The sequence below is a fragment of the Wolffia australiana genome, chromosome 1 (assembly GCF_029677425.1).
Source record: "Wolffia australiana isolate 7733 chromosome 1, ASM2967742v1".
Lineage (NCBI taxonomy): Eukaryota > Viridiplantae > Streptophyta > Magnoliopsida > Alismatales > Araceae > Wolffia > Wolffia australiana.
The window spans coordinates 12011424-12083512 of NC_135835.1; the positions used below are offsets into that span (position 1 = coordinate 12011424).

At 43.6% G+C, this 72089-nt stretch overlaps 1 protein-coding gene and 3 pseudogenes across 5 annotated transcripts; 3 read left to right on the forward strand and 1 right to left on the reverse strand.

Annotated features, from left to right (window-relative positions):
- The first annotated feature begins 6871 nt into the window (after positions 1–6871).
- LOC144706722 (pathogenesis-related protein PR-1 type pseudogene) lies at positions 6872–7649 on the forward strand (annotated as a pseudogene).
- Positions 7650–16658: 9009 nt separating this feature from the next.
- LOC144706731 (pathogenesis-related protein PR-1 type pseudogene) lies at positions 16659–17436 on the forward strand (annotated as a pseudogene). The gene has a single exon (XR_013582313.1). The product of XR_013582313.1 is annotated as a pathogenesis-related protein PR-1 type pseudogene (transcript).
- Positions 17437–26467: 9031 nt separating this feature from the next.
- LOC144706740 (pathogenesis-related protein PR-1 type pseudogene) lies at positions 26468–27209 on the forward strand (annotated as a pseudogene).
- Positions 27210–44007: 16798 nt separating this feature from the next.
- Positions 44008–57258, reverse strand: LOC144706749 (protein BREAST CANCER SUSCEPTIBILITY 2 homolog B-like). Of its 4 annotated transcripts, none has more exons than XM_078579786.1 (26): positions 56985–57258; positions 56766–56909; positions 56438–56548; positions 49918–50046; positions 49678–49827; positions 49435–49563; positions 49199–49327; positions 48962–49090; positions 48166–48760; positions 48027–48070; positions 47818–47945; positions 47597–47745; positions 47398–47520; positions 47109–47336; positions 46951–47032; positions 46831–46881; positions 46671–46746; positions 46473–46536; positions 46325–46396; positions 46063–46249; positions 45799–45984; positions 45578–45720; positions 44901–44963; positions 44631–44826; positions 44365–44529; positions 44008–44282 (listed from the first exon to the last, which is right to left on the reverse strand). In XM_078579786.1, the coding sequence occupies exons 1-26, from the start codon at positions 57166–57168 to the stop codon at positions 44223–44225; spliced, it is 3717 nt and encodes a 1238-aa protein (XP_078435912.1). In that variant the 5' UTR covers positions 57169–57258; the 3' UTR covers positions 44008–44222. The 4 variants fall into 4 exon arrangements, with proteins under 4 accessions (XP_078435912.1, XP_078435896.1, XP_078435904.1 ...); XM_078579770.1 differs by having other exon boundaries at positions 46473–46584; XM_078579778.1 differs by having other exon boundaries at positions 46671–46749.
- Between the last annotated feature and the right edge of the window lie 14831 nt (positions 57259–72089).

Below are 72089 nucleotides of genomic sequence, written 5' to 3' on the forward strand. Positions count from 1 at the left end.
ACCATTAAAATTATACAACAACCCCAAGCACTCGTCATATTAATGGATAGCTTCACTAGTGTTTTCTCACTAGTGTACCCATTGATCAAATCAATGGTAGGATGCCTTATGTGAATCATTACGGTTGCCAAATGATGATAAATTACATGTCTTATTAAAACAGTATGGAGGCATTTTATTGTGTTTCTCGTAATAAACAGATAAAGAGTTTTATTAAAACGATTTTGGTTACAGCAAGCCAAAAAGGGGTCACTTACTCTGCCCGCTTGAGAAAAATACGCAAACGCGTGCAAAGGATGGTTCCTTCCGTAGGAAGATATTGAAACTAGTAAATTATTTTAATGCAGGTGATCCAGGGTATTTCATCCGTCCAGAAGTCCAATCGTTTAGGATCCACAAATCCGAGGGCAAATAGAAGAATTTTCAGGCAATCAGCCCACAAATATAATCAAATTTATAATTTAAGATCAATAACATAAAAAATGATGACATGTGATTCATATGGTCAAAATTAACATCTATTCCAATCAAAAGTGCTGGGCCAATTCTGGATATCAACCTCATACCGATTTCTCCTCCTTCCACTTATTTATCATTTCGTAGAAAGTTATGTCTCACAAATTTGCGTTCGTAAGTGAGACATGCACTTCCCAGTTCAACAATCATAGAACTATGGACACTCAGGATATAATCTAAGTCATAATAGAGCAGAGGCTATCGCCACTCAGTAAATAAAGACTTTGCGGGACGGATAAAATGTGAAATGCTATTCACATTGCATCAGGATTCTTTGATGTTGCTATTTCCTGCTCTCAGGATTTCATCGGGGGTGTGGTTCTCTTGATGCGCACAACGTCCATGGCATCGTTCGGGACTGGGTTAACAAAGCACAGTCGGAGTTAAAAGATATCAACATGCTCCAATAAAATTGTGTGGAGACAACCCAATCACAGCCCTTTGGCTTCTTTCGTACATCGAGATAGACAATATTCTTTAACACCCATGTGAGATGTATAAGCAAGTCTTCGAAGGCAGGCAATGAGAGAAGCGACTTATGATAGGATCCCAGTACAATGATCGGTAGTATTAAACAATGCTTTCTATCCATCGTTATTTACATGATATTCTTAAACGATGCCAAAATAATTGGATAGGCTAAATATATATTATCAAACTCCTCGGCGAGTATCAGTGATCGCACTGCACTTAGCATGGGCGCGCTGAAAGTATTTGGTAACAGACTTTTCTAAGTGCTTGATACTTTGATTCGAAATCTTAATCAGGTTAGTTAATACATCGGTATTTTAGGGGTGCCCGATGACATGCATTTGAATATCACAATGTTACGATCCAATAGCGATATGGAATCATACTTACGCGATGAGTACCAGTGATTTTACTGCAGGTAGCGCTGGGACCCTTAAAATAATTCATTAAACATATTTTGAATAGATCCACGGTTCTGGCAGTGCTCTCTTCATTGGTAAAGTTTGGTGATTGAGCTATCAATGCTTGGCCATTGTTGGCTGCAGGTGGATACGGGCTTTGTCTTTCTCACGGGAACATAAGAAATGCATCGTGTGCTTTGAGGTTGGCAACAATTTTGTCAAATTTCAAGTTCCCAATTTTTGGCGCTGAGTGTATGTTGGTTCGTGTTCACTCAGCAAGGTGAACGCGATATAAGCCTCATTTGGTAGTTGCGCGCTTGTGGGGCCGTGAACACAATCGAATCCTGTCTCGTTGATTATGCCTCGTTGTTGTGCTGTGCGACACACTCTATAATTGTCCGTTGAGATAGTCCATGGAGCTGTCTGTATGTTATCAACCATTCCCTCAATGTAGGATTCTCGATTGTGTTTGCTTGATAATGTGCGGTTGAGATTGGCCGAAGAAACTCTTTAAATAACCCCATTCTATCATCACTGTTGAGAAGAGGTGACATTGCGATGTTCCTGTTGTGATAGTCGTCATTGTTGAGCTTCATTTGAGCAATAGGTCCAATAGATGCTACCATAGGGACGTTTCCCACGGCTGCCATACAGATCTTGCTACAGAAATCGAAAGACCGACAAGAAGCAGCAGCATAAGATTTTCCTCCATTCCTCTTGACGCTTGCCGCGGCACTGATACCGTGAAAGAGTAGGCATTACTGGCTAAAGAACACTAAGAAATAAGCGGAGAAGCAGAGAGAAACTGAGTGAGGGCCACGGAGTGAATAGATTCCATTAACCCACAAAATTTATCTAAAACAGTTCGGGATGTATACATAAACTAATATATATAGAAGACACAAAATCGTAGTTTCTATGACTTAATCATAGCCGTTTCATTCTTTCCTGTCTACATTTGATCCTCGTCATATAGATATAATCCTACCTCTGAACACGTGTTGTCTCCTGGCCACTAATTCTCATAGCAAGTACGTACTCAATTTTACCTGGCAACCATAGCGCTGCTAATGCTGGTATTGCGCCTGGCTACGTAATCCTCTTGGTCCTTTGATGCTGATATGGCGATTGATTGGGTGCCTAGTTGCCGCCCCCCTTGTCACCCAAGCAGTCCGGATATGCTAGTCATGAGGTACCATTAATGGCCCTCCCTCCACAGCCAAGTATCACAGCGTCCTCTCACACGGCTGCCTAGGGGAACACTGGACTAGGTTAAACCAACAAAACCTTACAATAGCACACCAAAAGCCATACGGTCATTGACACTGACCATTACTCGACATGCTCTGATGCGTTTGAGGTGTTTACTTTAAAGCGGCCGGTTGAGACCCGATGGAGTGCTGCAAATCCTTAATATGGTTCTGATCTCTGACCTGATTTTATTTTTCCAATGCATTCCTCGTCCAACCTTGAGAGTTTGTATTACCACTTCACTGCTATCAACTTTAGACAGTTACTCTCTCCCTCTCTCGCTCTCTCTCTGTTTTTCTCTTCGTATCTCTCTCTATATCTCGGTCGTCGTCTCTCTCCGTTTTACACTGCGTCTCTCTCTCTCCCTCTCTTTCGTAGATTCAGTGTTTATTTCATTATTTGAAGGGTCGTACCAATTCAAATTCGCGAGTGTAAATTCAGCGAGTAATCCAAGCAGTTAGCTCTTTTTTATCCCTTTTATGGTATTTTAGTAACACGTTAATCATTATTCCAAGTCAATAAAGATGTCAATCTAACTTTTAGGTTATCTTGTGAATTTTATAGAATTTATTACTGGTTGGAATAGCTATCTTTAAATCAAATTGGCAGTTTCGAAAACAACAATTAATTTTTCATAATGTGTGGATAAATTACCGAGTCTTTTCGATTTTTCTTGAATTTTATTCAATGTTTTCCGAATTTATTGCAAGAAAAATGAATTTTAAGAAATGTTTAAAGGGTCTTATCCAATTAATTTCGTTTTTCCTATGGTTTTACTTGGGAAAATATAGAGGAGAGAGAAGCGGAGGGGCATATCTATAAATAACATTCTGGGCGTCTCTCTCTCTCTCTTTCTCGGAGTTTCAACCGCGTTTCTTTTCGTCTCTCCTTGTCTCTCTTTCTCCAAGCGTCTCTCTCTCTCTCGTACTCTCTCCTTCTCTCCGTCTTTCCCTCTCTTTCTCCTAGTCTCTCCTACCCTCTTTCGCTAAGTCTCTTTTTCTCTCCGTCTTTCTCTTCGTCTCTCCTTCTCTCTCGCTGTCTCTTTTCCTCCCCGTCTTTCCCTTCGTCTGTCATTCTCTCTCCTTCTCGTCTCTCTTACTCTCTCTCGCTGAGTCTCTTTTTCTGTCCGTCTTTATGTTCGTCTCTCCTTCTCCCTCTTTCTCCTCTCTTAAAAAAACACTTGTTAGGATTATTATTATATATAATTCATAATTTTTAAAGAACAGAAATCAAGTGTGTTCACAAGTCAGGTGTCCCCACGTATCATAAGTGGGAAAGGACAGCCTGTTAAGAACAAAACTCTCTCTTACTATCGTTCGCTGAGTCTCTTCTTCTCTCCATCTTTCCCTCCGTCTGTCCTTCTCCCTCTTTCTTCTGGTCTCTCTTACTCTCTCTTGCTGAGTCTCTTTTTCTCTCCGTCTTTCTCTTCGTCCCTCCTTCTCTCTCTTTCTTCTAGTCTCTCTTACTCTCTCTTGCTGAGTCTCTTTTTCTCTCCGTCTTTCTCTTCGTCCCTCCTTCTCTCTCTTTCTTCTAGTCTCTCTTACTCTCTCTCGCGGAGTCTCTTTTTCTCTCCGTCTTTCTCTTCGTCCCTCCTCTCTCTTTCTCCTAGTCTCTCTTACTTTCTCTCGCCGAGTCTCTCTTTCGCTCCGCCTTTCTCTTCGTCTCTACTTCTCTCTCTTTCTCCTAGTCTCTCTTACCCTCTCTGCTGAGTCTCTTTCTCTCTCTTTCTCCTAGTCTCTCTTTCTCTCCCTCGCTGAGTCCCTTTTCCTTTCCGTCTCCCCTTCTCTCTCTTTCCCCCAGTCTCTCTTACTCTCCCTCGCTGAGTCTCTTTTCCTTTCCGTCTCCCCTTCTCTCTCTTTGTCCTAGTCTCTCTTACTCTCTCTCCCTGAGTCTCTTTTTCTCTCTGTCTCTCTCTTTCTCTCTCTTTATCCTAGTCTCTCTCTCCGTCGCTCGCCGAGTCTCCGTCTTTCTCTTGGTTTCTACTTCTCTCTCTTTCTCTTAGTCGCCCTCTCTTTCTCTCTCTCTCGCTCTCTCTCTCTCTCTCTCTCGCTCTCTCTTTCTCTTTCTCTCGCTCTCTCTCTCTCGCTCTCTCTTTCTCTCTCTCTCGCTCTCTTTCTCTCTTTCTCTCTCTCTCTGTCGCTCGCTTGAGTGTCAGTCTCTCTCTCTCTCTCTCTCGCTCTCGCTTGCTCTATATCTGTCTCTCGGTCTCTCTCCCGCGCGCTCAATGGCGCGACGGCAAGTTAAGACGGTAACTAGTTACGGCGGCTCAACCTGTTTAACCCAAAGGCAGGAGGAACTCAACCACATTCTTGCGTGTCGTTTTGCCGGCGAAGGTAAAGGTTGGGTCCAAGAATCAAGAATTCAAGGGGCCATCCATGCTTATTCATCATCGCCTTTGAAAAATTACCGTCCGGCCAAAGTGTGCTTTGAACGTTTGGTTAAAGACTTCGCCGCGGAGTCGTAGGGTTCATAGATTTTCTGTCGCCCGCTACACCGCGTTTTCAATCCCACAATGATCTTTGCGCCGCTTCTTCATGGATTGAGGCAATTTCGTCGGCTGAATAACGCCGCCGCATAATTCAGCTAAGAGGGCAGAAAGGATAACAACCGTTAGGCACGGGGGTTTTGTTGGTCGCACGAAATTAACAAGGATAAGTCGGCGTTAATAAATTCACAAGTAAAATCTGTGCATCGTGTCTCGATTTTTCCTAATACTTGGACGTCTAGTTTTGTTCGCGTCGCGACATGTAGAATTCTGAAATTCATCAGCATGTTTCCCTTATATATGTATTACAAGCTATGAACCTGGATCAATGAAGCGGACCAATGGAACACTACACTTAATTGTATTTAATAAGAAACTACACTTACCGTCTTGAAACGTCTATAAACTAGACTTCGCGTAATCTTTTCAATATTTGAAACACCAAAGGATCTCTGCGATGCAGGTGGGATGACATACCAAACAAAGTCTAATCGCTCAATAAAAATACGACGTTGGTACGCTAAATCTGCTCTAACTGGATTTAGTCGACATCCCAAACATAATCTCCTTTCGATCTGAGACACTGTTCAACGTGCGTTTCCTCTAAGACCCGTGGAACACTAATTTCTGACGGTCCATTTAAACGGATAGGGAGATATACTCTTCGAACTCCGTCGGGGAGCCAGCTCTCTCGCGTTCTGAGCAAAAAACACAGGATCGTCAAGCGCATTGCATACTTCGCACGAACATCGTATCGCTGCCGAACCACCTTGGTCTATTACACAAAAAGGAACCAAGCGATGTGATTTACTGTCCTCTGGCATCATGCGAAGACGAACAAGTATGGCATCATGCTGATGAAATTTCAGAATTCTGCATGTCGCGACGCGAACAAAACTAGACGTGGAACAATCACACGGAACAATCACAATCAGAATTCTACATGGCCCGCTTTCCTAGCCTACAGTCACGGCGGCTTCGGGCTCAGACCGCAAGAAATGTGGTTGTCACGCCCACGAACGTCCGGTAGCAGGCTGATTTGACGAAATCACAGAAAGCGAAGAGAATGTAACAAGAACTTTCCAGCAGTTACATCGGCGAGGCGGCGGGAACTTTCCTCCAGTCGTCCGTTGCTTCTTTGCTGAGGAGCTCGAGGCTTCGTCCAAGCCGGCGTGGGGCCAGCCACACAGCTTCGTTATTAGTTTATTAGTTTCTTAAACACAACGAGCTGGTAAGAAAATCAGGGCATAATTTTGTTCATCACCTTGACAAACACAGAGGGTGCGTTCAGTGATTTGCGCCTCCTTCACACGGGAAAGATATCTGCGCTGCCCCTACATTCGCAGAAGACGCTCCTTTGATGAACGCGGGTGAGACGATTCTCTTGGTAGACTCAGCCCGCGAAACAATCCATCCAAAAGGGCCGAGAGAATAAGTCAAATACTCCATACGACCTGGTCGCCAGTTCGAGTCGCCAGTTCTCACAAGTCGAAACAATCTTATCCTCACAAGTCGCCCGTTCGAGTTTTGGTTTCGTGGAATATCCGGTCGTTGAAAGCTTGGCCCCAGCCACTTGGCAATTAAAATACAAGTTTTCCGTATTGCAACACCACGCCCATGGCGATGAACAATCAATCTAAATGCTCCGCGGCGGCTAAGAACCAGTCTTGTCTTAGATATTAGCTATACTCCATACGACCTGGTCCGCGAGAACCTTGCCGCTCTGATCCAGTATAAAACATTCCCCTCCGGCGCCCACAAAACCATCAAAGAGCCTTTCTCCCCTTGAGTAGAGCTACATCGCAGCCAAGATCTAGCACACGCTTTAGACGCAAGGCCAGAAAATGGCGGCTCGACGTCTTCCCCTTGCACTGGCCGCCTGCGTCCTTGCGTTTGCCGCTGCATGCTCGGTCCAAGCGCAAAACACCCCTCAGGACTACTTGGCTGCGCACAACGCGGCCCGAGCCGCCGTAGGGGTGGGTCCGATGGTGTGGGATGCACAGGTCGCGGCATACGCCCAGAGCTACGCCAACCAGAGGCGCGCCGACTGCAGGCTCGTCCATTCCACCGGAAGCAACTACGGGGAGAACCTCTTCTGGGGATCGGGCAAGGAGTGGACGGCCAGAGAGGCAGTCCAGTCCTGGGTGAACGAGCGCAAGGACTACAATTACGCCACAAATACCTGCACACCGGGAAGAGTCTGCGGTCACTACACTCAGGTGGTCTGGCGTAACTCTGTGAGGCTCGGCTGCGCCCGCGTCAGGTGCAACAGCGGAGCCATACTTATCACCTGCAACTACAGTCCCCCCGGCAACTACGTCGGCCAACGACCTTACTAGGCGCGCCTACTTTGGGCTTCTTGCTTGTGTTGTACGCCGAATAATTGAGGAACAGGCTCACCCTTCCAGGGTCCCACAATAAACGACGGGACAAGAAATTTAGACTAAATCTCCTGTCCCGAGCTCACCGTGTTGGGAAATTCATACTTTGTGTTGACCCAAATAGTGCATTTCAAACAATCGGTTTATCCGCGCGTTCAGGACTTTATCTTGTTCGGAGTAAAGAGTGGCTTCGACCACCGACGGGGTACCTTGGAACCTCAATCTACGCCCCGACGCCCGATAGAACAATAGTGCGGGGACGCGGAAGGGACGGTTTTTTCGTCCCAGGATGAAAATATCGTCCCGTCCGCGAGGTCGGACGAAGACGGGGCAAAAACTTCGTCATAGAGCGAAAGGAGGAGATGGTTTTTCTGCACTTGGACGAAAAAAACGTCCCGTTCTGAGGCCTCGGATGATGGACGAAAAGATACGGACGAATATTTTGGTGCCTCCGCCGTCGGCACTTAATTTCTTCTCCCTCGTCTTTCTCTTCTCTCTCTGTTTCTTCCCTTTTCTCTCTCTTACAATCTCTCTCTCTGTTCTCCCTTTCTCTCTCTGTATCTCTTTTTTTATCTCTCTCATTTCTCATATCTCTATCTATCAGCTAAACTCTCTATTGTCTCCCTCTATCTCGTTTCTGGTCTCTCCCTCTCTCTTAGCTCATATATCTCCCTTCTCTCTCTTTCTCGTTTCTTGGCTCTCCGTCTCTCTTGTACCTAGTCTCTCTCTTATCCCTCTCTAGCTTGTCTCGCCTCTCCTTCTCTCAGTTCATCTCTTTCTCGTTTATCATCTTTCTTTCCTTGCTAAGCTCTCTCTGACCTCTCTCTATCTCATTTCTTGTGTCTCTCTCTGAGCTCATCTCTCTCTATATCGTTTGTCATATCGCTTTCCTTGCTATACTCTCTCTTACCTCTCTCTATCTCGTTTCTCGTCTCTCTCTCTCCCTCTCTCTCTCTCTCTCGTTTGTCATCTTTCTTTATCTGCTAAGCTCTCTCTTACATGTCGCTATCTCGTTTCTCGTCTCTCTCTCTATGAGCTCATCTCTATCTCTCTCTCTCGTTTGTCATCTTTCTTTATCTGCTAAGCTCTCTCTTACATCTCGCTATCTCGTTTCTCGTCTCTCTCTCTATAAGCTCATCTCTATCTCTCTCTCTCGTTTGTCATCTTTCTTTTCCTGCGAAGCTCTCTCTTACCTCTCTCTATCTCGTTTCTCGTCTCTCTCTCTCTCTCTCTCTCTCTCTCTCTCTCTCTCTCTCTCTCTCTCTCTCTCTCTCTCTCTCTCTCTCTCTCTCTCTCTCTCTCTCTCTCTCTCTCTCTCTCTCTCTCTCTCTCTCTCTCTCTCTCTTTCTCAGCGCGTCTATCTCTCTCATTTGTCATCTCTCTTTCCGTGCTAAGCTCTCTCTTACCTCTTTATATGTCGTTTCTCGTCTATCTCCTCCCATCTTATCTCTCTCTCGTTTGTCATCTCTCTTTCCTTGCTAAGCTCTCTCTTACCTCTCTCTATCTCGTTTCTCGTCTCTCTCTCTCAGCTCACCTCTCTCTCTCTCGTTCCTCATATTTTTTGTTGCTAAGCTGTCTCTTACCTCTTTATATGTCGTTTCTCGTCTATCTCCCTCCCAGCTCATCTCTCTCTCGTTTGTCATCTCTCTTTCCTTGCTAAGCTCTCTCTTACCTCTCTCTATCTCGTTTCTAGTCTCTCTCTTTCAGCTCATCTCTCTCTCTCTCTCGTTCCTCATATTTTTTGTTGCTAAGCTGTCTCTTACCTCTTTATATGTCGTTTCTCGTCTCTCTCTCTCAGCTCACCTCTCTCTCTCTCTCTCCTTGCCAAACACTCTCTTCCATCTCTCTATCTCATTCCTCGTCGGGGGAGCGGGCTTCGACGACGAGAGCGGATGAAAGGGCCGGCGGCGGTTGGCTGGAGGTGCGGAGGAGGGAGAGGGGTAGGAGACAACTCGACAGGGCAGGGCACATGACTCCTAACGCGGAGGGTAAGATAAAGCAGGAGTCGCAGCCTCATGAACTATTTTTTCATCCCCGATGGGGGACGAACCAATTATAACTCGACGGGAAGAATCGATCTGACCCCGGACGTGGACGAAAATTATTCACCTTGGACGAATCCCCGGACGAGACGGTTCGGATGAAGCTGAAGTATACGGACGGGACAACCTTCATCCTGTCCCGGACAGTCCGGAACTATAGAGAGAACAGTCCAGGGCTCGCCAAACGAATGCACATATCCAATAAGCGCCGGAAATCACAAGATAAGCAATTATAATTATTCTGATACAAAAGTATATATGTTTTGAAATAGAAACCAATATTTATCAGATCCAAATTTTGAACCATTAAAATTATACAACAACCCCAAGCACTCGTCATATTAATGGATAGCTTCACTAGTGTTTTCTCACTAGTGTACCCATTGATCAAATCAATGGTAGGATGCCTTATGTGAATCATTACGGTTGCCAAATGATGATAAATTACATGTCTTATTAAAACAGTATGGAGGCATTTTATTGTGTTTCTCGTAATAAACAGATAAAGAGTTTTATTAAACGATTTTGGTTACAGCAAGCCAAAAGGGTCACTTACTCTGCCCGCTTGAGAAAAATACGCAAACGTGCAAAGGATGGTTCCTTCCGTAGGAAGATATTGAAACTAGTAAATTATTTTAATGCAGGTGATCCAGGGTATTTCATCCGTCCAGAAGTCCAATCGTTTAGGATCCACAAATCCGAGGGCAAATAGAAGAATTTTCAGGCAATCAGCCCACAAATATAATCAAATTTATAATTTAAGATCAATAACATAAAAAATGATGACATGTGATTCATATGGTCAAAATTAACATCTATTCCAATCAAAAGTGCTGGGCCAATTCTGGATATCAACCTCATACCGATTTCTCCTCCTTCCACTTATTTATCATTTCGTAGAAAGTTATGTCTCACAAATTTGCGTTCGTAAGTGAGACATGCACTTCCCAGTTCCAACAATCATAGAACTATGGACACTCAGGATATAATCTAAGTCATAATAGAGCAGAGGCTATCGCCACTCAGTAAATAAAGACTTTGCGGACGGATAAAATGTGAAATGCTATTCACATTGCATCAGGATTCTTTGATGTTGCTATTTCCTGCTCTCAGGATTTCATCGGGGGTGTGGTTCTCTTGATGCGCACAACGTCCATGGCATCGTTCGGGACTGGGTTAACAAAGCACAGTCGGAGTTAAAAGATATCAACATGCTCCAATAAAATTGTGTGGGAGACAACCCAATCACAGCCCTTTGGCTTCTTCGGTACATCGAGATAGACAATATTCTTTAACACCCATGTGAGATGTATAAGCAAGTCTTCGAAGGCAGGCAATGAGAGAAGCGACTTATGATAGGATCCCAGTACAATGATCGGTAGTATTAAACAATGCTTTCTATCCATCGTTATTTACATGATATTCTTAAACGATGCCAAAATAATTGGATAGGCTAAATATATATTATCAAACTCCTACGACGAGTATCAGTGATCGCACTGCACTTAGCATGGGCGCGCTGAAAGTATTTCGGTAACAGACTTTTCTAAGTGCTTCGATACTTTGATTCGAAATCTTAATCAGGTTAGTTAATACATCGGTATTTTAGGGGTGCCCGATGACATGCATTTGAATATCACAATGTTACGATCCAATAGCGATATGGAATCATACTTACGCGATGAGTACCAGTGATTTTACTGCAGGTAGCGCTGGGACCCTTAAAATAATTCATTAAACATATTTTGAATAGATCCACGGTTCTGGCAGTGCTCTCTTCATTGGTAAAGTTTGGTGATTGAGCTATCAATGCTTGGCCATTGTTGGCTGCAGGTGGATACGGGGCTTTGTCTTTCTCACGGGGAACATAAGAAATGCATCGTGTGCTTTGAGGTTGGCAACAATTTTGTCAAATTTCAAGTTCCCAATTGTTGGCGCTGAGTGTATGTTGGTTCGTGTTCACTCAGCAAGGTGAACGCGATATAAGCCTCATTTGGTAGTTGCGCTTGTGGGGCCGTGAACACAATCGAATCCTGTCTCGTTGATTATGCCTCGTTGTTGTGCTGTGCGACACACTCTATAATTGTCCGTTGAGATAGTCCATGGAGCTGTCTGTATGTTATCAACCATTCCTCAATGTAGGATTCTCGATTGTGTTTGCTTGATAATGTGCGGTTGAGATTGGCCGAAGAAACTCTTTAAATAACCCCATTCTATCATCACTGTTGAGAAGAGGTGACATTGCGATGTTCCTGTTGTGATAGTCGTCATTGTTGAGCTTCATTTGAGCAATAGGTCCAATAGATGCTACCATAGGGACGTTTCCCACGGCTGCCATACAGATCTTGCTACAGAAATCGAAGAAGACAAGAAGCAGCAGCATAAGATTTTCCTCCATTCCTCTTGGCGCTTGCGCGGCACTGATACCGTGAAAGAGTAGGCATTACTGGCTAAAGAACACTAAGAAATAAGCGGAGAAGCAGAGAGAAACTGAGTGAGGGCCACGGAGTGAATAGATTCCATTAACCCACAAAATTTATCTAAAACAGTTCGGGATGTATACATAAACTAATATATATAGAAGACACAAAATACGTAGTTTCTATGACTTAATCATAGCCGTTTCATTCTTTCCTGTCTACATTTGATCCTCGTCATATAGATATAATCCTACCTCTGAACACGTGTTGTCTCCTGGCCACTAATTCTCATAGCAAGTACGTACTCAATTTTACCTGGCAACCATAGCGCTGCTAATGCTGGTATTGCGCCTGGCTACGTAATCCTCTTGGTCCTTTGATGCTGATATGGCGATTGATTGGGTGCCTAGTTGCCGCCCCCCTTGTCACCCAAGCAGTCCGGATATGCTAGTCATGAGGTACCATTAATGGCCCTCCCTCCACAGCCAAGTATCACAGCGTCCTCTCACACGGCTGCCTAGGGGAACACTGGACTAGGTTAAACCAACAAAACCTTACAATAGCACACGCAAAAGCCATACGGTCATTGACACTGACCATTACTTCGACATGCTCTGATGCGTTTGAGGTGTTTACTTTAAGGCGGCTTCGGGTTGAGACCCGATGGAGTGCTGCAAATCCTTAATATGGTTCTGATCTCTGACCTGATTTTATTTTTCCAATGCATTCCTCGTCCAACCTTGAGAGTTTGTATTACCACTTCACTGCTATCAACTTTAGACAGTTACTCTCTCCCTCTCTCGCTCTCTCTCTGTTTTTCTCTTCGTATCTCTCTCTATATCTCGGTCGTCGTCTCTCTCCGTTTTACACTGCGTCTCTCTCTCTCCCTCTCTTTCTCGTAGATTCAGTGTTTATTTCATTATTTGAAGGGTCGTACCAATTCAAATTCGGCGAGTGTAAATTCAGCGAGTAATCCAAGCAGTTAGCTCTTTTTTATCCCTTTTATGGTATTTTAGTAACACGTTAATCATTATTCCAAGTCAATAAAGATGTCAATCTAACTTTTAGGTTATCTTGTGAATTTTATAGAATTTATTACTGGTTGGAATAGCTATCTTTAAATCAAATTGGCAGTTTCGAAAACAAAAATTAATTTTTCATAATGTGTGGATAAATTACCGAGTCTTTTCGATTTTTCTTGAATTTTATTCAATGTTTTCCGAATTTATTGCAAGAAAAAATGAATTTTAAGAAATGTTTAAAGGGTCTTATCCAATTAATTTCGTTTTTCCTATGGTTTTACTTGGGAAAATATAGAGGAGAGAGAAGCGGAGGGGCATATCTATAAATAACATTCTGGGCGTCTCTCTCTCTCTCTTTCTCGGAGTTTCAACCCGCGTTTCTTTTCGTCTCTCCTTGTCTCTCTTTCTCCAAGCGTCTCTCTCTCTCTCTCGTTCTCTCCCTCTCTCCGTCTTTCCCTCTCTTTCTCCTAGTCTCTCCTACCCTCTTTCGCTAAGTCTCTTTTTCTCTCCGTCTTTCTCTTCGTCTCTCCTTCTCTCTCGCTGTCTCTTTTCCTCCCCGTCTTTCCCTTCGTCTGTCATTCTCTCTCCTTCTCGTCTCTCTTACTCTCTCTCGCTGAGTCTCTTTTTCTGTCCGTCTTTATGTTCGTCTCTCCTTCTCCCTCTTTCTCCTCTCTTAAAAAAACACTTGTTAGGATTATTATTATATATAATTCATAATTTTTAAAGAACAGAAATCAAGTGTGTTCACAAGTCAGGTGTCCCCACGTATCATAAGTGGGAAAGGACAGCCTGTTAAGAACAAAACTCTCTCTTACTATCGTTCGCTGAGTCTCTTCTTCTCTCCATCTTTCCCTCCGTCTGTCCTTCTCCCTCTTTCTTCTGGTCTCTCTTACTCTCTCTTGCTGAGTCTCTTTTTCTCTCCGTCTTTCTCTTCGTCCCTCCTTCTCTCTCTTTCTTCTAGTCTCTCTTACTCTCTCTTGCTGAGTCTCTTTTTCTCTCCGTCTTTCTCTTCGTCCCTCCTTCTCTCTCTTTCTTCTAGTCTCTCTTACTCTCTCTCGCGGCGTCTCTTTTTCTCTCCTTCTTTCTCTTCGTCTCTCCTCTCTCTTTCTCCTGTTCTCTCTTACTTTCTCTCATGAGTCTCTCTTTCGCTCCGCCTTTCTCTTCGTCGCTACTTCTCTCTCTTTCTCCTAGTCTCTCTTACCCTCTCTGCTGAGTCTCTTTCTCTCTCTTTCTCCTAGTCTCTCTTTCTCTCCCTCGCTGAGTCCCTTTTCCTTTCCGTCTCCCCTTCTCTCTCTTTCCCCCAGTCTCTCTTACTCTCCCTCGCTGAGTCTCTTTTCCTTTCCGTCTCTCTCTTTCTCTCTCTTTATCCTAGTCTCTCTCTCCGTCGCTCGCCGAGTCTCCGTCTTTCTCTTGGTTTCTACTTCTCTCTCTTTCTCTTAGTCGCCCTCCTTCTCTCTCTCTCTCGCTCTCTCTTTCTCTCTCTCTCTCTCTCTCTTTCTCTTTCTCTCGCTCTCTCTCTCGCTCTCTCTTTCTCTCTCTCTCGCTCTCTTTCTCTCTTTCTCTCTCTCTCTGTCGCTCGCTTGAGTGTCAGTCTCTCTCTCTCTCTCTCGCTCTCGCTTGCTCTATATCTGTCTCTCGGTCTCTCTCCCGCGCTCAATGGCGCGACGGCAAGTTAAGACGGTAACTAGTTACGGCGGCTCAACCTGTTTAACCCAAAGGCAGGAGGAACTCAACCACATTCTTGCGTGTCGTTTTGCCGGCGAAGGTAAAGGTTTGGTCCAAGAATCAAGAATTCAAGGGCCATCCATGCTTATTCATCATCGCCTTTGAAAAATTACCGTCCGGCCAAAGTGTGCTTTGAACGTTTGGTTAAAGACTTCGCCGCGGAGTCGTAGGGTTCATAGATTTTCTGTCGCCCGCTACACCGCGTTTTTCAATCCCACAATGATCTTTGCGCCGCTTCTTCATGGATTGAGGCAATTTCGTCGGCTGAATAACGCCGCCGCATAATTCAGCTAAGAGGGCAGAAAGGATAACAACCGTTAGGCACGGGGGTTTTGTTGGTCGCACGAAATTAACAAGGATAAGTCGGCGTTAATAAATTCACAAGTAAAATCTGTGCATCGTGTCTCGATTTTTCCTAATACTTGGACGTCTAGTTTTGTTCGCGTCGCGACATGTAGAATTCTGAAATTCATCAGCATGTTTCCCTTATATATGTATTACAAGCTATGAACCTGGATCAATGAAGCGGACCAATGGAACACTACACTTAATTGTATTTAATAAGAAACTACACTTACCGTCTTGAAACGTCTATAAACTAGACTTCGCTTAATCTTTTTCAATATTTGAAACACCAAAGGATCTCTGCGATGCAGGTGGGATGACATACCAAACAAAGTCTAATCGCTCAATAAAAATACGACGTTGGTACGCTAAATCTGCTCTAACTGGATTTAGTCGACATCCCAAACATAATCTCCTTTCGATCTGAGACACTGTTCAACGTGCGTTTCCTCTAAGACCCGTGGAACACTAATTTCTGACGGTCCATTTAAACGGATAGGGAGATATACTCTTCGAACTCCGTCGGGAGCCAGCTCTCTCGCGTTCTGAGCAAAAAACACAGGATCGTCAAGCGCATTGCATACTTCGCACGAACATCGTATCGCTGCCGAACCACCTTGGTCTATTACACAAAAAGGAACCAAGCGATGTGATTTACTGTCCTCTGGCATCATGCGAAGACGAACAAGTATGGCATCATGCTGATGAAATTTCAGAATTCTGCATGTCGCGACGCGAACAAAACTAGACGTGGAACAATCACACGGAACAATCACAATCAGAATTCTACATGGCCCGCTTTCCCTAGCCTACAGTCACGGCGGCTTCGGGCTCAGACCGCAAGAAATGTGGTTGTCACGCCCACGAACGTCCGGTAGCAGGCTGATTTGACGAAATCACAGAAAGCGAAGAGAATGTAACAAGAACTTTCCAGCAGTTACATCGGCGAGGCGGCGGGAACTTTCCTCCAGTCGTCCGTTGCTTCTTTGCTGAGGGAGCTCGAGGCTTCGTCCAAGCCGGCGTGGGGCCAGCCACACAGCTTCGTTATTAGTTTATTAGTTTCTTAAACACAACGAGCTGGTAAGAAAATCGGGGGCATAATTTTGTTCATCACCTTGACAAACACAGAGGGTGCGTTCAGTGATTTGCGCCTCCCTTCACACGGGAAAGATATCTGCGCTGCCCCTACATTCGCAGAAGACGCTCCTTTGATGAACGCGGGTGAGACGATTCTCTTGGTAGACTCAGCCCGCGAAACAATCCATCCAAAAGGGCCGAGAGAATAAGTCAAATACTCCATACGACCTGGTCGCCAGTTCGAGTCGCCAGTTCTCACAAGTCGAAACAATCTTATCCTCACAAGTCGCCCGTTCGAGTTTTGGTTTCGTGGAATATCCGGTCGTTGAAAGCTTGGCCCCAGCCACTTGGCAATTAAAATACAAGTTTTCCGTATTGCAACACCACGCCCATGGCGATGAACAATCAATCTAAATGCTCCGCGGCGGCTAAGAACCAGTCTTGTCTTAGATATTAGCTATACTCCATACGACCTGGTCCGCGAGAACCTTGCCGCTCTGATCCAGTATAAAACATTCCCCTCCGGCGCCCACAAAACCATCAAAGAGCCTTTCTCCCCTTGAGTAGAGCTACATCGCAGCCAAGATCTAGCACACGCTTTAGACGCAAGGCCAGAAAATGGCGGCTCGACGTCTTCCCCTTGCACTGGCCGCCTGCGTCCTTGCGTTTGCCGCTGCATGCTCGGTCCAAGCGCAAAACACCCCTCAGGACTACTTGGCTGCGCACAACGCGGCCCGAGCCGCCGTAGGGGTGGGTCCGATGGTGTGGGATGCACAGGTCGCGGCATACGCCCAGAGCTACGCCAACCAGAGGCGCGCCGACTGCAGGCTCGTCCATTCCACCGGAAGCAACTACGGGGAGAACCTCTTCTGGGGATCGGGCAAGGAGTGGACGGCCAGAGAGGCAGTCCAGTCCTGGGTGAACGAGCGCAAGGACTACAATTACGCCACAAATACCTGCACACCGGGAAGAGTCTGCGGTCACTACACTCAGGTGGTCTGGCGTAACTCTGTGAGGCTCGGCTGCGCCCGCGTCAGGTGCAACAGCGGAGCCATACTTATCACCTGCAACTACAGTCCCCCCGGCAACTACGTCGGCCAACGACCTTACTAGGCGCGCCTACTTTGGGCTTCTTGCTTGTGTTGTACGCCGAATAATTGAGGGAACAGGCTCACCCTTCCAGGGTCCCACAATAAACGACGGGACAAGAAATTTAGACTAAATCTCCTGTCCCGAGCTCACCGTGTTGGGAAATTCATACTTTGTGTTGACCCAAATAGTGCATTTCAAACAATCGGTTTATCCGCGCGTTCAGGACTTTATCTTGTTCGGAGTAAAGAGTGGCTTCGACCACCGACGGGGTACCTTGGAACCTCAATCTACGCCCCGACGCCCGATAGAACAATAGTGCGGGGACGCGGAAGGGACGGTTTTTTCGTCCCAGGATGAAAATATCGTCCCGTCCGCGAGGTCGGACGAAGACGGGGCAAAAACTTCGTCATAGAGCGAAAGGAGGAGATGGTTTTTCTGCACTTGGACGAAAAAAACGTCCCGTTCTGAGGCCTCGGATGATGGACGAAAAGATACGGACGAATATTTTGGTGCCTCCGCCGTCGGCACTTAATTTCTTCTCCCTCGTCTTTCTCTTCTCTCTCTGTTTCTTCCCTTTTCTCTCTCTTACAATCTCTCTCTCTGTTCTCCCTTTCTCTCTCTGTATCTCTTTTTATCTCTCTCATTTCTCATATCTCTATCTATCAGCTAAACTCTCTATTGTCTCCCTCTATCTCGTTTCTGGTCTCTCCCTCCTAGCTCATATATCTCCCTTCTCTCTCTTTCTCGTTTCTTGGCTCTCCGTCTCTCTTGTACCTAGACTCTCTCTTATCCCTCTCTAGCTCGTCTCGCCTCTCCTTCTCTCAGTTCATCTCTTTCTCGTTTATCATCTTTCTTTCCTTGCTAAGCTCTCTCTGACCTCTCTCTATCTCATTTCTTGTGTCTCTCTCTGAGCTCATCTCTCTCTATATCGTTTGTCATATCGCTTTCCTTGCTATACTCTCTCTTACCTCTCTCTATCTCGTTTCTCGTCTCTCTCTCTCCCTCTCTCTCTCTCTCGTTTGTCATCTTTCTTTATCTGCTAAGCTCTCTCTTACATGTCGCTATCTCGTTTCTCGTCTCTCTCTCTATGAGCTCATCTCTATCTCTCTCTCTCGTTTGTCATCTTTCTTTATCTGCTAAGCTCTCTCTTACATCTCGCTATCTCGTTTCTCGTCTCTCTCTCTATAAGCTCATCTCTATCTCTCTCTCTCGTTTGTCATCTTTCTTTTCCTGCGAAGCTCTCTCTTACCTCTCTCTATCTCGTTTCTCGTCTCTCTCTCTCTCTCTCTCTCTCTCTCTCTCTCTCTCTCTCTCTCTCTCTCTCTCTCTCTCTCTCTCTCTCTCTCTCTCTCTCTCTCTCTCTCTCTCTCTCTCTCTCTCTCTCTCTCTCTCTCTTTCTCAGCGCGTCTATCTCTCTCATTTGTCATCTCTCTTTCCGTGCTAAGCTCTCTCTTACCTCTTTATATGTCGTTTCTCGTCTATCTCCCTCCCAGCTCATCTCTCTCTCGTTTGTCATCTCTCTTTCCTTGCTAAGCTCTCTCTTACCTCTCTCTATCTCGTTTCTAGTCTCTCTCTTTCAGCTCATCTCTCTCTCTCTCTCGTTCCTCATATTTTTTTGTTGCTAAGCTGTCTCTTACCTCTTTATATGTCGTTTCTCGTCTATCTCCCTCCCAGCTCATCTCTCTCTCGTTTGTCATCTCTCTTTCCTTGCTAAGCTCTCTCTTACCTCTCTCTATCTCGTTTCTAGTCTCTCTCTTTCAGCTCATCTCTCTCTCTCTCTCGTTCCTCATATTTTTTTGTTGCTAAGCTGTCTCTTACCTCTTTATATGTCGTTTCTCGTCTCTCTCTCTCAGCTCACCTCTCTCTCTCTCTCTCCTTGCCAAACACTCTCTTCCATCTCTCTATCTCATTCCTCGTCGGGGGAGCGGGCTTCGACGACGAGAACGGGATGAAAGGGGCCGGCGGCGGTTGGCTGGAGGGTGCGGAGGAGGGAGAGGGGTAGGGAGACAACTCGGACAGGGCAGGGCACATGACTCCTAACGCGGAGGGTAAGATAAAGCAGGGAGTCGCAGCCTCATGAACTATTTTTTTCATCCCCGATGGGGGACGAACCAATTATAACTCGACGGGAAGAATCGATCTGACCCCGGACGTGGACGAAAATTATTCACCTTGGACGAATCCCCGGACGAGACGGTTCGGATGAAGCTGAAGTATACGGACGGGACAACCTTCATCCTGTCCCGGACAGTCCGGAACTATAGAGAGAACAGTCCAGGGCTCGCCAAACGAATGCACATATCCAATAAGCGCCGGAAATCACAAGATAAGCAATTATAATTATTCTGATACAAAAGTATATATGTTTTGAAATAGAAACCAATATTTATCAGATCCAAATTTTGAACCATTAAAATTATACAACAACCCCAAGCACTCGTCATATTAATGGATAGCTTCACTAGTGTTTTCTCACTAGTGTACCCATTGATCAAATCAATGGTAGGATGCCTTATGTGAATCATTACGGTTGCCAAATGATGATAAATTACATGTCTTATTAAAACAGTATGGAGGCATTTTATTGTGTTTCTCGTAATAAACAGATAAAGAGTTTTATTAAAACGATTTTGGTTACAGCAAGCCAAAAAGGGGTCACTTACTCTGCCCGCTTGAGAAAAATACGCAAACGCGTGCAAAGGATGGTTCCTTCCGTAGGAAGATATTGAAACTAGTAAATTATTTTAATGCAGGTGATCCAGGGTATTTCATCCGTCCAGAAGTCCAATCGTTTAGGATCCACAAATCCGAGGGCAAATAGAAGAATTTTCAGGCAATCAGCCCACAAATATAATCAAATTTATAATTTAAGATCAATAACATAAAAAATGATGACATGTGATTCATATGGTCAAAATTAACATCTATTCCAATCAAAAGTGCTGGGCCAATTCTGGATATCAACCTCATACCGATTTCTCCTCCTTCCACTTATTTATCATTTCGTAGAAAGTTATGTCTCACAAATTTGCGTTCGTAAGTGAGACATGCACTTCCCAGTTCCAACAATCATAGAACTATGGACACTCAGGATATAATCTAAGTCATAATAGAGCAGAGGCTATCGCCACTCAGTAAATAAAGACTTTGCGGGACGGATAAAATGTGAAATGCTATTCACATTGCATCAGGATTCTTTGATGTTGCTATTTCCTGCTCTCAGGATTTCATCGGGGGTGTGGTTCTCTTGATGCGCACAACGTCCATGGCATCGTTCGGGACTGGGTTAACAAAGCACAGTCGGAGTTAAAAGATATCAACATGCTCCAATAAAATTGTGTGGGAGACAACCCAATCACAGCCCTTTGGCTTCTTTCGGTACATCGAGATAGACAATATTCTTTAACACCCATGTGAGATGTATAAGCAAGTCTTCGAAGGCAGGCAATGAGAGAAGCGACTTATGATAGGATCCCAGTACAATGATCGGTAGTATTAAACAATGCTTTCTATCCATCGTTATTTACATGATATTCTTAAACGATGCCAAAATAATTGGATAGGCTAAATATATATTATCAAACTCCTACGACGAGTATCAGTGATCGCACTGCACTTAGCATGGGCGCGCTGAAAGTATTTCGGTAACAGACTTTTCTAAGTGCTTGATACTTTGATTCCAAATCTTAATCAGGTTAGTTAATACATCGGTATTTTAGGGTGCCCGATGACATGCATTTGAATATCACAATGTTACGATCCAATAGCGATATGGAATCATACTTACGCGATGAGTACCAGTGATTTTACTGCAGGTAGCGCTGGGACCCTTAAAATAATTCATTAAACATATTTTGAATAGATCCACGGTTCTGGCAGTGCTCTCTTCATTGGTAAAGTTTGGTGATTGAGCTATCAATGCTTGGCCATTGTTGGCTGCAGGTGGATACGGGGCTTTGTCTTTCTCACGGGGAACATAAGAAATGCATCGTGTGCTTTGAGGTTGGCAACAATTTTGTCAAATTTCAAGTTCCCAATTGTTGGCGCTGAGTGTATGTTGGTTCGTGTTCACTCAGCAAGGTGAACGCGATATAAGCCTCATTTGGTAGTTGCGCGCTTGTGGGGGCCGTGAACACAATCGAATCCTGTCTCGTTGATTATGCCTCGTTGTTGTGCTGTGCGACACACTCTATAATTGTCCGTTGAGATAGTCCATGGAGCTGTCTGTATGTTATCAACCATTCCCTCAATGTAGGATTCTCGATTGTGTTTGCTTGATAATGTGCGGTTGAGATTGGCCGAAGAAACTCTTTAAATAACCCCATTCTATCATCACTGTTGAGAAGAGGTGACATTGCGATGTTCCTGTTGTGATAGTCGTCATTGTTGAGCTTCATTTGAGCAATAGGTCCAATAGAAGCTACCATAGGGACGCGTTTCCACGGCTGCCATACAGATCTTGCTACAGAAATCGAAAGACCGACAAGAAGCAGCAGCATAAGATTTTCCTCCATTCCTCTTGACGCTTGCCGCGGCACTGATACCGTGAAAGAGTAGGCATTACTGGCTAAAGAACACTAAGAAATAAGCGGAGAAGCAGAGAGAAACTGAGTGAGGGCCACGGAGTGAATAGATTCCATTAACCCACAAAATTTATCTAAAACAGTTCGGGATGTATACATAAACTAATATATATAGAAGACACAAAATACGTAGTTTCTATGACTTAATCATAGCCGTTTCATTCTTTCCTGTCTACATTTGATCCTCGTCATATAGATATAATCCTACCTCTGAACACGTGTTGTCTCCTGGCCACTAATTCTCATAGCAAGTACGTACTCAATTTTACCTGGCAACCATAGCGCTGCTAATGCTGGTATTGCGCCTGGCTACGTAATCCTCTTGGTCCTTTGATGCTGATATGGCGATTGATTGGGTGCCTAGTTGCCGCCCCCCTTGTCACCCAAGCAGTCCGGATATGCTAGTCATGAGGTACCATTAATGGCCCTCCCTCCACAGCCAAGTATCACAGCGTCCTCTCACACGGCTGCCTAGGGAACACTGGACTAGGTTAAACCAACAAAACCTTACAATAGCACACGCAAAGCCATACGGTCATTGACACTGACCATTACTTGACATGCTCTGATGCGTTTGAGGTGTTTACTTTAAAGCGGCTTCGGTTGAGACCCGATGGAGTGCTGCAAATCCTTAATATGGTTCTGATCTCTGACCTGATTTTATTTTTCCAATGCATTCCTCGTCCAACCTTGAGAGTTTGTATTACCACTTCACTGCTATCAACTTTAGACAGTTACTCTCTCCCTCTCTCGCTCTCTCTCTGTTTTTCTCTTCGTATCTCTCTCTATATCTCGGTCGTCTCTCTCCGTTTTACACTGCGTCTCTCTCTCTCCCTCTCTTCTCGTAGATTCAGTGTTTATTTCATTATTTGAAGGGTCGTACCAATTCAAATTCGGAGTGTAAATTCAGCGAGTAATCCAAGCAGTTAGCTCTTTTTTATCCCTTTTATGGTATTTTAGTAACACGTTAATCATTATTCCAAGTCAATAAAGATGTCAATCTAACTTTTAGGTTATCTTGTGAATTTTATAGAATTTATTACTGGTTGGAATAGCTATCTTTAAATCAAATTGGCAGTTTCGAAAACAAAAATTAATTTTTCATAATGTGTGGATAAATTACCGAGTCTTTTCGATTTTTCTTGAATTTTATTCAATGTTTTCCGAATTTATTGCAAGAAAAAATGAATTTTAAGAAATGTTTAAAGGGTCTTATCCAATTAATTTCGTTTTTCCTATGGTTTTACTTGGGAAAATATAGAGGAGAGAGAAGCGGAGGGGCATATCTATAAATAACATTCTGGGCGTCTCTCTCTCTCTCTTTCTCGGAGTTTCAACCCGCGTTTCTTTTCGTCTCTCCTTGTCTCTCTTTCTCCAAGCGTCTCTCTCTCTCTCGTACTCTCTCCTTCTCTCCGTCTTTCCCTCTCTTTCTCCTAGTCTCTCCTACCCTCTTTCGCTAAGTCTCTTTTTCTCTCCGTCTTTCTCTTCGTCTCTCCTTCTCTCTCGCTGTCTCTTTTCCTCCCCGTCTTTCCCTTCGTCTGTCATTCTCTCTCCTTCTCGTCTCTCTTACTCTCTCTGCTGAGTCTCTTTTTCTGTCCGTCTTTATGTTCGTCTCTCCTTCTCCCTCTTTCTCCTCTCTTAAAAACACTTGTTAGGATTATTATTATATATAATTCATAATTTTTAAAGAACAGAAATCAAGTGTGTTCACAAGTCAGGTGTCCCCACGTATCATAAGTGGGAAAGGACAGCCTGTTAAGAACAAAACTCTCTCTTACTATCGTTCGCTGAGTCTCTTCTTCTCTCCATCTTTCCCTCCGTCTGTCCTTCTCTCTCTTTCTTCTAGTCTCTCTTACTCTCTCTTGCTGAGTCTCTTTTTCTCTCCGTCTTTCTCTTCGTCCCTCCTTCTCTCTCTTTCTTCTAGTCTCTCTTACTCTCTCTTGCTGAGTCTCTTTTTCTCTCCGTCTTTCTCTTCGTCCCTCCTTCTCTCTCTTTCTTCTAGTCTCTCTTACTCTCTCTCGCGGAGTCTCTTTTTCTCTCCGTCTTTCTCTTCGTCTCTCCTCTCTCTTTCTTCTTGTCTCTCTTTCTTTCTCTCGCCGTGTCTCTCTTTCTCTCTCTCTTTCTCCTAGTCTCTCTTTCTCTCCCTCCTAGTCTCTTTTCCTCTCCTGAGTCTCTTTCTCTCTCTTTCCCCCAGTCTCTCTTACTCTCCCTCGCTGAGTCTCTTTTCCTTTCCGTCTCCCCTTCTCTCTCTTTGTCCTAGTCTCTCTTACTCTCTCTCCCTGAGTCTCTTTTTCTCTCTGTCTCTCTCTTTCTCTCTCTTTATCCTAGTCTCTCTCTCCGTCGCTCGCCGAGTCTCCGTCTTTCTCTTGGTTTCTACTTCTCTCTCTTTCTCTTAGTCGCCCTCTCTTTCTCTCTCTCTCGCTCTCTCTTTCTCTCTCTCTCGCTCTCTCTTTCTCTTTCTCTCGCTCTCTCTCTCTCGCTCTCTCTTTCTCTCTCTCTCGCTCTCTTTCTCTCTTTCTCTCTCTCTCTGTCGCTCGCTTGAGTGTCAGTCTCTCTCTCTCTCTCTCGCTCTCGCTTGCTCTATATCTGTCTCTCGGTCTCTCTCCCGCGCTCAATGGCGCGACGGCAAGTTAAGACGGTAACTAGTTACGGCGGCTCAACCTGTTTAACCCAAAGGCAGGAGGAACTCAACCACATTCTTGCGTGTCGTTTTGCCGGCGAAGGTAAAGGTTGGGTCCAAGAATCAAGAATTCAAGGCCATCCATGCTTATTCATCATCGCCTTTGAAAAATTACCGTCCGGCCAAAGTGTGCTTTGAACGTTTGGTTAAAGACTTCGCCGCGGAGTCGTAGGGTTCATAGATTTTCTGTCGCCCGCTACACCGCGTTTTTCAATCCCACAATGATCTTTGCGCCGCTTCTTCATGGATTGAGGCAATTTCGTCGGCTGAATAACGCCGCCGCATAATTCAGCTAAGAGGGCAGAAAGGATAACAACCGTTAGGCACGGGGGTTTTGTTGGTCGCACGAAATTAACAAGGATAAGTCGGCGTTAATAAATTCACAAGTAAAATCTGTGCATCGTGTCTCGATTTTCCTAATACTTGGACGTCTAGTTTTGTTCGCGTCGCGACATGTAGAATTCTGAAATTCATCAGCATGTTTCCCTTATATATGTATTACAAGCTATGAACCTGGATCAATGAAGCGGACCAATGGAACACTACACTTAATTGTATTTAATAAGAAACTACACTTACCGTCTTGAAACGTCTATAAACTAGACTTCGCTTAATCTTTTCAATATTTGAAACACCAAAGGATCTCTGCGATGCAGGTGGGATGACATACCAAACAAAGTCTAATCGCTCAATAAAAATACGACGTTGGTACGCTAAATCTGCTCTAACTGGATTTAGTCGACATCCCAAACATAATCTCCTTTCGATCTGAGACACTGTTCAACGTGCGTTTCCTCTAAGACCCGTGGAACACTAATTTCTGACGGTCCATTTAAACGGATAGGGAGATATACTCTTCGAACTCCGTCGGGGAGCCAGCTCTCTCGCGTTCTGAGCAAAAAACACAGGATCGTCAAGCGCATTGCATACTTCGCACGAACATCGTATCGCTGCCGAACCACCTTGGTCTATTACACAAAAAGGAACCAAGCGATGTGATTTACTGTCCTCTGGCATCATGCGAAGACGAACAAGTATGGCATCATGCTGATGAAATTTCAGAATTCTGCATGTCGCGACGCGAACAAAACTAGACGTGGAACAATCACACGGAACAATCACAATCAGAATTCTACATGGCCCGCTTTCCCTAGCCTACAGTCACGGCGGCTTCGGGCTCAGACCGCAAGAAATGTGGTTGTCACGCCCACGAACGTCCGGTAGCAGGCTGATTTGACGAAATCACAGAAAGCGAAGAGAATGTAACAAGAACTTTCCAGCAGTTACATCGGCGAGGCGGCGGGAACTTTCCTCCAGTCGTCCGTTGCTTCTTTGCTGAGGAGCTCGAGGCTTCGTCAAGCCGGCGTGGGGCCAGCCACACAGCTTCGTTATTAGTTTATTAGTTTCTTAAACACAACGAGCTGGTAAGAAAATCGGGGGCATAATTTTGTTCATCACCTTGACAAACACAGAGGGTGCGTTCAGTGATTTGCGCCTCCCTTCACACGGGAAAGATATCTGCGCTGCCCCTACATTCGCAGAAGACGCTCCTTTGATGAACGCGGGTGAGACGATTCTCTTGGTAGACTCAGCCCGCGAAACAATCCATCCAAAAGGGCCGAGAGAATAAGTCAAATACTCCATACGACCTGGTCGCCAGTTCGAGTCGCCAGTTCTCACAAGTCGAAACAATCTTATCCTCACAAGTCGCCCGTTCGAGTTTTGGTTTCGTGGAATATCCGGTCGTTGAAAGCTTGGCCCCAGCCACTTGGCAATTAAAATACAAGTTTTCCGTATTGCAACACCACGCCCATGGCGATGAACAATCAATCTAAATGCTCCGCGGCGGCTAAGAACCAGTCTTGTCTTAGATATTAGCTATACTCCATACGACCTGGTCCGCGAGAACCTTGCCGCTCTGATCCAGTATAAAACATTCCCTCCGGCGCCCACAAAACCATCAAAGAGCCTTTCTCCCTTGAGTAGAGCTACATCGCAGCCAAGATCTAGCACACGCTTTAGACGCAAGGCCAGAAAATGGCGGCTCGACGTCTTCCCCTTGCACTGGCCGCCTGCGTCCTTGCGTTTGCCGCTGCATGCTCGGTCCAAGCGCAAAACACCCCTCAGGACTACTTGGCTGCGCACAACGCGGCCCGAGCCGCCGTAGGGGTGGGTCCGATGGTGTGGGATGCACAGGTCGCGGCATACGCCCAGAGCTACGCCAACCAGAGGCGCGCCGACTGCAGGCTCGTCCATTCCACCGGAAGCAACTACGGGAGAACCTCTTCTGGGGATCGGGCAAGGAGTGGACGGCCAGAGAGGCAGTCCAGTCCTGGGTGAACGAGCGCAAGGACTACAATTACGCCACAAATACCTGCACACCGGGAAGAGTCTGCGGTCACTACACTCAGGTGGTCTGGCGTAACTCTGTGAGGCTCGGCTGCGCCCGCGTCAGGTGCAACAGCGGAGCCATACTTATCACCTGCAACTACAGTCCCCCCGGCAACTACGTCGGCCAACGACCTTACTAGGCGCGCCTACTTTGGGCTTCTTGCTTGTGTTGTACGCCGAATAATTGAGGGAACAGGCTCACCCTTCCAGGGTCCCACAATAAACGACGGGACAAGAAATTTAGACTAAATCTCCTGTCCCGAGCTCACCGTGTTGGGAAATTCATACTTTGTGTTGACCCAAATAGTGCATTTCAAACAATCGGTTTATCCGCGCGTTCAGGACTTTATCTTGTTCGGAGTAAAGAGTGGCTTCGACCACCGACGGGGTACCTTGGAACCTCAATCTACGCCCCGACGCCCGATAGAACAATAGTGCGGGGACGCGGAAGGGACGGTTTTTTCGTCCCAGGATGAAAATATCGTCCCGTCCGCGAGGTCGGACGAAGACGGGGCAAAAACTTCGTCATAGAGCGAAAGGAGGAGATGGTTTTTCTGCACTTGGACGAAAAAAACGTCCCGTTCTGAGGCCTCGGATGATGGACGAAAAGATACGGACGAATATTTTGGTGCCTCCGCCGTCGGCACTTAATTTCTTCTCCCTCGTCTCTCTTCTCTCTCTGTTTCTTCCCTTTTCTCTCTCTTACAATCTCTCTCTCTGTTCTCCCTTTCTCTCTCTGTATCTCTTTTTTATTTGCTTCATAGAGTTATGACTTAAACAAAAACGAAACATAGACGTTTACGAAGAATCGAGATAGGATACGCAGATTTCATGTATATTTTATACAGTTTTCGAGTTATCTTTATCAACTTTGTAGGGCCAATAAAGGTATGCCTCTAGACAAGTGGTTGTTATCTTTTCTTGCCACTTGTACGATCATGCCGGGGGCTTATTCATCCGGCAAAATCTTCTCTATCAATGTATGAGCAGCGCGAAAACGAATTTCGGATTTAAAACGATGTGTAAATCACTCGTCGACAAGTTGATAAACAAAATAAGCCAGTTAACTTCGGCCAGACGGTACTTTTTATGAAGCAAATAATATAAAAGTATGTATGCTCGCTCATGCTCCCATGTTGCCTTGAACGAAATCTTCAGTTCCGGTGGAAAAAAGACAAACTGGTGGAAGGTCTCTCTGCCTCCCAGGTCAAACTGGTTGACACCCCCCCTAATTATTTTTCTTCTGAAATTAGGGGGGAGAGAGAGAGAGAGAAAGAGAGAGAGAGAGTGAGAAGAGCGAGAGTGAGAAGAGAGAGAGAGAGAGAGAGAGAAGAGCGAGAGTGAGAAGAGAGAGAGAGAAGAGCGAGAGAGAGAAGAGAGAGAGAGAAGAGCGAGAGAGAGAAGAGAGAGAGAGAAGAGAGAGAGAGAAGAGCGAGAGAGAGAGGAGCGAGAGAGAGAAGAGAGAGAGAGAAAAGAGCGAGAGAGATGAGCGAGAGAGAGAAGAGAGAGAGAGAAAAGAGCGAGAGAGATGAGCGAGAGAGAGAAGAGCGAGAGAGAGATGAGAGAGAAGAGAAACAGACAGAGAGAGAGAGAAGAGAGAGAGATCCTAAGTGAATAGAAGAGAATAGGAGTGGCATACTGAGGAGGAGATCAGAAAGAGAAACCAGAAATCATCGAAAGTTTGTGAACAGAGAAATGGGGGGGTGGGGTGGGGGCGCGAGGGGCGCAATCCAACATCAATAGTTAGAAAGATAAGAGCTAAGAGGACACCACTTTGAAAGTAAACTTAGTTTAACATATTGGTGGGGGTTGTTTACGATGAGTGAAATTGTAACAGAGAGCAATTCAGAGATAGAGAGATAGAGAGGGAATCGTGTTCAAACTATGTCAGAGTGAAATGTCCGTAGAGCAAAACTTATATAACTTCTCGAAGACGATCGAAACTCAGGCCTCGCTCATGGAAGGATGCTGCAATAACTGTCTTAAGTAACGTTACATTCAAAATAAAAATTTGAAAATTAATTGAACTAATTACCTCGCTCGTGTTTTCAGATGGAGAAACGTCGCCTGACATCGCCGGTTTGGGTTGTCAAGCGCATCCAATAGTGTAATGCACACATCAGCTCAATAACCTCTATGTATAGGCTCAATCCTTGGGGCGTGACTGATGGAAATATACGTGGTCGGCAAGCCAATCACACATTCCTCATCTCGTTCCATGTTCATTAATAGAACATATTCATTGTAGTGCAAGTGTGATGCTTATAATGAACTCCTAGAATACATGATCGGACTTAGTGAATTATGATGAGATTATAATACAAAGATCACTAGTCTTTAAGAATGTGTTATAAACATTCCTATTCTAAGAATACGCGAGAAGGACATCAAAGTATCCAGATAGAATAGCAATATCTAGCCTCACTCATATGATGAGTATGGCTGTTCCCATAGACATTAGTGTGGAGACACTAAGGATAGGTAGTTGGTACTTTTTAGTGGAAAGAGTTCAGGGAATTGATCCGTATGAATCCCTGAATGGTATTATACCAAACTGTCAATCAAGTTGATTCACGTCACGGTCGTGGAAGTGGTCCTTAGATCTGAGACACCAAAGACGTCTTGTGGACAGACGATTGTACTTTGGCTATGGTCAACGAGTCTCTGATCATGAGATTCTAAACGGTCTTTGTTCAGCTACATCAAGAAATTCACGAAGACGATTGAGTGATCAAGATGGGATTGTCCACCCTCGATACAAGAGGTGACAGCTCAAGGAAGATGATGCGATGAAGTCCTTGGCCAAGGTAGTCAAATATCGGAGAAGAGTTCTCCGATGATTTCCAAATGCATAAATACTAACTCGGATGATCGATTAGGGTTTGACAGTTGACCATACCCTAAGTCGCCCAAGGAGCGTCAAGTGGATGAGGGATTATACATACACGGTAACTAATGACAAACAGGTTCCATGAGTGAGTCGATATACACTCCTTTGTATCTTCTAGAACACGAGGTGTAGCTTGGCACCCCACGTGTTGGAGACTCGACCTATCGATTGGGTTAAATCGATCTGACGTTAATTAATCTATATGATGATACAGTAAATTAATTTCGGAAGGCCTATAAAGGTTATTGGGCCACTAGAGTCGTTAACTAGACTGAAACATGGGCCTAGAGGGTCACACGCAAATGGTCTTTTGGACGTCGGAAGATATACTTAGGTTTCGGGTGTTTTATGAAAAATACCCACCTAGTATAAATAGGGGAAGGTCCTGAACGAAATTCACCCAAGCCAGAATTGCTCAAGGGCCTTTCCCCTTCTTCTCCCTTCTTCCCACACCCCCTCTCCAATCCCGATGCGATCGAGATGACGTAACGACGATGGTGGAGGTACAAAGGGGCTCGTTAACGAGAAGGAGGATATCCGACGTGTCCTGGATCACGTGGATACATCTAGAGGCTGCACATTTGAGTACCTCCACTCAGCTTGCTCTAGGATTCAAGAAATCACGGATGCGATTTGTGGAAAGGTACTTCATTTTAATGTTTTTGTTGATGTCGTTCGATTTGTTCAAGTCTTTCGCTGCAAATCATTTTGATTTATTCATCCATGTCAAGGCTTGTAGAACCCAACAGTGACAACCTGACTGCCCATTGAAAGAGTCGCTCTGATGGTGTACTTGTCGCTTGCACGGAGAGGTACTCCATGGCCAACTTTGCGAGATGTGGATAAGCGCGCACACTGGTGACCATCCACCATTTAAGAGGGCTTTCAACTTTTGGAATAAGGAGCTCGCTGAGGTTGGCATCCAACTCATGCTCGGGTCTTGCTTTTGGCTTGAATTTAATGCTAGCTTTGGCCTCTTTTATCGTCTTCGCAATTGCATGAGTAAGCTGTTGACCACCTCCGGCCTCATGCACATCAATTTGATCGAGATGCTCATTAGTACTTAGTGAAGTATGGAGACAAGATTGCAGGTATGCAACGGAGTCTTCAAGGGTTCGAGGATCGATGAGAGCCATTTTTGTTGCCGGGTCAAGAAGCACTGCAGCTGCGATGCATTCATTGTGGCGTATGATACTCTCGTATTTGCCAAACTTAAACTTCATGGGCACGCATGCATCCCGGATGGATTCCCTTTGTAAGCTTGGTAACATGTCCATCACGGCAAAAATACCATCCCCATCAAATTATTCCATGACATCATTGAGGTGGTTCGATACAGTCTTGATCATGACAAGCACCATCGTTGCAGTGACAACCTCGGAACTACTTATGATGTTTGTTGTTTCAAGAAAGACTTCAAAGATTTTGCAAAAATCTTTCAACATCAGCGACTCGTCTACCTCTAAGCTATAATTCTTCGTGCTCGTCAAAATGAGCACACACGCCATGTGATCAAGAATGTCTCAATTATCTATGGCACCTCGCAACATAATGTACGTCGAGTTCCACCTTGTCGAGCAGTCCATGAACACTTTATTGTCAATTGGCATCGCAAAATTCTTGCATATCTGCTTGTAGTCTGCCCTCCTTTGGGAGGAGCAAGAAATAGCCTTCACTAGTTCACAAACTCGGGCCATTCCCTCCGTAGGGAGGACCAGGTGTGTCCATATGATGTGTTGATGGGATCTCTGACTTCGTCAAACACAGATATCTCTGACTCTGTACGACACATGGCACATGTCAATCATTAATGAAATTTGGATTTGTAGTACGCAAGCTTAATGCCAGCGTACACAAGTGCATCATAGTCGTGTTGTTTGCAGCGTTGTCGGTGGTGACAATAGAGACCTGCATGTCATTCAACATTGTGATACATATGCTAAAATAATTATCAGTAATACAAAGTTTCTATTGGACTGCTTATCACACCATCGAATGAAGGTTGAAATCTTCTACGACCTCAGCTACGAGTTTGCTCATCGTCTCCCCATCGTGCTTGTCTTTGATATGCCGGAGGCAAAGCACCTGTTCTTGAAGCTTCCATTCTACATTGACCCAATGGCCGGTTATGCCTAACATCAAATAGCCATTTGAAGTAGTCCAGGCGTCTACCGTGAGTGCCACATGGTGGACGTCATTAAACATATTCGCTATGGCTGCTTTTAGTTAAGTGTACACTGTCCTATCAGTATCCTTAATAGCCCATCATCCATGCATCTTTATGTTGGACTGAGCTCTGAATCTCCATGCCTGTTGGAACTGCTCGATATCAACAAAGGGCCAAGGCAATGCACTACGGGCAATAAACCATAGAATTTCTTACCTCTCTGCCTCCGGAGTTACCCCGGTGAAGTACTGCTTCGTCGATGACAAATTAGAAAACACTTCTGCAACAGAACATTCTGAAGTAGGTATACCTTTCAGTTCATCATGTACCTTTTGATGAACCGTTAGCAAATGTCGCTAAAAAACATTTGTGCTCCCATCTTTAGGCCATTGTAAATAGCGTTTAACTTCAAGGTTGATAGCACGACACAGTTCACATATGTACTTTGAGTCTTTCGCTACCATGAAGTACTCGAAGATTTTTTCTCTAGGTGGCTTCCTTAAATTTTGACTCTGACTCTGATGATCATTCCTAACCTCACCCTCTACCCCTGCCGCCAGCACAACGACATTGGTCTTTTGTGGCACATTGTGGGCACTAGACTCCATACTATGCTTACATTACTCAGGATATACTTTTTCTTGGAAAAATGTCCAAATTTCTCTAAAAAGCAACAGAAAATCCTACCGTGTATTTAAAATGACAAACAGATTTGTAAATTGATAGAACAGATAAATACTCTGCTGTATATTTAAAATGACAAACATATTAATAATTTTTTTGGCCAAATAAAATATTTGATGTGTATTTAAAATGATTATGTTCATAGGACAGATAAACACCCTGCTGTGTATTTAATATGACAAACAGATTTCTAAATTGATGGACCACATAAAATATTTGCTGTTGTGTATTTAAAATGACAAACAGATTAATAATTTGATCGACCATATAAAATATTTTCTGTGCATTTGAACTGACAAACACATTTTTAAATTGATAGGATAGATAAACACCCTGCTATGTATTTAAAATGACAAGTAAATTAATATTTGCCATGTATTTAAAATGAGAAATTGTTTGCTAAATTGATGGACTAGATAAATAGTTTGTATGTCAAACAGATTTGTATTTTACCGAGTGTTGATTGTGTTTATTTATTAATATTTTAAATTTATTGATGGAAAAGAATAAAACAATGGAGAATGAAAATGAATAAAAGCCATTAATCCATGTGGAAGCTCAGGCAATTCAAGAAAATGAATGCTAAGAGGGAAAATATCCTGTGTTCAACCTTCAGTTTGGTTTCCAAGGGTGTTTTATTCCCTATGAACAGGGAAGAGGGCCTGGATGGCCTGAACTGATAAAAGAGAAATCATAGTCTGCCTTGGTTGTATGCTAGGGCAATATATGCAATAGCTGTGCCTAAGAATCTGAGCCAACGTATAACATGAATGAAAATATCAGTCATAATGTTCCTAGCAAATATTTTGACAATGTGTTTGTATTTAAAATGACAAACAGATTTCTAAATTGATCGACCAGATAAAATATTTTCTGTTCATGTAAAATGACAAACACATTGTTAAATTGATAGGACAGATAAACACCCTACTGTGTAGTTAAAATGACAAACAGATTAATAATTTGATCGGCAAGATAAATTATTTGCTGTGTATTTAAAATGAGAAACATATTGCTAAATCGATAGACCAGATTGATACTTTGTTGTGCATTCAAAATGTCAAACACATCTGTAAATTGATAGAATCATAAACCTCCAGGCCCAATCAAAGATATAGCAAGCTAAAGAGCATTCTGGAAATTATTTTTACCATTTTGGCTTGATTACATGATGCAAAATCTTATTAAAGAAAATTATAATGTACGTAGGGTCATAAAAATGCACAAAAATGTACGTTATCAGGGATCCATAAAACTCTAATTACATAACTAACCTGATTAAGATTTAGGCACCAAAGTATGTGTGCATTCATATAAAACTGTTTAGTAAATTATTTTCAGCGTCCGAGTGCTATCTGCAGTACAATCACTCATGTTCATCACGTGAGTATAATTCCATATTAACATTGTGATAATGAAATGCATGTCATCAGGCACCCCTGAAATACCAATGTATTAAGTAACCTGATTAAGATTTGGGTATCAAAGTATCCAAGTACTTAGACAAATCAGTTACCGAAATAATTTTAGAGAGTCCATGCTAAGTGCAGTGCGATTACTGATACTCGTCGTAGGACTTTGATTATATATATTTAACCTAACGAATTATTTTTTATCGTGTCAGAAAATCATGTAGATAACGCTAGACAGAAAACAAGGTTTAACACTACCGATCATTATATTGGGATCCTATCATTAGTCACTTCTGTCATCGCATGCCTTCGAGGACTTACTTGTACATCCCACATGGGTGATAAAGAATACTGTCTATCTCGATGTACTGAAAGAAGCCAAAGGTTTGTGATAGGGTTGTCTCCCACACAATTTTATTCACCCATTCTTTCTTCGCATCCAAGCTTCTCGCCACGAGCAGCGGCAGCGAAAATGGAACCACATATACCCCTGAGTTTTATTACACATAGTATTATGTACACATACCCCTTAGGAAAATGGAACCACAGAAAGACAAAATATGTGTATCCCACCTGATTGGGGAATTTGTTCTACCTTCAACATTGGTGATCTATTCTGGTATCGACCTCTGCCAACAATCATTGAGCCTCACAGCCCCTTGGTAGTGAAGTGAGCAAGGGACACTTTCCATTCCCACCAGTTTTATCCCCAATGAGACATGAGCATGTTGAATCAGTAATGAAGTAATTAACGATGCAGGGGAGCGGCTGGACCACAAGTTCCTTATTTGTTGGCAAGGTTGGACGTCATTTGATGATACATGGATTTCAGAGGCAAAACTTCAACGACTTTGTCTGGAGCTTGTTCAGCCCTTAGACGATGCCATTCGCACTAACTCCTCACAGCCGAGTTCTTCCCACCCCCATAGGATGATGGAGGACCATCTGGAAGACCGGGCACGAGTTTGTGAGCAGCCACGACATGGAGCTCAAGCCGACGCGAAGAATCCAAGCTTCAAATATCCCGCTTGATGACATGCCTCCAGGGTTTATTTTATTTCATGTGTTTTTGCTTTTATGGATTTTATCTGGGACATTAGGGGAAGGTCCTCATCATTTTGGACATTTCCCCTAATTCGGCCCACTTGGGCTATCCTCTCTCTAATGGATATTATGTGGTTGTCAAGTCAATCACACCACCATGTTTATTTAAGTTCATTAAATAAAATATTTATGTTCATTATTATTCCGGTGTGATGTTTATGATGGAGTCCATGAATACGTGCAATGACATAGTGAATTATGATGAGATTATAATACAGTAATCACTAGTCTTTAAGCATGTTTTCTAAATATTCCTATTCGATGTATAGTCAAGACGGAAATTGAATTATCCGGATAGAATAGCACTAGCTGATCCTACTTATTGATGGCTCACGCCATCCTGACCCATCGAAGATGCATCCGTGCCACACGCCATCGTCGTCGACCGCCGGGTGAATTATGCTCGCCTATCGTTTTGATTTCTTGTCTTCTTCGTTAGTTACGTCTCGTGTTTTTTTTGTACTCGTCGAGTCACTTTCGTCGCATCCCGACGCGTTGATCATATGTCTATGTGTCTTCATCGTCATGGGGAGGGTGTCCTTTGTCATTTTGGACTCCCCTCCCTTGTTTTCCCCTTCCTTTAGGTTTCATCTTCCCTTTATTTTTGTAATGGGGGCCCATTATATAAGGGCCCCCTTAATGGAGCAACACCCCTCTCCCTTTGGGTTGACCTCCTTAGGCCCACTTTGATTCAATTTATAGGGGAAGAGAGGGGTGCCCTAAGGAAATCAGACCAGGAAATTTCGAGTTGTGATTTTAGTTCAGTTTCTTGGTCTCACCCCTTTGAGAGAACGAAGAGGGGAGAAGAAGAGAAGGGAGAGGAAGGAGCATAGAAGGCCCAGAAGAAGTGGTGCAGGAAAGGGGAAGATTTCGCCCACCCTCTAGCGGGTACCCATCCCCAAGTGCTTCCAGCAAGCGAGGGAGCGCTCCCGTTCATTGGTGGCTCTTCCGCTAGGTGCTCAAGACCTATCTGGACTCGGCCTCGCTCAAGACTTCCCGGATCAGTTTGGTGTTTCGTCGCCCTTGCGTGATCGGATCTCCGTTGATTGATCCTCTATGCCACGTTGTTCTGATTGCGGCCAGCCCCCAAGTGTCACTTCGGATCAACGTCCGACCTCCGTGATCACGTCCACCGATCCTTGAATCAGTTTGACCGCGCGTCGCACTGTCAAAGCCCCCAAGTGCCACCTCGGATCACGTCTGACCTCCGTGACAATGATCGACCGATCCTTGAAGCGTTTTGACATGCGATGCCTGTCAAAGGTGGAGGGAACATTTGCAGAAACACACCTGCTCACGCACGTCAATGAGAAGAAGGAATTGGAACGCCTGGTCAATCAGGTCACACCCGACCTTAACATGTTGCCAGGTTTTCCCCAGCCGTAGCTACGGGTCGCTGGGACTCTTACCTAGACTCCCAAACGATTGACCAAGTATGGGCAAGATGTAACTAACGAAGAAGACAAGCAAGCAAAACACGATAAGTGAGCATAATTCACCCGGCGGTCAACGACAATGGTGTGCGGCACAGATGATGTCTTCGACGGTTCAGGATGATGTGCTCCATCAATCCTCCCAGGGTCGGAAGAACTCGGCTCTAATGAGTTAGGGTACCTGGTGGTGGCGGCTGAAGAAGGTCTGGACGTTGTTGGCATAACTCGCTCTCTGTGGTACGCAAGTCGTCTGCTCCTGCATGTAAGAGCCTTCGTGGTACCTCGTCCCCTGCATTATTAATTACCCCAAGCAATATACGATCGATTGACTCATGCCAATCAGGGAAAATCATCGGGGCAGTGGTCGCGGCAATCTCACTCATGTTGGAGGAGGTTTAGAAAGGCCGGGTCAGAGGGGAGAGAAGGGGCTCGGTACGGAGTCGGGCCTGCCACGTTAAATGTGGAGCTGGTCCCCCATGAAGGAGGGACTTCGACGACGTAGGCGTAACCGCCCACTTGTTGGAGGGTCGAGAACGGGCCGGCGCTACGAGCATGTAGCGTTGTGGCCGACCCAGGAGAATAACTCTCCAGCCGAATTCTCACCATCACTTAGTTCCCCACATCAGACACTCGGAGTCGGTGGTGCAAGTCGGTAGCCTGCTTGTACTTTAGATGCATATGTGTGGATCTAACATGATGATGTTGATGCAATGGCAAAACATGGTGGGTGAATGCATAATGACGTCGATCTACGAGTGCTAGGGTATGGAGTTGTCGAGGGACATGGCCGTTGACGACCTCGGGTGGGCTCAACCTGGTGGTGTGGGCCTCCGGGGAGTCATGCGCGTGCTCGGCGTGTAGGGCAACGGCGGTTGGCCATTTCCTCACGGATGGCACCGCTGTCCCATCGTGTTTGCTACTGTTCATCCTTGCATGGGAGAGTGTGGGGTTTGCACTGGGTCGGGGAATCTCTTGGTCGAAGCCGCTAGGGGTTACACGTGTTCACTCCAAGCGAATGGCGCGGGCAGCCGGGCAGGCGACATGGTGGGTCGGTCGATTGGCACGTGCAGCCCTGGTAGCGGAGAGAGTGGCACGGATGGCGTTGTGTGCAGCGCGGGTCTTTTGACTGGTTGTGCGGGGGTCCGGCGGGCGGCGCGGTCGGTGGGGCATGATGTCATGTCATCGATCTCGCATCCAGGCTCTCGGGGGGGCAGGAAGGCATACGATCGTTTGCCCGACTATTCTGGCCAGGCCCCTCTTCGATGTTGGTTTCATGGTGTAAGGGTACCACGTGACCCGTCGTCCTTGATGCCAAAACGAACACGTGTTCACTCTGCCGGCTATAGTGACGTCGTGGTCATAGATCGAGGGACGACCCAAGATAACGCTTCCTACCTTCATAGGAAGGACGTCACAAAGGACGGTCTCATCGTACGTACCCATCTTTAACGGGACGTGGCATTGTTGCTTCACCTGTAGTGACAAAGCATGAATTCATGACACATCGTGAGGGGTAGGATGAGGCAAGCCGCCAACCCTAGTCGGGCGACCATCGCGTCAGATATGGCGTTGACACAACTACCACTATCAATCGTCAACTTACACGCTTTCTTGTTGATTTTGACAAATGTGTAGAAGACCAATGTTCGTAGAGACATATCGGCCATCGAGGCTGTCCTCTACAGGACAGGCGTAGTGTTAACCTGTGACATAACGTCACGTGGGACGGACATTCCAGTAGTGCTTGGGCAGTCAGCGAAGATGCTAACGAGTCACCGAATGCTAGGGCGTAGAGAGGTTGTTGAAGTCATACTGCCATCCACTATCTAGATATACCCAACCAGGGGTCGGGTGACTCGTACCTGTTCGCGATCACCCCTTATGCGCAATAGTCATCGTTGTGTAACTGCTATAGTTCTTCGTTCTGGTCTTGCTCAGCCTCTCCCGTATCGATCAGGAGGGGCGAGGACGGACATGGGCTAGCTCGGTGCCCTTTCCCTTGGCACTTGAAGCACGTAATTGGTGCTTGTCTGACGATGGTGCTACGGGCTATAGTATCACTCGTGACGGCCCGAGCATGTGGGGTAGAACCCACTGACATAGCGGGGGCAATTCCTTGCCCCCGAGTGTTTTGGGAAGCCTGAACAGTCGCAGGCGGTGTGATTCGAGTGGGCATGACTCGAGGCACGGTGTGAGTGGCATGCGCAGTAGCCTCGTCATTCGGATGTTCCATTTGTTCCACTAAGTGGTAGGCCTCGTCGAACTCTACGGGGTTGCATTTAAGAACCTCACTGCGTAGGGTCGGCCGTAGCCCGTTGGAAAATGGATCGATGATGATTCGGGGGTCCTCCACGAATCGACATTGCATCTGCCACTCCTCAAATGCCTCTATATATTCCATTACGGTAAGTCGACCTAGCCTAAGATTGAGCCACGCGAGGAACAAGGACATCTGATATTGTCAAGGTACATACTTGCTCCTCAACTTTTTTGCCATTTTGGCCCATGCTGTGATGGGTCGTCCTTGTCACTCGGCGGCGACACGCTCGTTTTCCCAGAAGATTTTGGCCTCTCCGCCAAGTCTCGTCTCTGCATACTCGACGCATAAGTCATCGTCCATGCGATAACACTAGAAGTAGGAGCTCATGTTCGACTCCTAGTCGATGAATTTCTTGGATTTTCTCGACCCCTCGAAGACGGCGACGTCGGCACGCACACTCTTCTAGATCCGAGCATGGTGCTCTTCTTGTCGGCGTTCGTCATCGTCTGGGCGTTGTTCGGGCGCCCGATAATCCCCTTGACGCGGGTCGGTGCATCGTCGAGGTGGGGTGGGGGTGCGGTTGTGGTCATCCTAGTGTCAGGTATGACCGTTGTGCGGTGCGCAGATGTCGGGCATCACGCGGGGAGGGTACTGGGGAACCTCGTCAAGTTCCTCGTACTGGCGGTGATGAGGTCGGACGTAGGCGTCGCGGCGGTCCGGTGGATTGGCATCGTGCCTACAATCGTGGGGCCGGACGTGGTCGTCACGGCAGCCCGGTAGTTTAGCGTTGTACTCACGATTGAAGGGCTGACGTGTTCGTCTCGGCAGGTCAATCGGTCGGCCTCATATCCTTGACCGTGGTGCCGAATGCGTTCGCCTCAGCGGGCCGGTAGGTTGGCTGCATAATCACGGTTGTTGTGTCAGACATAGTCGTCTCGGCGGTCTGGTGGGTCAGCCTCGTGTCTTCGATCGGTGGCCAGGATGAGTCCATCTCGGCGGGCTGATAGGTCGGCCGCATAACCACGATCGTCGCGTCGGACGTAGTCGTCTCGGGGGCCAGTAAGTTGGCCTCATATCCTCGATCGTGGTGCTGGTCGTGTTCATCTCAACGGGCTGTTAGGTCGGCCGCGTATCCACGATCGTCGTGCCAGACGTAATCGTCGTGGCGGGGCGGTAGGTCAGCTTTGTGTCTTTGGTCATATTGTTGGACGTGTTCGTCTTGGTGGACCGGCAAGTCAGACTCGTACCAACGGTCGGAGTCCTCCCATGGGTATCGTCTATCCCAGGCATGGACGCCATGTGGTTAGCGTGCGAGGTGTCGAGCGGGGCGCCGATCTCGAAGCTCCTCATCGGGCCTCCGGTCGTGCTCCATGTACTCGTCATCATAGGGGCTCCTCAAACGTTCCGGGTGTCACGCGACCCGAGGTGGGTCGCGGGCTCCCTCTAGAGCCATGGGCGCCAGTGTGGTGGCGGGTACTGGAGGTACGGGGCGTGCGAGCATCTGCTCCACGCGCTCAGCAATGGCCGTCATAGTGCGGAGATACAACCCTTGCTCCTCGGATGGGTCCTCCCGGGATCGGCACTGTTGGCGCGGTCTTCTTCGGCTGCATCTTGTTTGTCGACTGCGTGCGGCGACGGCCCGGGGTGTGGCCTTGTCAATGGGAGCTTTCCCGTGTGAGCGACGACTTGTCGTTGCCCTATCCTCGTTGTCACTTGGTGACGAGACACCTAGTGACCGCAGGGAGCTATGTGGGAACCGCCGGTGTCCACAGTGGGCGCGGGTCTGCCCACGTGGACCGGGTGGTCCAGCGGGTGCGGCCTATCCGGGCTTCGTAAGTGGATGTGATTGGGAGTGATTAGAAGGGAGAAGGAGAAGGTCTCTAAATAATTCTGGCCTGGATGAATTACTTTCAAGGCCTTCCTTATTTATATTAAGCGGGTATTTTTTCATAAAAACCTCCCAAACTTAAGTATATCTTCCAACGTCTAAAAGACCATTTGTGTGCAACCCTCTAGGCACATATATTAGTCTAGTTAACGTCTCCAACAGCCCAATAACATTTATTGGCCTTCCAAATTAATTAACTATAACATCATATAGATTAACTATACCTTTGCATTGGAAGCAAAGATCATGTGCTCGAAAACTCAAGAACTCATCTTTTAGGAGCTTGTGGTGCATCGCTGGCAGGGCTCCGTCATGCTCTGTGCTTGTGGTGCCAGTTGTGTCTAGCGGGGATCAAGGGGGTGCTCCCTCGAGGGGACGAAACAGTCGCCCTACACAACAATTCCCCTAATCTTGGACCTTGACGAAGATCGGCTCCCTCTCAAATGCACATTCAATCGGTTCCTTAGGCAGAGACGGTTTACCTCGACGAGTAGAGCAGGTTAGAGGGAGGCATGAAGAGCATGCATCACAATGTCGTCAGCGAGTGCGGGTAGGTAATCCATGAGCTTCATGAAGTAAACGACCGAAGCAGGTAAGGAGAGGGTACTAACGGGAATCACAATACATCATTCTTCAGAACTTGCCTCTATGGAGGAAGGGCTTAAGTAGGCCAATGTGCCGAATAAGCTGTCTTTTGAAATCCGCCCAGTCATGGATACCGACATGATCACAGATGTAGCAGAACCACGTTGATGACTTCCCGTCTCGGTATGCGGAGGCAATGTGTAGGCATTCCACATCGTCCGCCAAGGTGGCATGAAAATGATACTCGATGTGTTGCAGCTAGCAATCGGGGTCAATGTCAGGAAAGATGGATGGCTTGGTGGTGCGGTGACAGGAGCAATCACGATCATGGTTAGTATCTAGTGGTGGTGATAGTCCACCCGGAGCCCCGATGTAATGCACGCGAAGGAGTCGGATTGAGCTTCAAATTCGTCATCCGCCTCACCCCAAAGAATTCCACCCTCATGGTCATGGCAGGGGAAGGAGGACAGGTAATTGGCCAGTAGCAATTTGAAGGCCACAAACCCTTGTCCCAAGCGTGATCAACCCAGTCCGCATGAGTGGTGAGCAAAAGACGTGCCGGATCGAGACGATAGTGCCTTGGAATGGAGCGGCCCAGCTCGTCTAGGTGCAGATTAGGCCTGCCCCACCCAGGATGGACCCCAAGTGAGGGGGAAGGGGTGTGGGTGGTTGGGCCCATTCCCATGCGATTTGGGCCCAAGGCGAGATGGGACGCCTTCACTAGGAAGGTGGAGGGGGTCCACTTTAGGTGACCAGGCCAGGGGTCAGCGGACCAAGCTTCAAATTCATCTCGCGGTCTGCGACCGACATCGGTGGCCCGTTCGGGTCTACCAGTGCACGGTTCTATGTCCCCCCTGGGTTGTGAGAGGGCATTGGGGCAGCCCCTATTACGATGGCAAAGGTGGCGGTCGTGGTGGCAGAAGGTCGGCCGCAAGGTGACAGCGATATGGCAGCCATGGAGGTGGCAACAGAAGACCCGCATTTTCTTCATCAAACATAGGGTTCGATACAACAAATTCCATAGCAAGGGGGGGCTAGGCCGCCCTCATGTGAATGGGAGGGATAAGGCTCATTCCCACGTGGTCTGGACCCAAGGCAAGATGGGTAGCCTTCACTAGGAAGGTGGAGGGGTTCCAGCCCAAGTGCCCTAGGCTAGGGGTCACCGAACCAAGCTTCAAATTCGTCTCACGGCCTAGGCCAATAATTGGTGGCCGTTTGGGTTTGCTAGCGCAGGGTTCTCTCCCCCCCTTGGTTGCGCAAGGGCATTGGGGCAGCCCCTAAAGCGATTACAATGGCAGAAGCAATTGCGGTGGCCATGGCCGCAGATGGTGGAATGCCAGCCACAAGGTGGCAGCAATATGGTGGTCATAGAGGTGGCAGGAGAATACCCACATTGTCTTCATCAAACATAGGGTTTAGTGCAACCACTTTCGTAGTGGCAAAGGTCTGTTGCGAGACGAGGTATGCTCCCTGAGGTGGCGGCGTCGCTGTAATGGCTTGCTAATGCTGGTGCGCAATCATCGAGATTTCACCTGCTCAGCTATGGGTGAGATATGGCACTCCATCATGTCAGCTACAGCCTTAGCCAACTCTTTGTTGCCACCTATCGAAGAAGAACATTCTGATTTAATTTCAATGGTGGCAGTGGCAGCAATGGAGACAATGACAACAACGGTCATTGCTCGGCACTGGGACGATGTCAGGCCTGGGAGCACAGAGAGGGAGAGTCGTGACTGGAAATGGGTAAGGAGAGTGGTACTAGGACTCACAATGCATCATTCTTCTTGCCCTACCTCCAAGGAAGAAGGGCGTAAGTAGGATCCGAAGCAGGCTGGGCCTACACTTCTAAAATGGGCCACTAGCAGATCATATCAGCTTCTTGATTAAAATATGCATATAACCGTCCATCAATTTCCGAATGCCTTAGGGGTAAGTACAGACATCCCATTCACGTCATTCCGTTAAAACATTACATCATTTGCGAACAAAAGATTATTAAAACAGAGGAATATATCATGTACCTAGCAACTAAAGCCATCATAATTGAGCTCAGATGATATATCTGACATAGTATGGCAAATCAATGTGGTACAATTGGGTGATGTGGCTATCAGTTAGGTTAGAAAATTAGTGACTTTTGTGGCTGTGACATTACTTCATGATAATTTATCAAATCAGATTATTGCATTGGAGCACCTGGCATAGTGTTTTGTTATTAAGAATCAAATCTATAAGGGGCATAGGAATAATCACTACTAACCAGAGTTGTTTAGAAGCCAATGAGAGACACAATAGGAAATCATCAAACTAATTACATACATTGCTCCACCAACAGCATCCACTGCACTATGCAAACATATAATTATGTCAAAGCATCTTGCTCCATATACTGAATAGACCTAATGAAGTGACTGCTACCTCTAATACCATGCCGCAAATAGAATGGGTAGAAGGAAAGAGACAAGATTGGGAAATGAAAACTGGTGGAAAGAAAATCTTACATGAGATGACTAATTGGCTATTCATCATACTGCATCGCAAGTAAGAAAGAAAGCTTATATTGAAAACCTCACTCACTATGTTTGTAACTAACATAAATAACCTCAAAATATTCTTCCAATGAAACTCACCATCATTATTTATCTTCAGTGATGTAACATTTTAATCAATCAAATATAGCAAGAGAAATAGGAGACTGATACTTACAATCAAAAGCCATTTGGAAACACATTTTCCAAAATACCAGAGACATGCTGTGGTGCTGTAAAATATGTACATCAAAGAATATAGGCTCATAAATACAGTCTAATGACCCGACACAGTAAACTTTCCGGCTCTTGCATATGCCGTGCTCAAAAAATAAGAATCAAGCCCAGCTCACTTTGACAGAAGTGAGCAGGCACACTGGGCCTCCCGTTTATTCACTGCAACCTCCGTCAATGATGCATAAAACCCTCTCCTGCAGCTGTCCAAGGACCTGTGCAAAGAGAGTAACAAGGTCAACAGAGAAAAGACGACAGTTCTCAGAAAGTCAACACAAGAGGGGTGAACAGGTTGACCAAGGGGGAAGCATGGGCCCATTTCTCCACCCGGCCTGCTGCTTCCTTGAGCAGAGAATAATGGTCCATCGCAGCCCGAGACCAGATGGAATTCTCCGTGGCATCGGCCACCCAGAGCCCATTGGGCTCATCACGGGCCCTCTTGACAAGGTTACAGAAGCAGATCTTGATGGCCAAAAGCGCAGAGATAATATCAGAATATTATTAGTAACAATGATAATAGTTTGAGTGTAGTCAATCTGTCTGATGAGGGGGAGAGAACTTACGTGGCAGCCAGAAAGAGTGGGGCTGAAGAAGAGTGAATGGTCGGGATCAACAGCAGGTAGGCAGAGGCTGATGGCAAGGAGGCAGCAGTGATGCTCTTCCCAGGATCCGTCAGTTACAAATATCCACTGTTTCTTCACATGCCCAGAGGAGAACACTTCCCCCACATGCACAATTATCACTGCAGCATCGAACTCACTGCCAGGAGAAAGAAGCCAAGTTGACCTTGCTCTGGCCTTTCTTTTATATGGAGAGAGAGAGAGATTATTTACCTAGATATTGGAAGTTTCCCTAAGGATGATAGTTGCACTGGAAAGCGCGGCCTGAAGAAGGGCCTGCAGAGAAGATGCATCACCAACTATATGGCGTGTCTGAGCACCAGACATGGGCCGACAGGCAGCAAGAGAGAGAGAGGAAGGAAGAGGAGATTGACAAAGTGGTTGCCAGAAATCAAAAGAGTGAAAAGGATGAGGAGAACAGATAGATGCATAAAAAGAGAGATGGAGCAAGATGAAAAAACGAGGGGGGAAGAGGAGAGAGACATGATTACATAGAGAGCAAAAGGGATGTGGTAAAGATTTTGAGAGAGAGGAATCAAAGGGACAGTGAAAAGAGAGATGGAGAGAGAAAAGATAGAGGAAGGGATAGACGGGAATTGGATAAAGAGAGAGTGCTAGAGAGATAAAGGTGGATAGAAAAAGAGAGAGGGAGAGGGAGAAATAGAGATTGAAAGGTGGATACGAAAGATAAAGGAATAGAGAGAGAAAAACAGATAAAAGATGGATAAGAAATGAGAGGCAGACGAGAGAAAGAGAGATGAAAATGTGGCTAGGAAGAGAGAGAGAGAGAGAGAGAGAGGGAGAGGAGAGAGAGATAAACGTGGATTGAAAAAGAGAGCAGGGGAGAAAGAAAGAAAGAGGTAGGACCAAAGAGAGAAGAATAATCTTACTCAAAGAGTTCGGTTGCTGATGGAGGAAGAGGCGTCCAAGTGCTTGTGGTTCCCCTAGCTTGCAAGTGAAGAGTATCATGGCAGGCACTGAGAGGGGTGAGTCCCGAAACACTATACATCTGCCCTTCCTCAAGATCAGCTCTCTGGATCATAAAAGTCAACAGTCTCAAGTTCAGAAAAAAATAATAAGAAAAACAGAAGAAAGAAACAAAAAAAATGACCTGCTGCTTCGTAGGGTTCCATATGACAACCAATCCCTGTACAGAAACTGATTTTTTTCTAGAAGATCCCCTAGGGTTTAAACCCATCACTCTTACTCTCATGAAAGAACTGACATCTCTAGAACCCAACCCTTCTTCCTCCAGAGCTTTCTCTATCTTCTTCACTATAGCGTTCTGGCTCTTTACCTGGGAATGCATAAGCATATAAATAGATGTTCAAGTATATAAAGAAAGAACTTAGAAGTAAACATGAAATAAAGGGACCTCTTTCTTGGCCTGGTAATTGGAGACGGAGATCAGCTGTTGAGAACTCATCTCAGCCATCAGCACGTCGGGCTCAGCAGAAGTCTCCAGCAGCTTGAAAATCGTGGCACCCTCTTCACTGTCCTCTTCATTTTCTTCTAAAAACTTGTCTTGCTTCAACATGATTTCCTCAGCAACTAACAGACGCCTGCAACAGAAGCAAAGATTAGCAGTAGCAGATCTCGATTCGTTTAAGGTTTAGGCTTTGTGGGGAAGTTCAGACCTCTGGTTTTGAAGATAAAGAACCTTATTTTCCATTTTTTCAGATCTCACGACAGAACCGCCATCAGGAAGCCTGCAAAGAGATTTTCATTCTCTCTGGTTAACCCGTTGAAGCAATTGCAACCCGTTTTTTTAAGAACATTAATCACCTCTCCTTGTAAAGAATTGGATAAATGCGTAAAACCCCAACCAAGGTCTTAGGAACTTGACCACCTGCAGGTTTAATGGAACTAAAAGCCAATGGAAATCTGAAACCCTTGCCTGGCCCAAACGTCGAGTGGTGAGAGGAAGATGTAATATTAAGTAAACCATGAGAAAAATCGACTTAATAATAAAATATTACGCACGGAATCCCAGCCGCTCAGCCCAATGTGCTCGATAAGTCCCATTTATGTGTAGCTGAAGACTAACGGACTTCCAAGCCTGCTGATAATCCCCAGTCAATTAAAACTAACAACATAGAAGTAATTAGGAAATTCAGGATAATAGAAGCAAGGCAATGCAGACCTCAAGACAGGAAACTGTGCCAGCCCATCCAAGCAAGGTAGAGCCCCATATCTGAGAAAAGCATGTGTCAACAACTAGCTCCTACTAATAGAAAATCACTTGAAGAGGAAGTAAGCCCACCCGAAGTTTCTGGCCTACAAATATACTGCCAGAGGTCGCATGATTTGAGAGAGCTGAGTCGAGGTTTGCATTTATCGAATACCTGTGCAGTGAACGTAATTTACCTCGCAGAACTCAAAATCTGAATAAGTAAAAGAATAATTGTGTTATTTTCATACCACCCATCAGTTAATTCAATTTTCCTTGCAGCGGGTATATCAGAGAACTTCAAATTATCGGTATCACCATCATGTTCTCCGATCTTCAAGCTGGTTGCTTTCTTATAATTCTTGGAGACGGGATGAATAGCAGATACGCACAGAACAAGAATGGAAGAAGGCGATGCATCACCATCCAGAATTCGCTTTACTGCAGATCTGTGGCCATGTTTCACCTCGCGTTCATACCTAAAATGTATAGTGGCATTAAATAGTGAGATACGAAATAACTGTAGATTAACCCAACTACCTGTATTTCAATTCTTCAAGTACGTTGGTAGTAGTCAAATATTTGGCTCTGGCAAGCTCTGGGTAGCCCCGTTCAAGACTAGCAAGCTTCCAAATTATCCATTTGTAGTGATTTTGAACCCACCTATGAGAAAATAGAGAATAAAAACTAAGAAACCAACACGAAGGTGGAGCAAGGACACAAAAAGTTAAAATTTTACTCTTTGGTCGCATTCAGGGATGAAGCACCAGCCTTAATCAGCAGATCTTGAAACCCATCCGGTCCAATCCCCTCACAATCAGGGGACACTTTGAACTTGTATGCGGCTGCTTTCTCTGGATTCATGGCGTTCATGTCATTTGGCAAGCTCTGCAGCAAAGTCAGCACCTAGTCAAAAAAAGTGATTCTAACCGCACCAAACTGAAAGAGAACTTCACTGACCGACAATTGTAGACTGGGGGGCCCTCCGAAAAACTCATTAATACTCTTTCTCCTCTGCCTAGGAGGATAATGAGTGGACAGCGATGAACTCGGACAACAGATTTCGGCAAACGATGAGTGAGATTGACCTGCAGAAAATTAACTTCGAATCGATTGTCAGGGAAATGAATTACCACAACTTTCCTTTAGAACATTCTCTGTTTACTTACCAGAATCTAACGAAGAGAAATCTTTGCGCATAGGGGTGGTGAACCTGCGGACCGATGAAGTGTTAGAACTACTAGAAAAAATGAATATTACAAGAGATAATGAAGATTATGGAGTTTGTTCACGAAATGACAGACAAACCTGGAGCTTCTTGGCCTTTTGAATGGAGAAATGGAATTTTCTCGTCCTTGCCCTCTTTTCTCGCCGGAGGAAAGCACATGACTTGGAATATGGCCACTTCCTCTATTCGTGATGTTGGCCAGAGGCGCCCTTGGGGCTATTTTTTCTCGGTTCCTTGTTAAATTTTCAACTTCACGAGTATTACTCTGATTTTTCATCAACCTATTTCCGACGTGCAGCATTTTATCACCAATCTTGTTCTCCATTTCGTAGATCTTCAATAATTTATCATTTGAAACTATCGGAATCGAATAGCTTGCAGGATTTCCATTCAGTAACGGGTAAGTGTCATCGTCACCAAGAAGGATCTTTGCTCGTCTAATGGCATCATCGGAAATGGGAAGTGACCTTCCACCTGCTGTCTGAAACTCAATTGGATGAGATATTGGGGCAGATAAAGGGCATCCGGTTTGAAATGAGTTAGCACTCGAATTTTTCCATCCACTTTCCATATCCCTGGTTGGATGATAAGTCGCTTCATCACTGTAACTTGAATTATTGATGTCTGCCTCGCATGTTCCGAATCCACAGCTTGGATTGGCTCTCTGCATCATGCCTATAAAGCAATATGCAGCCATTGTTCCATAACCAAATCGACAAGCATAATAACATGATGAAGAAATTAATGATGACGAGTTTCATTCAACAATGAAATGGAATTCTTCACATTTAAAAAAAATGCAACCAGAGCAAATACTTTTGTAAAGTTAAAAAGAAAATATGCCAAATAAATGCCAGAAGCCCTCCGCTTCCTTACCTATTTCAACCCCTTCTTTCTCTTGGAGAATAGAAAGAGCCTTTTCAATTGAAGATTGTTTCAAACCCACGGGCCTCCCCAAGCCAGTTAAGAACATTGGAACACTAGGTTCACTTTCAGGCATGTTTGCTGCACGCATACAGGAGAGATCTCGTAGATTAAATTCCTCAAAAAATCTTTCGTGCATCATCAGTTGACTAAATATGAACAGTGGATCAAAGTCATCAGCTTCCTTACCCTTTTCCACATGATCTTCCTCTTGGAAAATAGAAAGAGCCTTTTTAATTGAAGATTGTTTCAAACCAACGGGGCCCCCCAAGCCAGTTTGGAACATTGAAACATCAAGTCCCTTTTTCGACATGTTTGCTGCACGGAACCAAAATTGACCTTTAAATTTCAACAAAAAACATATTTTTCTTGTATTCGTCAGTTGACCAAATATGATATGCAATAGAAGTCGTCAATTTTCTTACCCATTTCCGTCTCATCTTTATCCCGGAAAATAGAAAGAGCCTTATTAATTGAAGATTGCTTCAAAGACACGGGCCTCCCTGACGAAGTATGGAACATTGGAACACCATGTACCTTGTCAGGTATGTTTGCTGCACGTAAACCAAGGAAATCTGGAAGATTAAAATTCCTCAAAGAGGAGAATTTTTCTTTGCATTGTCAACAGAGCTGTCGTGAAATGTGATAGCAGTCGCCGGTTCACTTACCCATTTCTATTTCATCTTCCTCTTGGAAAATAGAAATAGCCTTTTTAATTGATGATTGTTTTAATGAGACGGGCTTCCCTGACCCCGTTTGGAACATAGGAACACCGTGTTCACAATCAGTCATGTTTACCGCATGTATACCAAAGAAATCTGGAAGATTAAAATCCCTCAAATATGAGTAATTTTCTTTGCATCATCAATAGATCTTTCGTGAAATGCGATAGAAGTCAGTTTCCTCACCCGTTTCCATCTTCTCTTTCTCTTGGAGAATAGAAAAGGCCTTTTTAACTGAAGTTTTTTCCAATTCCACAGGACGCCCCAACCCAGTTTGGAACATTGGAACAGTAAGCTCACCGTCAGGAATGTTTTCTGCAAGTAAACAAAGAAATAAGGAAGACGAAAGTTATTCAAATATAAAAATATGACAGATGAGTTAATTAACTGACACCATGTCCTTAAAACATCATTAGCACGACAAAGAATAAACGTCTAGGACACAATACATTTCTAGCTTTCTATGACAAAACTTTTAAAGTACAAATCAGTCTCATATTGGGCCTTGAAAAATGGAAATTATGGCTTTGTCTCACCAAGATCAGCAAAATCGTGGGGAAAAAACAAAGTTCAAGATGATATGGTCAAAAAGAGCATCTATTTATTTGGACATCATTAATGGGACAGATATGAATCTATTGAGAGAGGTAAACGTTTATTTACAAGAGAGAAACGGCTAAAAAAGTGGAAAACTGCGCATGATAGTAGAGGAAGATTGGAGAATCACAGCAGATTACAACTCCCTTCACACGTTATTCTCCGATCTACCTCATGGAAAATGTTACTTTTAAGAGGAAAACTAAAATTTGCGTTCATAATTTACAACATCAGTTCCAAATGGTATCAGACAGGGGCATGAAATCTATAGACAGAAAGTCAGAACAACAAACCCACCAGACTCTTCTGAAAAAACTTCCTTCAGCGCCAACTGGGTCACATTTACAATAAGGTAACGACATAAATGCTATGTACTCTAAGTGGCTTTAAGAGCCTAGCAGTCTGCCAGAATGCCCATCACCACAGAGCTTTAAACGTCATTACGAAATGATTCTAATCAAAAATAATTAAAGGTAGGACCTTTGCGTGTAAGTAAATCCGATTCTCAAAGCTGAAAAGCTTTTTTTTTCTAAATGATGAGGAGACACGATGTCTGAAACTTGTTGATCTTTGTTGATCTGAGTATTACATGTCTTTATTTTCTCTCTCTTGTTAGCCTATTAAGGGCCCTCTCTAGTCAGCCCATTAGGGCTTCCTATAAAACCCTGTAATCTCTTTCATTTGCTATCAAGAATTGTTCTTTTCTTGTTTACATGGTATCAGAGCCCTAACCCTAACCCTAATCTGGGTTTCCTGGGCTCGACCTTGCGCTCCGATCTTCGGCGGTTCTCACGACCGCCTGATCTCGCGCCCCAGTCTCTCGCCGTCTCGCTCCGGGCCTCCCAGGCGCTCGCCGTTCTGACGTCCGCCGTCCCAGCGTCTTCCGCTCCGGCGCCCGCCGTCCCGGCCCGCGCCGCCTCGGCTCGCGCCGTCCCGGCTCGCGTCGCCCCGGCTCGCGCCGCCCCGGCGACCGACGTCCAGCGCTTCGCCGTCCAGCGACCGTCGTCCCGGCGACCGCCATCCCGGCGCCCAACGTCCCGGCGCCCGACGTCCCGGCACCCGCCGTCCCGGCTCCCACCGTCCCGGCGCCCGACGTCTCGGTGCCTGCAGTCCCGGCTTCTCGTCGTTCCGGCGCCTTCTGACTGTGGTCTACTATGCTTTCATCATGACGAACCCGGTTGAAGCCCAGACCTCTACTGTTACGCCAGACTCGACGCCGGTATCTACGCCACATGCATCTGCGGTGCCTCTCGAGCCCGGGAATTGGTCGTCCTCCTCTGGACCATCCTCTTTGCCTCGGATGCCTCCGGATGGTATGTTTACTGGATTCAATCTCCTGCAATGGCGCCAGTACGTCCAGATAACTTTAAAAGGGCGTCTCATGCGCCATCTTCTAGAAGACGGACCTTCCCGGACCGATCCCAAGTATTATGACTGGCTGGACGTTGAGGGGGTAGTTCATCGTTGGCTCTTGGACAGTATTTCACCTAGTGTTAAAGGTGAATTCATGTCTCTAGAGTCGGCTCGGGCGGTCTGGGAAGCAGCACTTGAGAGCCACTCCAAGAAGCACAACATTGCGACTCTGTACGAATTGATACATCGGGCCGCTAACCTGCGTCAAGGGGACCGGTCTATCATGGAGTACAGTACGGAGCTCATTTCGTTGTGGAATGAAATTGACTACTACATGCCGCCCGACCCCCATTCGGTGGACCGCCAATATACTCTTCAACCGGGTTTTCCAGTTTCTTATGGGACTGAACCCGAATATGAAGTTGTACGGCTCAGCTTATTCATCGAGACTGGTCCTACCTTCAAGGATGCGCTCCACAGTGTGCGGGTTGAAGAATCCCGCTTTCAGCAGGCCCAGAACTCGGCTTCGGCACTTGTAGCTCATTCCTCTTCGTCTGCACGCCCATCGTCGACTCCACTACCCGGCTCTTTGCCACATGGTCCGACGGCTCGGACAGAGGATTCTCCAAAGGGTGATCCTTCGCTGTTTTGCAATTACTGCAAGAAGCGAGGTCACTCTAAGGAGACGTGCTACAAGCTTCAACGGAAACGCGCACAACCGAGCAACCTTGCTGCAGCCGCCTCGTCCGTGCCCCCCCCGGGTCAAGTGCCTATGTTGTACGGTCTTCTCCCGACTAGTGCCTCGCCCGCAAGCTTCACTCCGGAAGAGATGGAGCGTCTACGCCGCTTGCTTGATCCTCCAGTCGTGGGCTCATGCTCCTTGGCCCACGCAGGTATGTCCACCAGTCTTCCCACACCTACATCCTCCTGGCCATTCTTTTCCTCTTCCACTTGGCTTCTTGATTCCGGTGCCACCGCCCACATGACCCCAAATCCTCGAGCCTTTCAAACTTATGCACCCGTTTCTGGCTCCTCCAAAGTTAAAACAGCCTCCGGCGATCTTCTCACCGTGGCGGGTATTGGTCGTGTGGCCCTTTCCTCTTCTATGCATCTATCTAAAGTTCTTCATGTTCCTCGCCTTACTCATCATCTTCTCTCCCTATCTAGCCTTGTTCGCGACTTGAAACAAGACCTTACCTTCTCTCCTGATTCATGTTTTTATCGTGATAAGGTGTCGGGGAGGACGATTTCCATTGCTGAGGAGCATGAGGGGCTCTATCTTGTTCGTCCTTGTTCGAGTTCTCTTGCTTTTGCTGCTGCGGCAGTTTCCCTTTTGGCTTCCCACGAGCGTTTGTGGCTTCTTCATCGACGTCTCGGCCATCCTTCTTTTGCTACTCTTTATCGTCTCTTTCCTAAACTCTTTCAAGGCCATTCTGTGGACCGTTTTGTTTGTACTGCTTGTCGAATTGCCAAACGTCATCGTACCACGTATCCTATCTCGTCTTCTGATTCTTCGACCCCATTCTCCCTTATTCACACCGATGTGTGGGGGCCTTCCCCTATTCATAGTACTTCCGGTTCTCGGTGGTTATGCATCTTTATTGACGATGCTACTCGATTCACGTGGGCATATTTCTTGAAGAACAAATCGGAGATATCTCGTGTCATTCCTCAATTTTACTCCCTTATCCAAACTCAATTCTCTATATCCATTCGTCGTTTCCGCTCCGACAATGCTAAAGACTACATTAACACCACGTTAAGCACCTTCTTCCAAGACAAAGGCATTATCCATGAAACTTCTTGTCCCTATACACAACAGCAAAATGGCGTTGCCGAAAGAAAATTCCGTCACATCTTTGAAATGACTCGGAGCCTTCTCTTCCATATGCATGTGCCCAAGTATTTTTGGGGGGAAGCCGTCTCCACCGCCATCCATCTTCTTAATCGCCTTCCATCTCGAGTGCTTGACTACTCCACTCCCATTGACCGTCTTCAGCATTCCTTTCCAACTCTCTCTCTCCGAACTCATCTTACTCCTCGTGTATTTGGATGTGTATGCTATGCGCCCAATTACCAACTTGGTCGTGATAAACTGGATCCCCGTGCTATCAAGTGTGTGTTTGTTGGCTATTCTTCCACCCAAAAAGGCTATTTATGCTATCATCCACCCTCTCGTCGGTTCGTCGTCACCAAAGATGCCACGCTTTGATGAATTGCTTCCTACTATTCCTCCTCCTCTCCTGAACCCTCATCGCCCCCATCTCCTCCGATCCACTCAAATTCCTCATCCTCTCCTCGTCCCTCTTCACCGGCCCCCGACGTGTCTCCGCCTGTTGCTCCTCCAGCAATTGTGCCTCCCGACCCGCCTCCGCCGCCGTATCAGTCCCTCTTGTGGAGCCTCCTCCAGTATCTGCTCCTGCGCCGACCCTTCTGCTGCACCTTCTTGATTCCTCCGCTCCCTATCCGTCGCTGCCCGCCTGAAAACGCCACGGTATTACCCTTGCTCGTCGCAAGCCTCGGCTTCCTTCTTCGTCTCCTGCTGCCCCGTCTCCCTCAACCTCCACCCCTCCTGCCACCTCCTCATTAGCCGTGCTGCCCTCTTCCCGTTCCTCTCCCCTCTATCCGTTGGCGGAATCTATCTCCTCTCATCGCCTCTCACCCTCTTATCATGCCCTTCTCACCTCCCTTGATGCCACTTCCCTTCCCAAGACGGTGGACATTGCCCTTTCATTTCCGCATTGGCGTCAGGCCATGGCGGAAGAACTTCAGGCTCTTGCTCACAATGAAACGTGGGATCTGGTTCCTCTACCGGCCGAGAAGCATCTCGTGGGTAGTCGTTGGGTGTATGCTGTGAAGCATAATTTTGACGGTTCTATTGAGCGCCACAAAGCCCGGGTTGTGGCACAAGGGTTCACTCAGAAACATGGCATTGATTATCAGGAGACCTTTGCTCCCGTCGCCAAGCTGAATACTGTGCGGATCTTATTGGCCCTTGCTGCGGATCGGGGCTGGATTTTGCAACAATATGATGTGAAGAATGCTTTTCTACATGGAGAGTTGACTGAGGAGATCTACATGGCATTACCTCCTGGCTACACTTCCTTAGTGCCATCGTCTCCGCAGTCTGTTGTCTGTCGCCTGAAGAAAGCATTATATGGCTTGAAGCAATCTCCTCGTGCCTGCTTTGGTCGTTTCACGACGGCCATGCAGCGTCGTGGATACCGTCAGTGTAATGGTGATCACACCCTTTTCTACCGCCATTCCACGTCAGGGGGAGTCGCTATTCTTCTTGTGTACGTGGATGACATCATTATTACGGGTGATGATACGACGACCATTACTGAGCTGGCTATGTATCTCTCGTCGGAATTTGCTATTCGCCATCTTGGCCCGTTGAGGTACTTTCTTGGCATAGAGGTGGCCTATTCTTCCAGCGGGATCTTTATTTGTCAGAGAAAGTATACGGTGGACCTTCTCTGTGAGCTTGGAAAGGAGGACGCCAAGCCTGCTTCGACACCGATTGATGCGAACCATCGACTTGGTGTCGATGCGGATGAGGAGCTTGCTGAGCCTGGCCCATATAGAAGACTTGTGGGAAAACTGCTTTATCTCACCCACACTCGCCTGGACATTGCATATTCAGTGGGTGTTCTGAGTCAGTTCATGCAGACTCCTCGCATGAGCCATTTTCAAGCTGCTCATCGTCTCCTCCGTTTCCTGAAGGGCACCATTGGCCGTGGATTATTGTTTCGTCGCCATACCGGCCTGCGTCTTGAAGTCTACACCGATGCAGATTATGTCGGCTCTGTGGTTGATCGTCGGTCCACATCTGGATATTGCACCTTCTTGGGCGGCAATCTGATTACTTGGAGGAGCAAGAAGCAGAAAGTGGTCACTCGATCGAGTGCTGAAGCGGAGTTCCGTGCCCTTGCGCATGGTCTGTGTGAAGCACTTTGGATTACCCAGCTTCTTCGTGAGCTACGGTGTCTAGTTCCCTCTCCTGTCCAGCTGTTCTGCGACAACAAATCGGCGATTAGCATTGCTCATGACCCCGTTCAGCATGACCGTACAAAGCACATCGAGATCGATCGCCATTTCATCAAAGAGAAGCTTGAATCGGGAGATTTTTGCATGCCTTATGTTCCGTCCGCTGAACAGCTTGCAGATATCTTCACCAAAGGGCTTCATGCCCCTAGGTTTGAGGAGCTCTGTTCCAAGCTGGGTGTGGATAACATCCACGCTCCAGCTTGAGGGGGAGTGTTGATCTTTGTTGATCTGAGTATTACATGTCTTTATTTTCTCTCTCTTGTTAGCCCATTAAGGGCCCTCTCTAGTCAGCCCATTAGGGCTTCCTATAAAACCCTGTAATCTCTTTCATTTGCTATCAAGAATTGTTCTTTTCTTGTTTACAAAACTTAAAAAGAAGATCAAAGAAAACTATATCTAAAGGACCTACCCAGTCCATCATCAGTCTCGGGTAGCATGCAGTGCCCTAATATTCATGAAGATATTGAATTAACAATCTTAATACAATAATTGTAATCTCCGATTGTAAAACCGTTTGGGATTATACAGAAAAATGAAAATATAGCCATGGGAACCAAAAAACCATCGACTGCATAGAAAATAACTTTTGGAGTAAGAAGAGCACTGCAACTACACGACCAAAAAAAAATTTTGAATTATACACGACCAAAAATAATAAATATATGTATTCGAATTAGAGCATTAAATGTTGAGTAAAGAATATTACCGCCCTCTCGCAAGTGTGGATTGTGCATAGATGATGCCTTCTCGAACGAAGATTCGCTCACTTTTGCCAGATTTCCTCCACGAAAACAATAAGTCGGCACAACACCCACCCCTGGAGTGCTCGAGAACAAACAAGCATGACCTAGAATTCAGAATCCTCTAGTAGAGGTGAAATTTTCTGATTTTATCGAGAAGGTAATTTAACATTCTTTTGCAAGTATATGTTATCTGTTATGCGGTGAAAATCATACCACCCAAACTGGATAGAAGTTCGGCACACGCAACTTTGATAGCAAAAGATGAAAATAATAGTAATTTAATGATCAAACCTCCTGCTCGATCAGAATCACCAAGAACCACTTCTGCCTTCCTAAGAGAGCTCTGTCTCAAAGTAACAGACCTTCCAGATGCCGTTTTAAACATGGGAACCCCTTCCTCGATTCCATCGTCACCTTCATCCAGCTTCGCAGATGCTGATATCAACCATGGAACAGAGATATCAGAGCCCAAACTGAACATACTAGGGGCAATACCCATCAAACATTTACCTGAAACAAACAATTCCGACATGGAAGGCATACAAGACGACCCCGCAAAATCTCTCATCGGAGTCAAAACTCTAGCACGCTCAGCAGGAAGTGAGGGGCCATCTCTTACAAAAGCCACCCAGATGAAGCTACCGTCCGGATCTTGTAAGATACGCCATGCCGGAAATTCCGCCATCTTGTTCATCTTCCCGGCGTTTCTCCGCCCTCCGGCGACCTCCGCCGGCGGGAGTAGAACGCGACGGATCTGGAGCGCGGGAAAACTCGGAAATCTCAATTTCTCAAATTTGGAGGGATGACTTATTTATAGGGCCTCCCACCGCATATATCGGACCAAATAACGGTCCTAAGCCCAAGGAAATTTTAGGATAATGATACAGGGAGATCAGCTATCCATCTTCACCGATATCCCATATTCGGATATCAGATGACTATACTTACATCTATAGTTCAGGATCATCCCGGACGTGGACTATGGACGGGACGGGACTAATTTCGTCCCATCCGACGTCCGGAGTAAGTTCAGGGACGAAGGACCAAACGGTTTTTCGTCCAACGGTAAAAAAACCATCCCCTCCAGTCATACAGGGACGGTTTTTCGTCCCGTCCAGTCCTCCCAGGACAAATTTTCGTCCCGAAACTTGTCCCAGACGAAAAAAACCCATTTTATATTTTTAATATATTAATATGGATTTTTTTCAAGTTTTTAAGGGAATTACTGAGGAGATAGAACGCAAGGACATATGTACAATTATTTCTGAGTGGCGTCCATTCACACGCACGTAAAATTACAGGGACTTTGATGCAAATAGTCATTGCAAGGCAACGTCGCAACATCTCAACCATCGGATGTGAATCCGGCGGTTTTCCGTCCAGATTCGTCGTCCATCGTCCGAGACCCCTGGACGGACGGTTTTTTTGTCCCACGGGATGAAACCGTCCCGTCCGGTGGTCCCCGAGACGAAATTTCGTCCCAAAATTTTTCCGTACCCTCGGACGAGATGATTTTTTCGTCCCGGGACAAAAAAGTCATCCCGTCCGCATCCCTACACTATGCTTACATCCGCCTTCATTTGGGGGTTTGGATGCCGATATTAGATTCTGTTAGGAATATTGTTTTTTCTGATCTATGACATATTACTTCCAATATATTTGAAATAAATTTATGTATGAACTACAATCAATAAATGTCTTGAAGTTCTAACTGTAGCATGTGATTAAATAAGTGATGGGGTGTTAAGATAAATGGTTTGTAGGGTAAAAATTGTGTTCCTAATATTAATGAGTAATTAGTTATATAATTAAGTTGTTTCCCACTAATCAGGATGGTGATTGGTGAGCCATGCAACAGGTTGAGTGAGCAAAATACCATGGAGAAGCAGCCCTGGACTTTCCACTGTTACTACTAAGCCCAGCCCCAGCTTGCTTGTGTACTCATCTTGTTTTTTAAGTCTTCGAGGAACAGTCTCCTGCAGCCCCCTTTTAATGTGGTTCTTGATCACCTGAGATTGGATTTTCAATCCTATGCAATTCTCAGACTAAGGGATATACACAATGTTGTTTCCTCGACTTTCTCCATATGGGACAAACATACTTTACAAATAACTTGCCGATATCTGGTACCAACATCTGTCGTAATCTGCACCCATTGGTATTTGTACTGATACCTGATATCAGCCACATGACTGATTTATGTCCCAATTTAAATGTCATATACCGTACCAACTCCAGTCCATATCAATTATATTGTCATCTGATACCATCTTCCTTATCCTGAATACCAGATATAGGACATCGGAGTGGATACCGAATAGCATGGGGCGAGTTTAGAGCGAAAAAATTGATATTATGCAATCGTTACTGTCCATCTTGATCAAGTTCCCATAAGGAACTACACAATCAGACAACTCAATACAGGTGAATTATCCAATTAAAATCACTTATCGTTGTTAATTTTATATTATACAATAAAATTTATAAAACCCTAACTTAACATGTATAGTGATAAGTATGGGTATCGTCCAAGCAAAGCTAGTAAGGCAATCCAATTAGTAATCTACTTGAATAATTTAACCTTAATTAGAGTTAATTTCACCTCCAATGAAGATAAAATCACCCTAATTAGATTAAGAATTTAGAAAGGAGGGTAGAAGAGATGGGAAGAACAGAAGAAGTAAGGAGCTCCAGATTGACTTTTTTGATCAAATAAAAAGGATCAAAAGAGTCAAGTAGAGGGATTAAGAAGAGAATTCGGTTTAAGTTTGTTTTGGGGGAATTGGATATCCAAATTTACTCACTACTATCTCATGAACACAGTCTAATCTTTCCTAGAAATTAAACTTTTTTATAATTTTTTTCCTAATGTGCTAGTGGAATAGTTAGATCAATTTAATAATTCTCCTCTGATTCTAGTAAGGGCTTGTACGTGCCGCTCAAGCTAAGCGATTTGGAATTTCAGACCAAGATCAACAGGAAAAATCACAAATTTCACTAACAAATAATCCAAATTAAACTAAAATTCGAATAAAATGAAGTAAAAAGTACCAAATAGGGTTGATCCAGGATGTAGCTCCTCTATGTCTTGCAGTTGTGAAAGAGCCCTCTCCAGAATAACCTCCTCAACTCGAAATTTTTATTTTAAACTTAGGTTAACTGGTAAAAATTACCATTTTACCCCAATAAGTAATTAATTTTTATCCATAAATTTAGGCCTGATCTGAATGATCCAACCATACATATAGAAAGAGGAATTGAGACGAGAATATCTATAAAATTTAAGCTTAATCTGACTTCAGGATTAAGAGTTATTAATAAATGAAAATTGACCAGTCTAAGCCATTGGATCAAGTTTTATTTATTTAATTTAAATTTTGAAACATCCTCACTGTGTGTCGATTGCTGATTGGCTGGTAAGAATTTATAACTATTTTGGCAGGTTCGTTCTCGGCGCGCCACGTACCCCATCCTGGAAATAAGAGAATAAAATGTAATATGTGATGATTTACACTTACCTGTATGTTTATACTGTCGTCTCCCAATCAGATGTTGCCACATCACCTCCCATGCGTGCATCTTCGTATGCATAGCATGGGCGGTGCACTTATCGCCCTCCAATGATGCCTCTGCCAGTCACATTTAAGCCGTCAGATACTCTTCCGATGGCCGAGATTTGACCACGTGGCCCTACAAATCAATTTATTGACTTTTTCACAAAAATCCCTGTTTAAAATCGCACGCGTAAATGGACGCCCTCCAAAAGTCATTGGAGATATACCCCTCCGCTTGATCTCTCCACCATATTTCACAAAACAATGATAGAAAAATTCCGATTAATTCGATGAAACTAGCAAATGTTTTTATTAGATTTTACGCCTGCAATGCACGACCGAGAGCTGTTTTAAGGGCATACTTGAACCAAAATTTAAAAATAGTCCCTCCAACTTTAGAAATTACTTTAAACACCTATTTTATAACTACTATATCATTTTTATTTAAAAATTCATTTCTTCCCCGAATAAATTCCCAAAAAATCCAATAAAACTCCAAAAAATCTCCAAAATTCCGTAAATTCATCCATACATTAATTAACATTGAAACCTGCCATTTCCATTTAAATAGAGTTAATCCAAGCTTAAATAAATTCCAAAAAGTTCATGACTTAACAGAAAATTAGGAAAAAATAAAATCATAATTCACTTGGAACAATAATTAACATGTAAATATATGATAACAGCCCTATTCTAAACTTTAAATGGATAAAAATGTGTTAATTACTTGAATTAAAAACCAAATTTAAGTTGTTATCATTGGACATTGGAGTGGATACCGAATAGCAAGGGGTGAATTTAAGAGCGAAAAAATTTGTATTATGCAATCAGAAAAATTGATGTTACTGTCCATATTGATCAAGTTCCCATAAGGAACCAAGCAATCAGAAAACTCAATATACAATCTGTAGCTTTAGCTTGAGCTTTGAGGTGCTCATGCGTGACTTTAGTAGCAGATCAATGCTCCGGATTGAAGATTCCTCCAACACCTGGCTTTCTCTTACGCATATTAGCTGTAATGAACCAATTGACAAAATCATAGGACCAGTTATTTATGACTTGGGTAGTAACTCTTTATGCATCAGGCTAACTCTTTGTAAGCTGCTTCTGATCCTTCATAAAACAAACATAAGACTCACTCTAGTCAACAACAAGTCTCTTCTTGAGACAACTTGCTAGCTACATTTTAGTCAACTATAAAACCCAATGGGGTTTTCTAACGCTAAAGTCTACATTAATCTCAGGTATTATCTCAGAATGATTCACAGTATCTTCATAAGAAATAGCAATAGATAACAATACAATATATCTCCAATATACCCACCAAAATCGGTACTAAATAATCTAAAATTTCGTTGGAAATAGCTTTCATTCTTTTCAATATGGTATCAACTTTCAAATGTCAAAAACTCATTTCCCTTTATATCTATTTAGTTTTATCCTTTACTGAAAATTTGTATCGGCCTCCCTTAATGTGATTACAAACCATATGATAATAAGTGTATGATTCATGAAATAAATAATAATGAACCTAATCACTATTGATATTATCACTAAGATTGCTCTCTAGAGTACTTTCAGCGTCCAATTTATTTAGACAATTTCAGTATAAAAGTAATCACAAGGAAATTTAAGATCTAACTCTCAAAGGAGATAATTTTACAAATTAAACTATTGATAAACCCTAAATATGACAGGAAATTATACACAGTATAAATTCATTTTAGGTTCATTTTATGTGTATTCCCTTCAACTTTACAAGAATTTTAATCTCATGCGCTAAATAGAGAAAGTGATAAAACAATTCATTTTAATGTAAGTTTTACATATTTCATAAGTCCTAGTATTTCTTAGTAAAAATGTGTTTAGAACATTGTTAATTATAATGAGATTAATGCTCCCTATAGTATGTCAATCTATGCTTTTGTAGGGAAGAAAACAAAGATGAAATAAATAAATAAAAGAGAGAAAGATAGAGGTAGAAAAAAAATATATAATAACAATAATATTTTTTTTAGGAGGCGTCTAGGGCTGAGCCAGGGCGCAGCAGCGGCCAAGCCCGCCACAGACGGGTGAACGCAGGGCGCTCAAGCCCACCAGCAGCCAGCAAGGGCCGACACTCAGCACAAGCCCTAGTAAACCCACGAAGGAGCCCACAACAGGCCCATTGAGAGATCAGTACACACGCACAAGAAGGAAGTCTTTATTCATTTCGATCTATCATATCATACGAAATTTATATAGCAGTACATTTTCTCAAATTTTCCGATATGGGATGTTTTTTCTGGCTAACTCTTTTGGCATTGCGTCAGGCCAGGCTGCCAACTGACAAAGGGCCAAAGAATAAGTTACATTTTAATTGCAATCATCTTATCTTCATCGAGAGGATTGAACGGTCTGCGTTACATCTAACTTTATTTTTCCTTATTTCTTTTTCCAGCCTTCTGATTGGCTACGACTGATGATGAGGATGGTGAGGCCCCTAACAAGAAAATCAAGATCATGTAAAGGGTTTGATGGGGATGTGACGAGGACGTTGATGTGTCTCGGGGGTACACCGATTTTAAAGAGGGACCACAACTGTGATTTAATCGCAGCCATTCAGTTTTTTTCACATGGCATCCAATGTCCAGGGGCAGGTTGGTCTATCACCACCCATGGACATTGTCCTCCTTTGGCCGGACGGCTGTCTCCAGCCAAGGGGGACCGCCACAGAAGACCACACGGTCGGGTAGGATCCCCTTGCCAGTCAAGGCTAGACCATTAAAGGGGCTCAATAGCCCCAATTTTCAGCCTCCTTCGATCTAGATCTGAAATGACGGCGAAGGACCCTTCCCGAGCTCGTCCAACCAAGTTGGAGTCGGTGACAGCTCCATAGCAGTTGAGACGCACTCTGAGGTCAGGTGGCTACAAATGGCGCCCCCATCCTCAACTGCCCAAATCAATGTGCTAATGGTGATCTCCTAAACATCCTTGGCTAGATATTGAGTTCCTATTCATTCTTGGTTTCATACATTTGGTTAAAATCTTATCCTTAGATCGATTTCATTCTGTTCAAACATTGAGACTTCTTTGAGGCATTCTGACGAACACTGGTAGGGTGTGAACAAAAACACCCTATTTTCCCTCAACTTTACTTCATAAAAAAACTAAAAAATACTTATTAAATATATCTCCTTATCTAAAACTTTTTTCTATCATTTTAAGCTATCCTAAACATAAAACAAGAAAAAATGGACCTCTCAAGTATTTTTTATCATCATACTAGCCCTAATCACTCTACCTCTCTCTATCTAATTAATTAAATTCCTATAAAACTAGATAAAATCTATTATCTCTACCACTCCTTATAATTAGCTCTAATCATATCTATATATCAGTATATACCTATATTCTAATCTATATATATATACTAGTTAAATAATCCCTATACTTCTACTTACCTGTATTATTGTTAAAATCTAAGGATACATATATATATATATATATAATATGTATCTTCTACACTGGTCCAATTCATAATTTCACTAATAATACTTCCTATCATCTTCATTCTTCTTCTCACCTATTATTAAAATAAATAACTATATCATCTTGTCATAAAATCCTATTCACCATTTGACTAAAATCATGGCATCTATCATCATTATATCCGTCTTGATTTTATGAATAGCTTGCTATTAATTAAATAAATATCCTTCTATCCTATTCATAGAATTTTACTATTCTATATATCTTATGAATCTGTTCTATGTCTTCCACTACATACACTAACATCATCCTTAACTATAACTCTACTAATTTCTCTCAATATCATACTTTCTTATTATCTTTAAGATATATAAAAAGCCATAAATATTGTCTTATATTTTCTCTGTATCTTGTTCTCTTTCTTATCACTAACTATTCATTATTATTCAATAGTATACTAACTATTCATTATCTAATCCATTAGATATTATTCCCTAATTACTAGCTACTTATCCCATTTTACATTCCATATCTTGAGTATCTTTATTACTGCTAGTTAACTATAACTCAGTTATTAAATACACCCCTAAAGGCCAGTCCCTTTCGATATGACCTCACTCCCATTATACATTTGAGTGAGTTTCTATTTTAATCAAATTTATTTGGATTTAAGGAAAATTAAAATTACAACGACATTACAATTACATATGTAATTTGCCTTCATTACTATACAGTTTGTATATGGGAATACATAATTGGAGTCACATCAATGTCCTTGTTAATATGTCTAATAAGCTAAAAAACAGAATACATATAAATAAGGAATCTATTCACTGGAGAATTATCATATATGACAATATTTCCTTACATTAATTCAAAATACAGCAAGGAAAATGGTTTGAATAATGAGATTAAAGAGAGGAAAACTTCAAATAAAGAAAACAATTGGATTGAACTTGTTTTTTAGGAGCCCAAATCTCATGAAACTCTATTTTCCAATTGTACTCAGCAGAATATAAAGAGTAATACCGTTCTCATAGTAAATTGAGTAAATTCATATTAATAGTGTTCTTTCAAACAAAAACTTCTCAGGAAATAAATATTTGATTAAAAAATTAACATAAAGAATAATAATTGACGGCTTCTGCTCAACACAACGATATCTTTTAAATTTTATTTAGTACAATGTTACAAACTGAAAGAAAATGGAGACCAGATAATAAGACGCCATTTTTTGTGAAAAATGTATTTTTATGATTTTTAGGTGTGTTTTATATTTCAAATACTTTTATATCAAATAGAGGTACTCATAATTGGCTCGAATCAACAAAAGTTGCTGCCATTTGACTTGGTTTATAAGTATGCTTGATTTGGGCTCTATCTCCTCCTTTTATGTATCGGGCCTCATGTTCTAGTCCATGTACTAGCTTGGGGGTCCTCCTTTGGTCTAGATCATGTACTGGCTTGGGGGTCCTCCTTTGGTCTAGATCATGTCCTGGGCTTCTCCTTTTCTCTACTTTTCATCAGTATATTATTATTAAATGTGCCTTAGTCCTTGAATTAAAAAAAGCTTAAATAAAATATGTGATATTAACCACTTGACTTGAATAAAGTCATTTGAGATAAAATGTAATTTAGGACCTAAGTCATTTGAGATAATTCATTGAATTCTAATTTTTATCAATAAGTAATATATAATTTCATGAATACTCATGAAAAAGAGCACATTAATGCATAGATCAATTTGTGATTGTCAATATTTCAATAAAAAATACAATGCCTACCTTGTGTAAGAGTATTTAAGAAGGTGCTTTTGATTTGAGTCAAATTGGAATAGAATGTTACTTAAGTTCCTTTGGACACACAATGAAGAGAAATATATTACAAATGGTATTCAGTGTTACAAACAATCTAAGAATTAAAAAATAGTCTAAGGAAAATGGTCACAGAAAATTTTAAAACTGGTTCACGAAGATTTAAGATTTTAAAAATTAAAAGTTTATCTCTAATATAGTAATCATCTATACATCATCTTGTCATAAGAGGACGATAAGCATCTTAGTGGCTAAAATAAGGGGCATGAATCCCTAGCTCCTAATTTAAAAACAAATGCCTTTTTTACTGCAATGTCCAAGGGAGTGATTTTATCAGTGCATATCAACCATCTCAGCTTGACTTCTTTAAGACACTAGATGGCTCAAATCAGAGTGCTTAGCCTCACACTTGACAGTTTTCTTAGTAATTGGACGCCTTCGCCAACTTTGTGTAGCACTTCAGATGTCAATCACAAATACCAATCAAATATCACAAATACCAATCAAATATCACATACATTACTTGAAAATGTGCATTAAAATGGCCTTTCGTACAATTTTATGACTTTTTTTATTTTTAGGTACTTTATAATTTTTTCTGACTTTATATTGATTTAAAACTTAAATTTATGTGTCAGAAAATATTAATTTTCTATCACTATAGGCATGGATTAATTTTTCCTATATTTTCCCATATTTCTAGAGGATTTTTTACTGTTAAATCATGAAGAAATTAATGTGAAAGCCAGATAAAATATTTTACACACTTATTAAATGAATTTTATACTCATTTTTATGTCTTCAAATATTGTCCCGCCACATATCTCAGAGTATATTGGCTACTATTCGACCCATATATGTTTCAGCATAATTATCCCATTCACGATGCCATAATTATCCCATGATTCATTTGCCTTGAAATCCTTTGTTTTTAATCAAGTCCAATGGTGTGAGCATGACGTGGACAAATCAAATGTATTTCATCCATTTTTGGAATAAAGGTGGTGTGACTCAAGAGAATATTCCAAAAATTTAATTTCAAATGAATAGTTTTTAATCAACTGGCATCCTACGTGGTAACATGTGAGTGGACAAAACATGATGCTTTTCTGGGACTGAAATAAATGTCAAAAGTGCTGAAAATATTTATTTATTAATCTCTCTCCCTTGGTTATTATTTTAGCACCCCGGACAGTAGGCCCGACATCATTTACTCACAAAAAGTGTGAGGAAGCCTTTATTGATGAATGATATTGTGTTTGCATAGATGAGTGAGAGAATAATATAACAACCCCAAATCAAGAAAATTCAAATGGTGATATCTCAAGATCTTACCATACAATGAAGCTCAAATTTTGAAGGCAGTCTTGCCTTTTTTCCCTCTATACATCCATATAGCTGGATTATTAAACTGACATCTGGAAGCAGGCGAAAACACTGAGGAAGCTCGACCCAACCTATTTGTTCAGGAAGGACACATCTGCTACTTCTGAAGTTGAGAGTGCTTGATTCTTGATCTTATTTTTAAGTTCCTTCTTGAGTATTCGATTTCCTTATTGATTGTTACAAAAATACCAAGGTATGGGCAACATATTTATGTCCTAGGAAGATTTAGGATAGTTCAGGGCACTTATTTGTATTCATAATCAAGATCTAAGAATTGAGAAGTAATCAAAAAAATTTTCCATCTCCATTACCATCTTAGATTTGCAGGTCTATATCAAAAAATCCTAAAAATCTAATTTCCCTCAATTTCTTTCCACTTCCTCTCTATTGTCTCTATCTAGATCACTCTCTCTGTGCTTTCTATCTCTAATTTTTTTAATTAAGTTGTCATACAATTCCATTCACTATCGAGCCTATCTCTCCATAAAATAGTAAAAAAGAATTCATTCTTCTTCATCCTCAATTTGAATTTTCAATTTTTAATGTAAATTATTTAACAAATAAATAAAACAATCAAATCTTAGGTCATTGATATATGCAAATTAATTTTGGTTTTTCCTGAAAGATAGGATCACAAATTACAGTTGGATAAAAAGAGGACACTTTTTCACAATAAATGCTGCACGGCGACCGATGATCGAGGAGTTAAAAATACTGTTTTCTTTCTTTCTTTTTCTTTATCTTTCTAATGTATCATAAGACATATGGCACCACGTGTACATGTGGCTCGCATGTGTCATATTTTAAATGGCTGCTAAAGGATGTGTGCTGATCCGGTACATGCTGATATGCTGCCACATCATCCAAACTTTCAGTTGTTCATTTAGTTTATTATTTTTGTTTTCTTTGTCTTTTTCTTTCAAGGACACGTTTCATGATGATGGCCATGGATAGAGATGACGTGGAAAAATCTGGGCCACTCATCATCTTCATTCGCCAACATTGAATGCCAACAACCCAAGACACAATGTTCCGGCGGCGATGAGGATGAGGGGAGAGAATATTTAGACTAAATCGACGACTGAGTATCATCTAACTTTTAGGCTTGATATCTGACAATCCAGTAACTCTGATTGAGATGAAAATTTTAGGGTAGCTTTGTCTTTATGTCCTTTATCCATCCATATGGTTGGATCTATAAGTTGAGTTCCCTGTCTTTGTAAAAAAAATATCTCTAAGCTCACTTCCTTCTGGAGAGGCATATTGAAAGAAAGTGAAGTTTTGAAGGCCCATGAAGGGTGTCTTGGTGTCTTGGTGTCTTTAGTGCTTGGAGATGGTAAATAGAGAAGTGGGGAGGTTGATCTGTATTAGGAAGACATCTTGATCCTAGAGGAACATAGAGATATAAAGTTAGCATCTTGCCTTGCATTGATTATTCTTCAACATAGGGGTATTTCATCTATCATCAACATACACCACTTACATCCATCATCAACACTCATCCTCATCCATTATCATCCCTCTCTAGCATCTGTTGGGTTCGGTGCCTTGGTTCGCCCATGGAAAACACGTTACATGGATGCGGAAGTGTAGTCGATCGATTCGCAATCGATCTTTAAAATAAAATATTCAGTGTACCTTTTGGGGAACTTATTCCACCCTTGACATGCTCACTTTGAGATCGTTCCGAAGCCGTTCACGCATTCAGCCTCTAGAAGTATCCACGCGATCACTCTGTGCTTGGATCTCCACGTCTTCTTCTTCAACTCTTCTTCAAAATCTTGAAGATTTCCTCACCATGAAGACACTCTTCCTTAGATGAGTGGAGAAGAAAGTGGACAAGGGGAGAGACTCTCAAATCAGGCTTGCATGGGTGCTTCAAATGAGACCCCTTTTCCTCTTTATATTTCACTTAATGTTTTCCTCAAAAACCCCCTGAGTAAAATATATCCACCCATGCCCTTATGACCTTGTGCGTGTGACCCTCTAGGCCCATGTATCATTCTAGTTAATAACTTTAATGGCCCAATAATATTTATCGACCAACCTTATTAATTAACTATATCAACATATAGATTAATTAAATAAGAATTGATCTAACCCAGTCGATAGGTTAGGTTTCCAGCCCGTGGGGTGCCAAGCTACACCTTGTGCTCTAGAAGATATCGAGTAGTCTCGAACTGTCTCATGGAACCTTTACCGTCATCAGTTACTGTATATGTACAATCTATCATCCGCGCGAGACTCTCGAACAACTTAGGGTACGGTTCATCGTCAAACCCTAATCTGTCATTCGATTAGTACTGATGCGTAACACGGATCATTAGAGAACGCCTTCTCCAATATCCTCACTACCCTGGCCAGGGATTTTTCTGCATCGTCTTCCTTGAGTCAATCTCCTCTTATAGCGAGAGCGGATGATCCCATCTTGACCACTCAATCATCTTCATGAGCTTCTTACTACATCCGAGCTATGACTTGTTTGAATCCCATGATTAGAGGCTCGTAAGTCATAGTCAAAATGTAGTCGTCCATTCACAAGATGCCCTTGGTGTCTCAGGTCAGTGGATTGATCGCTTATACAACCGTGACATGAATCAACCTGATTGACATTTAGGTATAATACCATTCAGGGATTCATATGGATCAATTTAGTGAACTCTTTCTCCAAAGAGCACCCACTATATGTCTTTAATGTCGCCACACTAATAGCTACAGGATCAGCAATACTTATCATATAAGTAGGATCAGCTAGTGCTATTCTATTCGGATAATTTGATGCCCGTCTTGACTATCCATCGAATAGGAATATTTAGAATACATGTTTAAAGACTAGTAATCACTATAGTATGATCTCATCATAATTCACTTTGTCATTGCACATATTCATGGACTTCATTATAAACATGACACGGAATAATAATGAACGCAAAAATTTTATTCAATGAACATAAATAAACATGGTAGTGTGATTGGCTTGACGACCACATAATATCCATCAGCATCCACTATCATCCACTTCACATGTTCCCTATATCATCACGATCTCATAACATGTTTCCTCTCCTTTCATTTAAGAAAACCTACATCACTATATTCTCATTTCACACCTCATTCTACTTCACTCCCACTATCCCAATCACCACGTCTTACACTATCATTTCCTCCCTTCTCATCTCCACATCCCCTTATAAATGGCTATATCTTATCATTAACTCTAATCTCATCTCACGTCACCACTTCATGCCATCTTTCCCTCTAGGTCTGACTTGATTGATCACAATTTATTACTAATTTGATACTCATCTCATCTTCTCAAAATATAACTACCTCTATTTTTATTATTATATTCTCCCATTCACTACCTTTTAGGCTGTATGTTATCTTTCTCACCTTATCAAATTCACCCAATGTAGTAAATAAATTATTATTTTATGAGTAAAGATAAAATGATAATTTATCACTAAATAAATTATTTTATGAGTAAAGGTTTAAAAATATTATTGATTAAACTCAATTTCACGACAACTTAATTTATATCCTAATTTAAAGGTTATCAATGATTGTTAAATATATATGAACACAAATGTTTTTAATTCATATTTAAAGGCAAATGATCATTGCAGTAAGATTTCATCATAATTAACTAAAGATCACACCTGAATAATAATGAATATGATTTATTTCCATGAGGTTAAAAGATGTATATAAGTTTTCTTGCATTTGTGATCTCATAATGTCATCAATATCAAAGCTTTAGTTTGGTGAAGTTCATGTATGACATAATTGTTAGATTCTCATGTTTTGGTTAGATGCTTGAAAACATTTTTCATGCATTGGAAGATATGTGATAAATTGAAATTTTATTTATAGTAAAAATAATATCATTACCTCTTAGGGAACCTTTTCCATCCTTGACTTGCTTGTTGGGAGAGTTATTCAAGGCGTCCATGTGCCCGGTCTCTAAATATTACCAAACTGTCAATGTGATTTTATGTCTCCTATTCTTGTCCTCCAACTCTTCTTGAAGATCTAATTGATCTCCTAACCATACATACACTCTACAAGAGTGAGCGGAATAGAAGAGAGAATAAATGGGGAGGGTTCCTGAGTTTGGCTCGCATGGCACCTAAAATGGGTACCCCTCCATTTATACTTATTTAAGGCCCTTTTTGCAAAAGCATTTACAACTTTAAGTATATCCACCAACATCCATTAATCTCAGTTATGTGACCCTCTAGGCCCTTGTATCCCCCTAGTTAATAAATTTAATGGCCCAATAACACTTACTAAGAAAAATACCTCTTTATTCATCAAGGGTCAACTTAACCTAATTGATAGGTTAAGTTTCCTGCTCGTGGGGTATCAAGCTACACCTCATACTCTAGAAAATACGGAGCTAGTTATTTGAACTTTTCCCTTCATCAGTGACCATATATATAATCCTTTGTTTGCATGAGATTCCTAAATGACTAGGGGTATGATTAATCCATTATTTAGTTTTTACTGATGTGTAACAAGGATCATTGGAGAACACTTTATCCAATATCCTCACTACCCTGGCAAAGGTTTTAATGCGTCTTCTTTCGTGAGCCAATCTCCTCTTATACCAATGGTAGACGATCTCATCTTGGTCACTCAATTGACTTCGTTAACCTCTTGTTTTATCTGAGCTAAAACTTGTTTGAACTGCATTAGTAGAGACTTGTATGTCTTAGACAACCATAACCATCCACACACAAGATATTCGTCTGATAGTGATTGTCCAACCAATATCCGTCTGATATCCGATATCGGACAACCGATATCCGATATCTAGGAGAAAATCGGGACGGTGTCTGATATCAGATATCAGATATCGGTCGATATCCGTCCTTTAAGTCTAGATGGATATTGATGACGGATATCGGGGGGGGGGGGGGGGTGAAGACGAAACGGGTATCGGATACCAGATTTTGATATCCGGATATCGGAACTGGTATCCGGATATCGATATCTGGTATCGACTGAAAAAAAATTAACATTTCTACCACATTCATATGCTTATGTACATCAGCGTCGTGTTATTTTAATGTTATACCAACCTCAGTTAATATATAGAGTGCAAAATTTTTAACTTCTTCAATAAGGGATAATAGGATTCAAAGTTTAATGTAAAGTCTGAATCACATTGTCCCACATGGAAGAAATTAAAAATGTTACTTTGTATATATTAAATGAGGCAGGCTATATGTCAAATAATAAAATAATATTCTACCTGCTGTCTCTATATTTTAAGCCCCATAAATATGTTGGTTAATTAATGTATTTACATATCGTTCAATAAATAGAGCTAAAAATTTCTATTTTCTTTCATATGGGATAAAGGGATTCCGAGTTTAACATCAAAC

Excerpts from the sequence above, each read along its gene's own strand:
- LOC144706749 (XM_078579762.1), bottom strand. The coding sequence starts at position 57,168 with ATGAACAAGATGGCGGAATTTCCGGCATGGCGTATCTTACAAGATCCG. Across the intron at positions 50,047-56,437 it reads TCCACACTTGCGAGAGGGCG|AAAACATTCCTGACGGTGAG; the intron begins GTAATATTCTTT and ends GTTTACTTGCAG. Across the intron at positions 46,750-46,830 it reads GCACAGTTTCCTGTCTTGAG|CAGGCTTGGAAGTCCGTTAG; the intron begins GTCTGCATTGCC and ends GGGGATTATCAG.